The 72089-nt window shown below is 43.2% G+C and overlaps 1 protein-coding gene across 1 annotated transcript; it reads right to left on the bottom strand.

The window, feature by feature from the left end:
* Positions 1-4349: 4349 nt before the first annotated feature.
* Positions 4350-30967, bottom strand: LOC126273039 (pro-resilin-like). Its single transcript, XM_049976432.1, has 4 exons — positions 30909-30967; positions 25923-26081; positions 14465-14596; positions 4350-7554 (listed from the first exon to the last, which is right to left on the bottom strand). The coding sequence occupies exons 1-4, from the start codon at positions 30924-30926 to the stop codon at positions 7360-7362; spliced, it is 504 nt and encodes a 167-aa protein (XP_049832389.1). The 5' UTR covers positions 30927-30967; the 3' UTR covers positions 4350-7359.
* Positions 30968-72089: the final 41122 nt, after the last annotated feature.

Consider the following 72089-nt stretch of genomic DNA (forward strand, 5'->3'; position numbering starts at 1 on the left):
GCGAAACTTCGACAAGTGGCACTATCTTTGATGATCATCGTAGTGAAGAGGATGTAACAACATGACCAGAACGCAAGGATCCACCAGCTCCGCCATACAATGGGACACCGACTAGATCTAGATGCAGAGTACTGAAGTCGTCTTCAATGAGAAAAAAACGGGCCGCTTTTTGTTCAGTGTGGGGACCAGTGCCAGCAACTCTGATGCATGTAGTACGGCGTACTAGTTAGAGACACTGGCAGGCGTGCTGTGGATCGCCACTTCAAATGTTAACACCGCCAGATACTTCTACTTCATCGAACCACCTTCACAGTTCTCTATTATTCCAATCTCGTATAGCGCGCGGAAAGAATGAACACCTATATCTTTCCGTACGAGCTCTTATTTCCCTTATTTTATCGTGGTGATTGTTCCTCCCTATGTAGGTCGGTGTCAACAAAATGTTTACGTATTCGGAGGACAAAGTTGGTGATTGGAATTTAGTGAGAAGATTCCGTCGCAACGAAAAACGCCTTTCTTTTAATGATTTCCAGTCCAAACCCTGTATCTTTCTGTGACAGTCACTTCCATATTTCGCGATAATACAAAACGTGCTGCCTTTCCTTGAACTTTTTCTATGTACTCCGTCAGTCCTATCTGGTAAGGATCCCAAACCGCCCAGCAGTATTCTAAAATAGGACGGACATGCGTAGTGTAGGTAGTCTTCTTAGTAGGCCTGTTACATTTTCTAAGTGTCCTGCCAATAAAACGCAGTCTTTGGTAAGCCTTCCCCACAACATTTTCTGTGTGTTCCTTCCAATTTAAGTTGTTCGTAATTGTTATACCTGGGTATTTAGTTGAATTTACGGGTTTTAGATTAGACTGATTTATTGTGTAACCAAAAGTTAAACGAGTTCCTTTTAGTACTCATGTGGATGACCTCACACTTTTCGTCATTTAGGGTCAACTGACAATTTTCGCACCATTCAGATATCTTTTCTAAGTCGTTTTGCAGTTTGTTTTCATCTTCTGATTACTTTATTAGTCGATAAACGACAGCGTCATCAGCAAACAACCGAAGACGGCAGCTCAGATTATCTCCAAAATCGTTTATTTAGATAAGAAATAGCAAAGGGCCTTTAACACTACCTTGGGGAACGCCAGAAATCACTTCCGTCAATTACTACGAACTGTGACCTCTCTGACAGCAAATCACAAATCCAGTCACATAACTAAGACGATATTCTGTACGCATGCAATTTCACTACGAGCCGCTTGTGTGGTACAGAGTCAAAAGTCTTCCGGAAACCCAGAAATACGGAATCGTTGAAATCCCTTGTCAATGGCACTCAACACTTCATGTGAATAAAGAGCTAATTGTGTTTCACAGGAACGATGTTTTCTAAACGCATGTTGACTGTGTGTCAATAGACCGTTTTCTTCGAGGTAATTCATAATGTTCGAACACAATATATGTTCTAAAATCCTTGTGCTTTTAAGTATTTACACTGAAGGGCCAAAGAAACTGGTATAGTCATGCGAATTAAAATACAAAGATATGTAAACTGGCAGAATGCGGCGCTGGGGTCGGCAAAGCCTATATAAGACAACTGTCTGGAGCAGTTTTTAGGTAGTTTACTGCTGCTACAATTTCAGATTATCAAGATTTAAGTGAGTTTGAACGTGGTGTTATAGTCGGTGCACGAGCGATAGGAAACAGCATCTCCGAGTTAGCGATGAAGTGGGGGGATTTTCCTGTACGACTATTTCATGAGTGTACTGTGAATATCAGGAATCCGGTAAAACATCAAATCTTCGACATCTCTGCGACCGGAAAAAGATCCTGCAAGAACGAGACCAACGACGACTGAGCAGAATCGTTCAACAAGACAGAAGTGCAACCCTTCCGCAAATTGCTGCAGATTTCAATGCTGGGGCATCAACCAGTGTCAGTGTGCAAACCATTCAACGAAACATCATCGATATGGGCTTTCGGAGCCAAAGGCCAACTCGTGTACCGTTGATGACTGCACGACACAAAGCTTTACGCCTCGCCTGGTGCAGTCAACACCGACATTGGACTGTTGATGACTGGAAACATGTTGCTTGGTCAGACGAGTCTCGTTTCAAATTGTATCGAGCGAATGGACGTGTACGGGTATGGAGACAATCTCATTAATCTATGGACCCTGCTTGTCAGCATGGGACTTTTGAAACTGGTTAAGACTCCATCCATGTCCATTGTGCACTCGGACGGACTTGTGCAATTCCAGCAGGACAATTCGACATCCCACACGTCCATAATTACTACAGAGCTGCTCCAGGAACACTCTTCTGAGTTTAAACACTTCCATTGGCCAACTCCCCAGACATGAACGTTCTTGAACATATCTGAGATGCCTTGCAACGCGTTGTTCTCCACCCCCTCATACTCTTACGGACTTATCGACAGACCTGCAGGATTCATGGTGTCAATTCCCTCCAGCACTACCTCAGACCATATTTCGAATCCTTGCCATGTCGTATTGAGGCACTTGTGCGCGCTCCCGGGCCCTACACGATATTAGGCAGGTGTGCCAGTTTCTTTGGCTCTTCAGTGTATAATTTGTAGCATGTCTTGAAACATTTTACGTTTGCAATGCATGTATGTTCTGGAAATTTCAAAGTTTGTATGTATATCAGCATTCTGGAATATTAGGTATTAGATGCACTCTCCGTTCTTGAGTTGGCTCTGAGCACTATGGGACTTAACTTCTGAGGTCATCAGTCCCCTAGAACTTAGAACTACTTAAACCTAACTAACCTACGGATATCACACACATCCATGCCCGAGGTAGGATTCGAACCTGCGACCGTAACGGTGGTGCGGTTCAAGACTGTAGCGCCTAGAACCGCTCGACCACTCCGGCCGCCGTTCTTGAGTTCAGTTCTGTTCTGGCTGTATGCTGATGTCAGCAATAAAAGTGCTTGGACATGACGATACACTTGTAGCAACGGTAAACTTTACAACTTTTGAAGAGTCCTTCAGGTATGCCGGGTAAATCATTAATGTACACCAGTAACAGGAGCGCGGTAATCACCAAACTTAAAGGCACACGATATATAACGTTTACCGAATCTGAATTTAATCTTATTCTTAAGGTATCGACGAGACGCTCAGGCTCCTCCTTCCTTCTTTCCCTCTTTCCTTCTTTTTATCTTTGCGAAGAACGTTTGTCAACAAGGCTTCCCTCTAAATGTGTGATGGGGTGTAATCAATAATCACTTAAGTGACCGTGTTGGCTTACCAAATTGTCACCCAGAGGTCTCGTATGACGACTTCGTTCAAAATAAATTGCTACTTTTAGTGAAAGATGTTCCTCTCACTGCAAGATTGCGCAGATTTCTTCACTATGACAAAGCCCGCACCATTACACCAGTCAGCCAACACCTCGACTTGACTACTACTCCCTGGCCTTTGGTTCGACTCGCGCTGGTCACACTGATTGACCAACATGGTCACCGCACGGTATCTCATTAAAATTTTATTTGTGGAAAGTAGATGTAACGTAAGCTTACAGAGAAATAAACACCGAAGATGAATTAGGTGCTCATATTATGATTAACGCCGCAACCAAATTCTCCATTATCTCTGTGTTTGTAATTTTGAAGTACTGAGAATACAACAATAAAGATTGCAGCCTGTTTTCGATCTGAGAGTTTCGCGGATACTCATATGGAAGCTGAAAACTATTGAGATCGGTGATGCTGTTTCTGGGAATTCAATTTACATTGTTGGAAATTATCTTGTGCGTGTTTCACCAGTCAAAAAGCTTTTGTTGGTTCTGGTTCATATTCCTGAGATTACATTTATGTACAACGAATTCTTCGGCCACTGATAATTCGACATGACTTTTTTATTTCATTTTTTTTCAGGACATCGAACATTTGTTGCCAGTTGACTTCATGGTCTGGGAGACAACTGATTTTGTAAATCTGGGACCTCTAAATGCATCTTTCTACAGCGTCTATAGCTTTCAAGAGGTAGCCTTTAGAGAGGGCGAGAAGTATCTCACATGATTGGGTCGTCCTAGACATGAATTAGTTCTTGGAGAACAGCTTTCTTTCCAGGCGCCCCCATCAGACTCATGTTCCTAATATGTGGGCTATGAAGTTCAAGAAAGATAAATTACGTTGACATATTGATAAGAAATATGTTTACTAGCGAACATAGTAACCACTTTATTAAAGATAAAGTATCAGAATGTTTTCTGTATGTGACGAATTTGTAATGAACTTCAGCTGGAGCGATATTTTCTGTATTCTGTAAATATTTGACATATCATGTTTGAAATAAGGTTTAGATAAATGAAACTCCAGAACAGCTTACAAAAAAATATTTTTATTTATGTCTGTATATATTTTCTTAAAAATGTTTTATATAAAATCATTATATATGACAAAATATAAAAAGAAAGAGCAATGTGTATGCAAAAATATTGTTGTCTGGAGGTCCGTACAAAAAAGTCGCAGGGGTCAAGATGCATGATGATATAAGGCCAGACTGTGTTTCGGGACGATACGAACCAAAAACAGTCACTGTGAAGGGAAACTGCTGAGGATTTAGTATGGAGTAGGTGTTTTCCACTTCAAGAACGTATATGCTTGTACTCCAGGATCAGTAAGAGTAATCGAGTCGCAGGCAAACTGTAGATTAATATCGGTTTGCTAATCGCACCTAAAGAATGTGAAGGGCGTAGAAAATTGACAGACATTTCCTGGAACCCTATTCGCACTCTTTTAGCAAACGCGAACTGCCGACTTTTGGTGCACATAAAGACAGTTTATGATCATCAGTCTGTTGAGATGCAGTAGTAGAGCAAGCAGTTGTATTACTAGAGACGTAGAGAAATACTGCATATCCATTTGTTTGGGAGCTCATCCATAATACTAATACACATAAAAAGTTCAAGTGAAACTTTTACGGAAAGAGCAGCAACCAATGAAAAATAAAACAACAATTTTCGCACGTTAAACTGCGTTTGGAAGAAACTTGATTTCATACAGAAGATGTTTGTGCACCTCTTTTTTAAAAGAATAAAATATCGTTTCTTATCCAGATTTTAAGTAAGTTAGCTACTTAACTCATACTAAACTAAACTACAATAAAACATACGAAAATGTTTGAATGTTATGAGAGGAATGTGTTTCATTGTGCACAAAAGTCACCTGAGTTCCGAATAGCCTTTTTTCTAAATTATTTCTTTTTTCGATCGCACCTGAAATGATGCTGATCTGTGGCGGCACGTGTGCTCAGAATTTACCTATCTTATTCTCAAGTGTGAAATGATACGGTGAAGCAGATGAGTGCATGAAATTACGAGATCGTATTCTAGAGTCTGAAAGACACTCTTCTTTCGAGACAGAAGTGTTGTATTTTGTCTACACGACAGCACAGCGTATAGTACCTGCTAGGGGCTGTATGAGCAACCCGCATTTCTTTGTTACTTCCTCGTCGGCTCCCGCGAGCAGTGGATGCACTTTCGAGCGGCTGCTCCACAAACCCCGCGACCCTCGTTACCTCAGGTCTCCGCCCGGGGCCCCACAGTAATTGTCTTTCGCTTCATTGTGTCAGGAGGCCTCTGCGCCACGCCGCCTTTTTACTTCCGCGTCTCACGCGCCGTAGAGGACGTCCCGTTGCGGAAAGCTCGCCTTCTGCTGTATGTGGAGTAATCGCCATATCTCTTAACAAAGACTTTTCGAAAAGGCTGAGATGCCTCAACAAATTTTGTAACCCTTGGTTTACGCTGAACATTCTGAGGTACTACTCCCTGTAGAACCTAAGAAAAGAATCACTATACTGTCGGCTAGAGCAGACATTAGAAGTTGAATGTGGGCAACAAATTCCAAATATGTTCCACGTTGTTAGTAACCTTCGAACGTCCATACCAATTATCGACGATTTATAAATACGGTAACTTCATTGTGGGAAATTTTGGTACATTAAGTTGAAGTCGAAATACTATTATAAACTTCGGGTAAACCAAACACTAAAGGGGACAAATCTGGAACGAAAGTGGCGTATCGAAGGGAGAAAGAACCATGTAGGCGGGAAATTATATCGCTTTTGTGAAAAATTCGCGATATTTCGAGCAAGTGAAACAACAGTTCCATTAATAATCTGTAAGATTAGACAGCTGAAAAGCATTACATGGTTCGAAGAGGTTCGTGGGTTATTCGCCGTAATTGTAGCTGTTAGCATCTTTCGTTCAAATACGAGAGCTATTTGGAAATTAAGGCCGGATCGGGCGCGAAATGGTAAACATAGTGAAAATCCGTTGAATCGTTACACAGATGTGGTGGGCAGTGTCTCTACTATGCCCGTCGATAGCTTCATGTTGCTTTTTTCCGTTCTGAGCGTCCAGTGAGCACACAAAGATGCCTAGAACACCGCCAAGTATGGGAGCCTGGTGAGACTTTTCGTCTCATGTCATGCAACCCACAAAACATAACTGTCATGTGTTTTCTTCTTTATGATAATTCTCGGCCGCACCCTGCAGCGGAAATGAAGCTTATGCTACAGCGTTTTCGATGGGAAGAGTTTGATCACCCACAATGCAGCCCATGACTGGCTCCTCCTGAGTTTCACTACCGCTCACAGAATCACTACGAAGACGACAGTTTGGCACTGATAATGAGCTGTAGACCAGCGAGAGAATTGACGGAAAGCACAGTAAGCCGCCTTTTATGCCGAGTATGTTGGAAAGTTGGTATAATGCTATGAGAAATGTCTAAATCAAAGAGGCGGCGACTATGTAGAGAAGTAGCTGGAAGGTGTAGCTAACTCATGCAAATAAATTTTGATGTCCACAGTGGTTTCCATTTCGCGACCTATAAGATATTAGTTTCCGAACAGCCCTGGTATTAACTGATAGTGGTGAATGTACTGTAGGAAAAATATTTTCACTCAGCATATTGGTTACAGGACAGGATGTAACTAAAGAAAGAAACTAACATCTTTGACGCTTCTTTCAAATAGAAAGCGAGCTATGAACTATAAAAAAAAAACTCGGGAGTAGGAAGAGTATTGCGGTTATTTTGACAAGGAGGGGCCGTCATTTTTTTTAACAATTTCTTCGCGAGCTGACGTACGGTAGAATCTATATTTGAGTATATGGTGACCAAACAGTGAGGCGGAGAAGATGATGATGAGTAATGGCAATATCAGAGGTGCGAAAGAGGAAGCGTAACGTTGAGCCGGTTAGGCCGGTGGCTGTGACGTAGTTATTACTGCTCGCGGGTCTGCGAGGAAGCCAGCAGGTAGTCAGCAGGTCGGGGTGGGCGCTGTGCCATGGCGCAGACGAGAGGCCGGGGCGTGCGCGAGACGCGGGCGCCTCACGGTCAGAAGTGTCCCTGCGAGGGCGGCCCGTAGACCGGAGGCTGCGGCTGCTGCTGCTGCTGGAAGCCGCTGCCCGAGTAGTAGTCGCCGCCCGCGCCGCCGCCCACGCCGCCGCCCACGTCAGGGTGCGACGCGGCGCCCTCGTAGCGCACGCGCGCCTGGTAGCCGTTCTGCCAGTCCGCCGTGTAGCTCACCACCTGGCACATTTTTTTTCTATATTCCGACATAATTGTCGTAAAGGAGCTGTGGTGTGTGTATGTGTATGTGTGTGTGTGTTTATTAAACTCGTTAGCGTTTCTCAGTTTTGGTTATTGATAACTTGATACCAGTGTCTGAGTTTAATTTGTACAGCACTGAAGAAGGATCACCATGTGATCTAACATCGATTCTGCTATGAATAAAACATCAATATTACGGCCAACGCTGACCTTCCTTTTAATTAAACTGGGGACCTAGAAATGGAGAGGCTTCGTCTGGCACAGCCCTCTGTGGTTCACAACCCCGCAACAGGCCACAGCGGTCCACCCACCTCACCGCCGTCCCACACCGAACCCAGGGTTATTGTGCGGTTCGGTCCCCCTGCGGTGTGTGTCCCCCCAACCTCGCCCCTCGGGAACGTTTCATACGAGACGAGTGTAACCTCAATGTTTGCATGGTAGAGTAATGATGGTATATGCGTACGTGGAGACAATGTTTGCAAAGCAATCGCCGACATAATGTAACAAAGGCGGAATAAGGGGAATCAGCCTGCATTCGCAGAGGTATGTGGAAAACTGCCTTAAAGACCATCCATAGGCTGGGCTGGTCGGCACACCGGACCTCGACACTAATCCGCCGGGAAGCAGTGCCCTATACCGCGCGGCTAGCCGGGTGGGCATAAGAAGTGTTACTATAATACCACTTAAATTTGACACCACAACAGTGAAGCCACAGTCACAACACATAATTTTTTTTTTTTTAATAGAGCGTTTACATTACGTGTTCCAACGAATTACGTCGTCATTTTCAAATGTAAAACATCAGTTGGAGAATATACAGGGTGAGTCAGGAGGAAAAGTACAGAGTTTGAGGGGTGATAGTATAAGTGATTCTGAACAAAAAACTTTCTTTGAAGATATGCCGTATTGTCAATTGTTTCCGAGACAGAACGTATGTAATAATACTTCGTTACTTATTTTGTGTTATTAAAAAATCGTTATGGTTTACAATGTACGACGGTAATGTAGAGGAAACTGAGACGAATAGTTTGACACAGCACACTTGTGCTCCATCATATCGGGAATCTACTTCAAATTGGGCTACAAAAAGTACCTAAGCTACAGCGCATGCGTGTCGAACCAGGTTTTCAGTATCCTCGCGCTGTTTTGGAGCAAACTGCAAGTCCTAGAGCAACATGAATCGGTCCTTTTTGTAAGAAACTGAACGTAATTTTGTACTGCGACATGTTTTCGCTGGAGGGTGCGGCTTTCGAGTGATTCAAGAAATCATAGAAAAGTGATATTACAAGCGTTCTATCTCGGAAACCATTCGGAACATTGCATTTGCCCATATGGAGTTCTTATTCTGAATCACTAATGCTATCATGCCTCAATGCATGTACCTCTCCTCCTGACTCACCCTGTATAATGGGAATTGTGACCACACATCTTGCAACAATTACGAAAAATAATGACACCATGCAACCGAGGCAATGGTGGCACAACCAAGTCACTACAGGTTATGCCCACGCTTGCCCAACCGTTCATTCCGTGTTCTAATGTAGAATAGATAAAAACTACATCAGGGTAAAAATTGCCAAGGATTCTTCCATTGTGTCCTTCTATGACACAACGATCGTATGGCTGATATAAATTCACAGGTTCCATATGGAATACAGCACATAATTTTACGATGTTACGAAAAACTAATCTCAAAACACGCTGTATTCTAAAAATGGTTCAAATGGCTCTGAGCACTATGGGACTCAACTGCTGTGGTCATAAGTCCCCTAGAACTTAGAACTACTGAAACCTAACTAACCTAAGGACATCACATACATCCATGCCCGAGGCAGGATTCGAACCTGCGACCGTAGCAGTCGCACGGTTCCGGACTGCGCGCCTAAAACCGCGAGACCACCGCGGCCGGCCGCTGTATGCTCATGTAGCACTGACACACTACTAACTCGCTAACATAACATTTCTCAATTTGCCTGGTAACCCAGGTCCAATAAACTCATCAAAAAGTTTAAGTTGTCTTAATGCATGATAGATTTTTGCTCATTAATGAGGTGAAATGCATGTTTCGGTCTTGAATTTCGTAAGTCAAATGCGCAAAATATGTGCAAAACAGTAGAAAAATGTACAGTGAAAACTTACCACATAATCAAAGAAAAGCGTTATCGCATAGAGTCACGTTAGCAGCTGCAAAACATGGATAAAATCAAACAGAGCATTTCTATTTCGATTAACGCGTGCAGTTACTTCTTCAGAAGAAACGATGAGCAACTTTATTTCGGGGACCGTTTTAAATTCAATTATTTGGACTAGCCGTACAAGCACAATCGGTCGAAGTAATCAACGAGCCGCAGGCAATTAACTGATCTCGAGCGGAGAGTGGAAGAGCGATTTTACAGTAATCTCTTCTTTATCTATAACGACTTTGAAGATGTCCGCTGGCTGTTCGAAATCGGTAGCTATATTCTGAAATGCTCCAGTGATTATGACTGCAATAAAATAAATTAAGATCCATAGTTAGTCACAATCTCTATTGACCATATGTAACTTCTTTCAAAATATCTGTCCATTGCTCGTAATGATATCTTTCATATTGTAATGGCTTAATTCGTTAATGATGCCATTCGTCTATGTGCCCACGTACATTCTTTAACATCCATCTTTCGCAACAAGTGTCACGTATGTTCGATACACTAAAAGAAGCAAAAGCTCGAACTCGTCGGCCACTCTCATTTCCAAAAGCTTCTCCTAAAGTGCCAGCCGTAACAACTCGGGCATTAAACGCCTTACAGATCAAGATATAATGGTTTCTATGTGTGCACGTTGTCATTCTTCCTGGTCCGTACAGTTGCACAGGAACTACTTCTTCGTCGTTTCCGGATGGAACCATCACTATAAATGTCAGTGGTATCGTATACAAATGGTATTTGTGATCTTTCGTTTACATACTGATTGGTATTAATCGGTATTTCCGTTTTGAGTCGGTAATCAAATGTGCGCCTCAGCTAGGGAATCAGTGATTATAAGGCCGTTGCAGTATCCGTGAATATGGAAGTAAATAGGAATATAAAAAAAAGAGGAAGGTTTATCTGTTTAGCAAGAGTAATAGGAGGCAGACTTCAGACTACCTATCAGATCAAAACGAAAATTTCTGTTCCGACACAGACAATGTTGAGTGTTTATGGAAAAAGTTCAAGGCAATCGTGAAATGCGATTTAGACAGGTACATGCCGAGTAAAACTGTGAGGGACGGGAAAAACCCACCGTGTTTCAACAACAAAGTTAGGAAACTACTGCGAAAGCAAAGAGAGCTTCACTCAGACAAACAGAAGCTAAACGATGTCAAAGTTAACGTAAGGAGGGTTATGCGTGAAGCGTTCAGTGAATTCGAAAGTAAAATTCTATGTACCTACTTGACAGAAAATCCTAGGAAGTTCTGGTCTTACGTTAAATCAGTAAGTGGATCGAAACATCATATCCAGGCACTCTGCGATGATAATGGCATTGAAACAGAGGATGATGCGCGTAAAGCTGAAATACTAAACACCTTACTCCAAAGCTGTTTCACCGAGAAAGACCACACTGCAGTTCCTTCTCTAAATCCTCGCACGAACGAAAAAATAGCTGACATCGAAATAAGTGTCCAAGGAATAGAAAAGAAACTGAAATCACTCAACAGAGGAAAGTCCACTGGACCTGACGGAATACCAATTCGATCCTACACACATTACGCGGAAGAGCTTGCCCCCCTTCTAACAGTCGTGTACCGGAAGTCTCTAGAGGAAAGGAAGGTTCCAGATGATTTCAAAAAGGGTCGTCGAGCAGATGCGCAAAACTATAGGCCTATATCTCCGACATCGATCTGTTGTAGAATTTTAGAACGTATTTTTTGCTCGCGTATCATGTCATTTCCGGAAACCCAGAATCTCTTCTGTAGGAATCAACATGGATTCCGGAAACAGCGATAGTGTGAGACCCAACTCGCTTTATTTGTTCATGAGACTCAGAAAATATTAGATACAGGCTCCCAGGTAGATGCCATTTTCCTTGACTTCCGGAAGACGTTCTATATTGTTCCGCAATGTCACCTGATAAACAAAGCAAGAGCCTACGGAATATCAGACCAGCTGTGTGGCTGGATTGCAGACCAGCTGTGTAGCTGGACTGAAGAGTTTTAGCAAACAGAACACAGCATGTTGTTCTCAATGGAGACATGTCTACAGACGTTAAAGTAACCTCTGGCGTGCCACAGGGGAGTGCTACGGAACCATAGGTTTTCACAATATATATAAATGACGTAGTAGATAGTGTCGGAAGTTCCATGCGGCTTTTAGCGGATGATGCTGTAGTATACAGAGAAGTTGCAGCATTAGAAAATTGTAGCGAAATGCAGGAAGATCTGCAGCGGATAGGCACTTGGTGCAGGGGGTGGCAACTGATCCTTATCATAGAGAAATGTAACGCATTGCGAATACATAGAAAGATGGATTATATGATAGCGGAACAAACACTGGTAGCAGTTACTTCTGTAAAATATCTGGAAGTATGCGTACGGAACGATTTGAAGTGGAATGATCATATAAAATTAACTGTTGGTAAGGCGGGTGCCAGGCTGAGATTCTTTGGGAGAGTCTATAGAAAATGTAGTCCGTCAACAAAGGAGGTGGCTTATAAAACACCCATTCGACCTATACTTTAGTATTGCTCATCAGTGTGGGATCCGTACCAGGTCGGGTTGACAGAGGAGATAGAGAAATCCAAAGAAGAGCGGCGCGTTTCGTCACAGGGTTATTTGGTAAGCGTGATAGCGTTACGGAGATGTTTAGCAAACTCAAGTGGTAGACTCTGCAAGAGAGGCGCTGTGCTTCGAGGTGTAGCTTGCTGTCAAGGTCTCGAGAGGGTGCGTTTCTGGATGAAGTGTCGAACATATTGCTTCCCCCTACTTATACCTCCTGAGGAGAACACGAATGTAAAATTAGAGAGATTCGAGCGCGCACAGTGGCTTTCCGGCAGTCGTTCTTCCCGCGAACCATACGTGACTGGAACAGGAAAGGGAGGTAATGACAGTGGCACGTAAAGTGCCCTCCACTACACACCATTGGGTGGCTTGCGGAGTACAAATGTTGATGTAGATGTAGATGTATACCTCGTCTACGCGATACTAACGACATCTGTATATGTGCATAGCACTATCCCATGACTTTTGTCACCTCAGTGTGTATCCCAGCAGTCGGTTACAAACATTTATCCTTGAAATGGGTAAATAAATATTTTGTAAGCTATTATGTGGTCGCCCAAGGACCCCGAAAATTTTCAGATTTGTAGAAGCCTTGACATACTCACTTGAAGCTTCCATCATCATTGCTGTAAAAGTTTCGGATGACATGTGTAGCGACCCCAGGCTTGTATAAGGTGTTGCTGTCGGCTAGCACAAGTGTTGAGTGCTATAGACAAGGGATTACAGATCGATTCCGTATTTATGGATTTCCGGAAGGCTTTTGACACTGTACCACCCAAGCGGCTCGTATTGAAATTGCGTGCTTATGGAATATCGTCTCAGTAATGTGACTGAATTTGTGAGTTCCTGTCAGAGAGGTCACAGTACGTAGTAATTGACGGAAAGTCATGGTGTAAAACAGAAGTGATTTCTGGCCTTCCCCAAGGTAGTGTTATAGGCTCTTTGCTGTTCTTTATGTATATAAACGATTTGGGGGACAATCTGGGAAGCCGTCTTAGGTTGTTTGCAGATGGCTCTGTCGTTTATCGACTCATAAAATCATCAGAAGATCAAAACAAACTGCGAAACGATTTAGAAAAAATATCTGAATGGTGTGAAAAGTGGCAGTTGACTTGAGTGCTAAAAGGAACTCATTAAACTTCGGTTACACGATAAATCAGTCTAATCTAAAAGCCGTAAATTCAACTAAATACCTAGGCATTACAATTACGAACAACTTAAATTGGAAGGAACACACAGAAAATATTGTGGGGAAGGCTAACTAAAGACAGTTTTATTGGCAGGACACTTAGAAAATGTAACAGACCTACTAAGGAGACTGCCTACACTACGCTTGTCTATCCTCTTTTAGAATACTGCTGCGCAGTGTGGGATCCTTTCCAGATAGAACTGGCGTAGTGTATCGAAAAAGTTCAAAGAAAGGCAACACGTTTTGTATTATTTCGAAATATGGGAGAGAGTGTCACAGAAATGGTACAGTTTTTGGGCAGGAAATCGTTAAAAGAAAGGCGGTTTTCGTTGCGACGGAATCTTCTCACGAAATTCCAATCATCCACTTTCTCCTCCGAATGCGAAAATATTTTGTTGGCACCACCCTACATAGGGCGGAACGATCACAAAGATAAAATAAGGGAAATAAGAGCTCGTACGGAAAGATATAGGTGTTCATTCTTTCCGTGCGCTATATGAGATTAGATGGGTAGATCACATAACTAATGAGGAGGTATTGAATAGAATTGGGGAGAAGAGGAGTTTGTGGCACAACTTGATAAGAAGAAGGAACCGGTTGGTAGGAAATGTTCTGAGGCATCAATTTAGCATTGGAGGGCAGCGTGGAGGGTAAAAATCGAAGAGGGAGACCAAGAGATGAATACACTAAGCAGATTCAGAAGGATGTAGGCTGCAGTAGGTACTGGGAGATGAAGAAGATTGCACAGAATAGAGTGGCATGGAGAGCTGCATCAAACCAGTCTCAGGACTGAAGACAACAACAACAATACGAGATTGGAATAATAGAGAATTGTGAAGGTGGTTCGATGAACCCTCTGCCAGGCACTTAAATGTGATTTGCAGAGTATCCATGCAGATGTAGATGTAGAAAGAGGGAAAGAGCAAGTGGAGTACGAGGTGCCAGGTGGCTGGGCACTCACTCACCTGTATGCGGCCGTCGGGGAGCGCGACGCGGTACTCGCCATGTACGGTGTTGCCGTCGCTGGCCTCGCGGCGCGTGTAGTCGTTGCCCGTGCTGTAGTCACGCACCGCGTACCCGAACTCGTAAGGCTTGGGCTGCAACAGAGAGCGACACGCTCAGTACCTGCCGCGCGGCCGCGCCAGCTGCTGAACGACGAGCACTCGGCGAGCTGCCGCCGGCCTCCATCTGATACCGTCCGCTGCTTACAAGAAGGCTACGCAGTTCCGCCTTGCTGCTACATTGAGATAGCTCTCTCTCTCTCTCTCTCTCTCTCTCTCTCTCTCTCTCTCTGCTTGTATCGTTAGCCAGAATAGGAACATTACAGGTGTGTACATTTCTGATCACTAAAACTGCAACATTATGAAGGCGAGTTTAAATTTACATGAAATGCTCTACGTGTCTGGATATGGATCTGATTAGCATTGCATCGCATGTGCACAAAATACACTGAAGCGCCCAAGGAAGTGGTTTAGACGTGCATATTCAAGTACAGAGGTATGTAAGCAGGCAGACTTCGGCGCTGCGGTTGACAACGCCTATACAGGGTGCTACAAAAAGGTACGGCCAAACTTTCAGGAAACATTCCTCACACAAATAAAGAAAATATGTTATGTGGACATGTGTCCGGAAACGCCTAATTTCCATGTTAGAGCTCATTTTATTACTTCTCTTCAGATCACATTAATCGTTGAATGGAAACACACAGCAACAGAACTTACCAGCGTGACTTCAAACACTTTGTTACAGGAAATGTTCAAAATGTCCTCAGTTAGCGAGGATACATGCATCCACCCTCCGTCGCATGGAATCCCTGATGCGCTGATGCAGCCCTGGAGAATGGCGTATTGTATCACAGCCGTCCACAATACGAGCACGAAGAGTCTCTACATTTGGTACCGGGGTTGCGTACACAAGAGCTTTCAAATGCCCCCAGTTGTTCCCAATACAGCCGATAAAATTATATTGCTTTCCTATTCAATCAGCATCGATGTTGCCATCGCAATTTATAGGTCAAGTAATCATGTATACCTTTTTCCTTTTTGATGTGGTGCGTTGCAAGAACACGTAATATTTTCAAGAAGGCTACTTAGTTTACGTGATATACGATCGGAGTCCAAACTGCAATTGAGCAGCCACACCAAAGACTGAACTTGCCACAGTAGTTTCTGTCCTGTATTTGAGAAGCTAGCCATTGTAATAAAATGGCTACAAGATTTTGGAGGCAGCAAGAGGTAGTTTGTTTCATCTTAAGAAAATCTAATTCTCGAATAAACAAGATTAACTTGCCAACATACAACCACATATTTCATGTTGGCAAATTAATCTCATTTATCCGAGAATTTCCCTAACAGTACACAAATATTTTCTTAAAATGAAACAAACTACCTCCTTCTGCCTTCAAAATCCTGTATGTATCAACAACATGGTGACACTATCATAGTTCCAGGTGAAATTTCATGTCGGTAGAATTGCTCCTTACGTAAATATGTTTCGAGGACTGGTATCTGTTTGCTGTGTGTCGGAGACAGAGGTTACAATCTAATTTTTCAATAAGTTATACTATAACTTTATTCATGTAATACTGAAGATACTGAAGGAAGAAAGATTTCATTATATGTACTAAAGTTATAAGGACATAATATGAGATTGTTACACATGGCTACTGGCTGAGTCCGAACGAATATCGACAGCTGTCTGCTCCTGCTTGGCTGTAAGAAGTCAAATGTTTTGCTCTCCTCCTAGAGATCACAAAGAGTAGCGTCAGTGTCGCCTTTTCCATCACTTCACGCATCCCCGTTTTTCAGTACTGCCCTTAGAAATCGTATAATGCAGGAATCTGTTTCTCTCAACATCTTGTAGGCGCATACTTCCCACACCCGACGTTACCGACCATTTCAAGAGAGTCTGTCTGAAATGTAGGAGAAGAAAAGGGAGCAGATGGATAAGTGAGAGCTGTTGTTGTTGTTGTGGTCTTCAGTCCTGAGACTGGTTTGATGTAGCTCTCCATGCTACTCTATCCTGTGCAAGCTTCTTCATCTCCCAGTACCTACTGCAGCCTACAGCCTTCTGAATCTGCTTAGCGTATTCATCTCTTGGTTTCCCTCTACGATTTTTACCATCCACGCTGCCCTCCAGTACCAAACTGGTGATCCCTTGGTGCCTCAGAACATGTCCTACCAACCGATCCCTACGCCTAGTCAAGTTGTGCCACAAACTCCTCTTCTCCCCAGTTCTATTCAATGCCTCCTCATCAGTTATGTGATCTACCCATCTAATCTTCAGCATTATTCTGTAGCACCACATTTCAAAAGCTTCTATTCTCTTCTTGTCTAAACTATTTATCGTCCATGTTTCACTTCCATACAAGGCTACACTCCATAGAAATACTTTCAGAAACGACTTAAATCAACACTCGATGTTAACCAATTTCTCTTCTTCAGAAACGCTTTCCTTGCCATTTCCAGTCTCATTTTATATCCTCTCTACTTCGACCATTATCAGTTATTTTGCTCCCCAAATAGCACAACTCTACTGCTTTAAGTGTCTCATTTCGTAATCTAATTCCCTCAGCATCACCCGACTTAATTCGACTACATTCCATTATCGTCGATTTGCTTTTGTTGATGTTCATCTTATATCCTCCTTTCAAGACACTGTCCGTTCCGTTCAACTGCTCTTCCAAGTCCTTTGCTTTCTGTGACAGAATTACAATGTCATCGACGAACCTCAAAGTTTTTATTTCTTCTCAATGGATTTTAATACCTACACCGAACTTTTCTTTTGTTTCCTTTACTGCTTGCTCAATATACAGATTGAATATCATCGGGGAGAGGCTACAACCCTGTCTCACTCCCTTCTTAACCACTGCTTCCCATTCACGTCCCTCGACTCTTGTAACTGCCATCTGGTTTCTGTACAAATTGTAAATAGCCTTTCGCTCCCAGTATTTTCCCCTGCCAAATTTAGAATTTGAAAGGGAGTATTCCAGTCAACACTGTCAAAAGCTTTCTCTAAGTCTAAAAATACTAGAAACGTAGGTTTGCCTTTTCTTAATCTTTCTTCTAAGATAAGTCGTAAGGTCAGTATTGCCTCACGTGTTGTAACATTTCAACGGAATCCAAACTGATCTTCCCCGAGGTCAGCTTCTACCAGCTTTTCCATTCGTCTGTGAAGAATTCGCGTTAGTATTTTGCAGCTGTGACTTATTAAACTGATAGTTCGGTAATTTTCACATCTGTCAACACCTGCCTTCTTTGGGATTGAAATTATTATATTCTTCTTGAATTCTGAGGGAATTTCGCCTGTCTCATACATCTTGCTCACCAGATGGTAGAGTTTTGTTAGGCCTGGCTCTCCCAAGGCTGTCAGTAGTTCTAATGGAATGTTGTCTACTCCCGGGGCCTTGTTTCGACTTAGGTCTTTCAGTGCTCTGTTCTCCCATTTCATCTTCATCTACCTCCTCTTCCATTTCCATAATATTTTCCTCAAGAACATGGCCCCTGTATAGACCCTCTATATACTCCTTCCAATTCTAATTAATTAATTAATGAGACTATAAAAACAGTGCAGTTCTTGTATAGGCTTCCTAATAGGAAGTTGGCGAAAAAGCCCCTGCTGCTTGAATCATAACGACATGAGGGAAAGGGCTGTTAACGTGCTGAATATAGAGGGTATAAAGGCAGTTAACATCAATTCCAAAAACGGATAACGTTCTCCACTTAGTATTTGCAGTTAATTATACCCTCTTGCTTAATTACGAAGACATGTGATGCAACAGTGTCGTCTTCAGCGGGTCGTGCATTTGCGGTTGACCCTGAGCGTAGTTATTGTCTGACGACAGTATAAAGCAGGAGTAAAATAGACTGGTACATAAATTCTTCGAGAGGCATGAACTTCAGAGGAAGTTATTGCCGTCGTAAACGGCATAAACAGCTTGATGGGAAGAGGAGCGGTTTAAAGCTGGGAGCAGAACATGGACGTGAATGTCACCCGTTAGCCGCCCACCAGATTTAGATGTCTGCGCTGTTCTCTCTTCGATTCGCAGGCGCATTAGGCCACGCGCATTTGATGGTGCTTGATGGCAGCCTATATCCATCTTGCGTTTGTTTCCATTCCCGGTTAAAAATTCCAGCATATTTTACTGTAAATTAAAACAGTAAGAGCAGGTGATGATAGTGAATTAGTCCAAAGCGAACTGTACAATTCAATAATAAATTGTATCCATTTTGACTATCTTTTCGATCATGACTGTCTCTAGAAATATGTAAAGGTCTTTGTTTAAATTACCACTACCTGTCACAAACTTAGTCAACTATTGTAATACTTATTTATTTAACCACATGGTTATACCTCATCGTCAGGCTAAATGGCATTACAAAAACAACTTGACAATAAGGTCACACTGATGTTACATAGTCTTTTTGTAAATGCTGTGGTCATCCTGTGGAAGAAAAGAAAACTTAGTAAGAGGTGATGTCACTTTGGAAGCTGGACTGATGTTTTCACGAAAATGTTGTGTAACGGTCACTCACTTTGTTCTTCTGGCGTGGCTGTCTTGTTGTGATGGGTTGCGGTGTTTCCATTGCCGTGGCTCTCTTGGTCTCTGTTCACAAATTGTCACTAACGTAACTTGGAAACAGGATCACAAACAGTTCTCTAGTGCAGTGGACAAGATGGCGGTCGAAATACAGCAGGTTTCGATTTGACTATCGATTTGTCGATCTATATGGTGTCAGATGTTTACATGTCTTCTGCACGTCTTGTTATCGTATTACAGATGTAGGTTGACGAAATACATTACAAATTGAACACCTGTTACAATGTTATTGAACACATCATGATATAAACTATACATTTTACATATTTTTAAGCTATTGTTGGGGCTACAGTCAAACGACTGTCATGTTATGTATCTTTTATTCTAGGAGTACTGTAGTGAAATTGGAAAATAAATATGAATTTTTGAAATCTGTAATTTCATTCAGGATTTAGTTATTCCCCTTGTGGCCGTGGATGAATATTTACATTTCTTCCAAGATGTTCATTTTCCAGCTGTTTTCTAGAATAAGTAGTACTTTGAGATCGTGGTCTATTATAACACTGTATCCTGTTTTTTTTATATGTTTCGCTATAGTTGATTTATTCGGTTTGCCAAGTCTGAAAGAGTCAAGTGTTCCTTTAAGCGGGTTTAAAATTTCTTCCCTTTTGGCCAATTTTAAAACCCGGTTTAAAGAACACATTGGAAGAAATGGAAAATATTCATCCACGGCCACAAGGGAAATAATTAGATCCTGAATGAAATTATAAACATCAAAAATTCATATATCTTTTCCAATTTCACTACAGTACTCCTAGAATAAAAGATACATAACATGACAGTCGTTTGACTGTAGCCCCAGCAATAGCTTAGAAATATGTAAAATGTATAGTTTATATCATGATGTGTTCAATAACATTGTAACAGGTGTTCAATTTGTAATGTATTTCGTCAACGTACATCTGTAATACGATAACAAGACGTGCAGAAGACATGTAAACATCTGACACCACATAGGTCAACAAATCGATAGTCAAATCGAAACCAGCTATATTTCGACCGCCATCTTGTCCACTGCACTAGAGAACTGTTTGTGATCCTGTTTCCAAGTTACTGCTATGTTAGTGACAATTTGTGAACAGTGACCAAGAGAGCCACGCCAGAAGAACAAAGTGAGTGACCGTTACACAACATTTTCGTGAAAACATCAGTCTAGCTTCCAAAGTGACATCACCTCTTACTAAACTTTCTCTTCTTCCACAGGATGACCAGAGCATTTACGAAAAAACTATCTAACATCAGTATGACCGTATTGTAAAGTTTTTTTGTAATGCCATTTAGCCTGAAGATGAGGTATAACCCTCGAAACATGTGGTTAAATAAATAAGTATTACAATAGTTGACAAAGTTTGTGAATGGTAGCGGTACTTTAAAAAAGAAAACCCTTAAGTAAATTGTATACTGGTGCTAGTGATTCATAATAATATATTTTCCATAGCAGACAGAACGATTTCGTGATTTTATTGATTGTACTGAAAGAGTGATCGTATTTATTGACGAGAGGCAGTTTCAGTAGCGATAAGTTTAGTGACGAAAGAGGAACGGATAGTGTGAGTAGATTCTTATGTTCGACACAGATAAAAAAATGGCTTCTGGTCTGCCCACGCCGCTCTCAGATACCAAAAAGCTATGAGCAGTGTAATGTTGGTTTCTTACGTCTTGACTGATGTCATCCATGCTGTACAAGATTAAGCAGTGCTTCATGAAACCTGCCCCACGTCAGGCTTAATGTATCCCCCCTCCCCTACTGCTTAACAAATTTAGATGTTGTTTCGTTGCCATGAGGATTGTGTAACTACCCGAACACGCTCACTTGTCATAAAAAAACAGTCGACTGAGCAGAATAAACTTCATAATTTTCTCTTATAGTGTAGTTCATCTGATTTTGAGCTTCTGAAACTCCCAAATAGAAAGAAACAGTATCAGACAAAACAGAAATGTCGAAAAGGTCAAATACCCGAGAGTAATAAATCTACAGAACGCTCTAGAAGAATTTGCGTTAGTTATATGAGTAAGGGTTTTGAAAACAGTGCGTGATATAATTAAGGATGACTAAATGGATTTAAGACTGACAGATTAAATGCAGTGGAAGCAAAGATACTCTGTGTAGTGCAAGTAAACGACGATTCGAAAATAGGAAACAAGAGATATATATTTGAAAATATCTAGGAATACATCGAAAAGGATAATGACTTTCTTTGGATTTCTCTGTAGACAGGATGAAACTACATTAACAAACTAATAATCAAGTGTATTTAGGGAATGAAACCAATAAGAGCTATTCTCGGATATCCTTATCTCGTATCTATTTTATTCCATTGAGATTGTCAGTTTAATTTAAAGTATTGTATGACTGCTTTATGGTTTTCTCGTATGTACATCCCCTCATCTGTAGATATCCCCTTTCCCTACACAGTGATGCGTTGCACAACTCATTAATAACAACAGAGACAGTTGTACTTGTGGGTCGAAATCATTGAAAAAATTTTTTTCCAAATACTCAACATGCAGATTATTACTAAGACAGTTAATACAAGCCGCTGAAGTTCGTTTGTATATGAGGTGGTTGCTGGACTTAGTCTGCTCATGTAAAATATAGAATCAAACCATCTTCAGCCTTCTAAATTTCCAGTTTCATTTTATTTGTGCTATCAGTTTCCGCTTTGCATTACGCCATCTTCAGGCCCCCTGACCGACTTGTACGGAGACTCCCATCTCTTGTAAAAGTTTTCAAGTGATGACCGAAAGCATCGCTTTGTTAAAAGGAAGCTTACGGATACCAACCTAGGGATACCACTTACTGTATGCTGTCCCTTATTTCGATTGTACAAGAGGTGGGATTCTTCCTACAAGTCAGTCAGGGGCCGGAAGGTAGAATAATGTAACGCTGAAACTGGTAGAACAAATAAATAAAATTTGAAATTTAATTGCCTGACTGCTGACGGAGTTTTTCGGTTTTGATCCGACATTTAGATGCATACAAGATTTACACATGCCGTATTCAATGTAAGAAAGATTTTCCTATTTGTATTAGAAACCACTGATCGCGAGCAGCCCCCGTCTGCCCACTGCCCTCGGCCGGTTAGTGGCATAGAAAATTCCACCCCTTAGTACAAAATTTCGACGACTTGTGTCGGTCATTTCCAATAAATCATAGATCACTCCATAACGTCCACCAGGTAGCCTCCGTTTTTGACCTCAGTGACCTTTCCGTGAAATAGGCGGCCTTCAGCCACAAACTGTCTCCTCCCGCCCACCGTCCCCCCCCCCCCCCCCCCCCCGCCCCTCCCACCGCCGAGCCTATTCCCGTACTAAAGGTCTGGAGGATTAAAAATTTGATGATGTCACTGATATTTTTGAACAACGACACCCTAACACCGTATTCGCAAAAAGGAATTGATTGATACAGTTATATTCCTGGTTTCTTCATGTGTCATCTCCACGAGACAAGATTTCTTCCGTGAGCACTTTGAAGCGAAGCTGAAGATAGCACTTTCCGCCTCTTTTTTTGTTCGGCCGATTTCGTTGTTTTTGTGTTCAAGGTGACTTCTCGGCTGTCATCCCGTCACTAAGTAGGCCCACCAGGTGCCGATACTTCGTATCTCGGGTAAGTATCAAGTGAAGCTGGTTACATTGCTCTACAACATAATCGATATGTTAACACGGATAACAGTGACATCCGTCAGTTGTATGTTTTCAGTGAAAGGTTGCCGCAGACCGAGTTTCCGAAATCAAACAATACAACCTAACGTTTCAGTATAGCATTACTCAACAATGACGTGTATAGTGAAACAGCCCCGAAAGGTTTCCACTTGATCACACTGTATATCAGGCAAGCTTTGGCCGCCACAGTTTGCCTTCTCGGCCTCATGGATGCAGTGAGAAGTTGGGGGAAAAAAACATAGTAAACACGGAAGCCAAAAAGTAATTCCGCTTTATGTACTGCTGTAAAGGTCTGCAGTCTTGTGCTTTTCAGTTATAAAAGTTTCCTGTTTTGGTCAGAGGAATCGGGCAGCAGAGTTAGTAGATGCTGTAATGGAAATGAGCGTTTGGCGTCATTGGCCGGGAAGCCCCTTGCGTGCGCCGGCCGGAGTGGCCGAGCGGTTCTAGGCGCTACAGTCTGAAACCGCGAGACCGCTACGTCTCAGGTTTCAATTCTGCCTTAGGCATGGATGTGTGTGATGTCCTTGGGTTAGTTAGGTTTAAGTAGTTCTAAGATCTAGGGGACTGATGACCTCAGATGTTAAGTCCCATAGTGCTCAGAGTCATTTGAACCATTTTTTGAAGCCCCTTGAGAGGCAGGTTCGGCCGCCATGGTGCAGGTCTTATTACATTCCACGCCACATTGAGCGACTTGCAAACCGGAAGACAACACAACACCCAGTCCCTGAGCAGAGAAAATCTCCGACTCAGCCTGGAATCGAACCCGGGCCCGTAGGACGTCAATCCGTCACGCTAACCACTCAGCTATCGGGGCGGACAGTAGATGCTGTACAGACGTGAAGACGGAGCCTGTCTGGGCCGCTGCACGCGACACGTCCGCTGACCTTCCGGCGCATGCAGTTACGAGTCACGACCCGGCGTGCACTCTTCACGTCAACACGCAGAGTCCGGCCGCGGTGCACACGCTCGGACAGACGTGGTGAAACTCAGCCGTGACTTCCAGGCGAGCGCTCCGCTTTCCCGTGGTTCTGCTGCACCGCCGTGGGATTCTCACATGACGCGAGTCGGCAACTCCAGTTTCTTCACGACTAATTAGTTTTACGGCTGCATCACCCGCCAGATCTCAGCTTGCGTTTTCTACTCGCAGAAGCGCTTGTTCCCCTTCTCACGAACATCTGTCTCCCTAGGGGAAGTATCTTGGTAGTTTATGTCAGTGATTAAAATTCGCATTGTCTGATCTAAGTCATCGCCATTTTTGGTCATAAATGGCACGCATGTGCAGAACAGGACAGTACAGCGTAAACCCGAACTCCACAAACAAAATTTCGGAGACTGCTCAGGGATATTTTCTGAGTTTGTGGTGGAAAGATCCCGCAGTCTCCGGTGGACCTTTTCAAAGTATTACAGCAAGATGACAAAAGTCATGGTATAGTGATGTGCACATACACAATTGGCGGTAGTATCATGTGCAGAAAGTGTAAAAGGACACTGCATTGGCGAACCTGTCATTTATACTCAGGTGATTCACGTGAAACAGTTTACGACGTGATTGTGGCTGTACGACGGGGATTACCAGACTGAATGCGGAATAGTAGTAGGAGCTAGACTCATGGGGCACACTATTTCGGAAATCATTAGGGAATTCAATACCCCGAGATCCACAGTGTCAAGAGTAAGCCACGAATACCATATTTCAGGCGTTATCTCTCGCCACGAACAACTCAATGGTCGACAGCCTTCACTTAACGACCGAGAGCAACGGCGTTTGCGTAGAGTTGGTGCTAACAGACAAGCAATACGGCGTGATATAACCGCAGTTATCAATATGGAACATAAGACGAACGTGTCCGTTAGGATTTTGCGGCGAAATTTGGCGTTCTTTGCTAACAGCACGACATCGCATACAGGGTTTCTCCTGTGCTCGTGATCATATCGGCTTGGCCCTAGACGACTGTAAAAATGTGGGCTGGTCAAATGAGTCCCGATTTCAGTTGGAAAAAGCTGATGTCAGGGCTCGTGTGTGGTGCAGACCTCACGAAGCCATGGACCCAAGTTCATGGCACTGTTCAAGCTGGTGGTGGATCAGTAATGGTTGTGCTGTGTTTACATGGAATCTACTAGATGCTCTGGTCCAGCTGACCCGATCATTGACTGGAAATGGCTACGTTCGGCTACTTGTAGATCGACTGAAGTCATTAAGAGTTGGAATTTTTATGGATGAAAATGCGCCTTGTTACTGGGCCACAACTGTTCGTGATTGATTTGAGGAACATTCTGGCCACCCATCGAACATTTATGGGACATAACCGAGAGGTCAGTTCGTGAACAAACTCCTGCACCGACGGTACTTTCGCAATCATTGACGGATATAGAGGCAACATGGCTGCAGGGAACCTTCAAGGACCTGTTGAGTTTATGGCACCTCGAGTTGCTGTACTACGTCGGGCAAAAGGTGACCCGACACGGTATTAGGAGGTATCCCATGACTTTTGTCACCCGGGTGTTGTGCAATTATGTTACGCCGTTACCCCAGTCACTTCTGTTTCCATGAAAATATCTTCCCAAAAGTGAAAACGTCTATTGTATGCATTCATCAAAACTTACAGCTTAAAATGAAAAATACTGCAACGACACACAGACGAAACACATACACTTTTATCAGAATTTGTTCAATATCACCCAATGCATTCAGTAAGCCCCTACACGAAGTGGACATCGGCCAACCCTTCATCAGTAAACCCATCCATACTGCAGTTTTTCACTGTTAAAGTAAGACTTACACTGACTGAAAAACAATCAAGAGACACAGCCGAACAGTACTGAATGGAAACTTGAGGACCAAGAGTTAAGTGGGCGTTAATACTGTCAGCAACAAGTAACGTAAATGAACAGAACAAGTTTGAGAGTTTACAAAGTGATTTTCAGAATAAATATTAGTGGTCTCCATTAAAATATTGATATGAGCAAATACAAATTGCTGCAAATTTATGATACGAAACAGCACACTGCATCTTCGATACTGCATGTTGGACCACCCATATATAGAAGAATATATTCTATGGTTAATGAAAAGATCAGTGTCCTTGCTATTTTTGGAAAAGGAAGAAACATTACACGTCTGTATTGGAAGGACAAGGGAATGTAAATGCAGAGTAGCGTACCGGTTCGTAGGCGCCGCTGTGTCCGCCGTCATCGTAGTCTGCGTAGCCGCCGCCGCCCCCGCCGCCGCCCCCGCTGAAGGGCGCAACGTACGCCTGCGTCAGCTGCCCCGGTGCCGCCCCTGCTCTGCAGCACGCCACCAGCGCGCAGATCGCAACCACCTGCCAACCAACCAAAAGTTGTTGTAATTTCTGGGTATTCCTGTGGGACACAGAGGGGTGTATCTGAGAGAGGACGTTGCTAATAGGGCCTATACAGCGACTCTTTGGGAAGTGACAATCGGAAGAGAAATAGTCCAGCTGAGCAATAACCGGCTCAGGATTGTACTCTCCTGGCGCTTCTGTGCGTCCGATATTTCTATACACGGGATGTGTGAGGAAAGTAATTTGACAGATTTTTTTCTACCGAAGTTTTCCCTCTCTCTCTCTCTCTCTCTCTCTCTCTCTCTCTCTCTCTCTCTCTCTCTTTTTTTTTTTTTTTTTTTTTTTTTTTCAAACAACAATTTTACCCTCTCAGGATAGATCCCTTCGACAGCTATACACAGGCGCAATCGTTGTTCCCCAGTCTTGGTAGCAGCGCTGAAAAGCTTCAATTGGTAAAGCCTTCACATATCGGTCACATTCTTTTGTATGTTCTCTAGAGCACCAAAATCACATCCTTTTTTGAATTTTGGGAAAAGAAAAGAGTCACAATGACTCAGATCAGGTGGACAGGGGGCCTGTGGAACAGCAGTAAAACGTTTAGAAGTCAAAAGTTCCGCGATGAAAGTGGCCGTGCGACATGAGGTGTCTTCAGTCCGGAACAGCGCTGCTGCTGCGGTCGCAGGTTCAAATCCGGCCTCGTGCACGGATGTGTGTGATATGCTTAGGTTGGTTAGGTTTAAGTAGTTCTAAGTTCTAGGGGACTGATGACCTCAGATGTTAAGTCCCATAGTGCTCAGAACCATTTGAACCATTTTTGACACGAGGAGTAGTCATTATGCAGTATCCACAATGTCAGGACTCAGTCTGTTCACCCTTTTCCTCAGCTTTTCAAGGACATCTTTGTAAAACATTTTCTCGGCAGTTTGTCCTGGAGGAAGAAATTCTTTATGCACCATACCCCTACTGCCAAAAACGAAAATCAGCATTGTTTTGATCTTTGATTTGGTCATTCGAGCTTTTTTTGATAGAGGAATGGCTCAGGATTTCAGTTCTCACTTTGCCGCTTCGTCTCAAGTTCGTACTAAAAAATCGAGGTGATCATCACACGTCTGAACCATTCGTGGTCACTGGCAATCCTCTCAGATCAGCGCACACGTTTCTTTTATTGTCCTTCGTCTCAATTGTGAGGTTTTTCGACATCATTTTGATACACACTTTTCTTCACGCAAAAATTCGGTCAAAATTTGATGTACGGTGAAAGTGTTGAAGTTTAACAGATCACCGATCACCCTTATTGTTAAACGTCAGTCTGATCTCGTAAGAGCAGGCACACGTTGAAGGTCTCCCTAAACGAGGTTCATCTTCAACGTGTTCCAAACATGATTTGTGTCACCGAAATACTTGTGCTGCTCTTAATCAGGAATATTCCCCATGGGCCTGTTTCAATATTTCAAAGGTCACACTCGCGGATACCCCAGGTTTAACAGAAAAATTAATGTCATAATGTTGCCCAAAATTCCTCTCTCCCATTTTCGTAGCACACAACCAAAAACACTACTTCACTGATAGCACTGTCAAAAATCACGTAATGGCTGTACGAAGCAGGAACTCGGGCTAAGCACCTGGAAGGTATGAATACACAGGTCAAGTAAAACAACACAGAGTTGCCAGATGACTAACAGTGCTGTCAGTCTGTAACTTTTCTCATACATCTCGTAAGCAAGACAAGTCACCACTTTAAAAGAGCACCATGGTCGCTTTGGAGAGATGTGGAAGATCTTGAACCGGTAGCAGGTAGTCGTGTGACGCAAATCGTCGCAGTGTGGTAGAGTGTATGTGACAGTTGGTTCTATGAAATCAGCCCAGTAAGATGGAGCGATGTGGAGAAGTGATATAATGGCGGAAAGAAGTTCTGCGATTCGATGCGCCCATGACAACCCTGTCAATGAAGCTGCCCAGTATGTTGGTGTAGCAACGTAGTTGATGCAAAGCCGCTATGAGGGTTGATTGTTTTTCAAGATCCGATTTGACGCGAAATGGAAATCACATTGAAAATTAAAAATGTTTTATTTGCAACAGTTAGCTACACCTTCCGGCTACTTCTCTACATAGTCGCCCCTCCGACTTAGACATCCATCAGAGCTTTAGCATTTGAGCTGGATGAGGGATGCACGCCACAGGAAACGAACGGTTATTCTCGACGAGTATCACGTCCAGTTACCGATCCAGGTCACATCCTGTGTGTCGCTGATTTGTTTCTCACGAGGGGGTAAAAATGAGATACCACCAGAACTGCTCTGGGCGGCATCACCTAGGACCCCACCTTATTTGCTGTCAGTATGTATAAATGAGTAACTATATTGGCGGATGATTATACATACGGCACACATAAGACGTATGGATTATGCCTATATTCACAACAGTTTCTTGTTTAGTTTTGTGTTTTCCCTTACATACATTTCGAAGCACTGCCTCATCCGTATATTCTATTCTGTTGAATAGCTATCAATACGGTGTCAACAAAACAGAATCGTGTAGCTGTAAATATTACTGTTGACACCTCAACAATGCTCCTTCAGTAGGTGAGGCCTTGAAGAAGAATTTTGTACCCACGAAAAGAAACGGCAACCCGCTTGGTAAGAAATGGGCAGCAGCTCTGTTGTGTTTGAGTAAATCAGTATCGCAGTGTTCCAAAAGCAGTAATTACGGGCATGTACGTGCAAATTCTATCTCTTCTACTAATATTTCGGTCACTTATCTTCCGATCATCCTCAGAGTGGCTCACTCCGAAGATGATGCGTGGACGAGAACACCAATGAACATCAACAGTACAATGAAGTCACGGTCGTTTCTCGCAGGTTCTTCAATTAACTTATGCGGTAATGAGCGCAGAACAAAATATCCATGCGTTTCTGTCTTTCATCAAGCCCAAAACCTCTTGAGCATCAGGAATGTACTGGAGGTGCTTAACAATAAAATGAACTTAGTCCGAAACACATAAATATGTATTTCTGTTGACAATTATGTGGTCACTTGCCATAAAATGTACACATCCCTAACATTAACTCCTGTCGGAGTACTGAAATCACCCCAGATGTAACACCACAAACTGGTGTCCCTGAACGCACTGGAAGTTCTTCAAAATCGCCTCTGGAGATAAAGCTTTTGTATGCCCATCCTTTTAGCAGGAGGTCTCTGGCACGACGGCCGTTTACTATCGTGACAAATAAAAACACCTATAGCCGTCCTGTGATTTTACTTTGTTGCTACCAGTTTCAACGCTCCAGTACGTCATCTTCAGGCTGTTTTTGATGCGGTACAGGTTGATATGATCCTCACGCATAACACATCAGTTGCCAGCATTACAGCATACGCAGATAATGTGTCAGCACTCCAACCGTCAACTGCCAACTCAAGTGGGTGGTTGGAGTGCTGACACATTATCTGCGTATCCTGTAATGCTGGCAACTGATGTGTTATGCTTAAGAATCATATCAACCTGTACCGCATCAAAAACAGCCTGAAGATGACGCACTGGAGCACTTAAACTGGTAGCGACAAAATAAAATAAAATCATAAGGACGGCCGCAGGTGTTTGTATTTCTCTGTAGATAAAATTCGGCACAACCGCCTCGTCACCACCATAAGCTGTTATCCAGTGTGGATAGTTAACTCTCTCAGACAGCAATCAGCGACGTAGAATAGCTAGCACCTTTTCGTTACCTACTACTGAAGTCACCCCAGATGTCAAATCACACACTCGTGCGCCCTACGCGCCAGAAGCTCTTTGAAAACATCTGCTTCATCACCAGCATCAGTTGTCAATCCCGTGTGGATACACAACTTTCTCAAACAGATCCCAGCTACCTAGATTTGTTAGCACCTGTACATCTACATCTACATGATTACTCTGCAATTCACATTTAAGTGCTTGGCAGAGGGTTCATCGAACCACAATCACACTATCTCTCTACCAATCCACTCCCGAACAGCACGCGGGAAAAACAAACACCTAAACCTTTCTGTTCGAGCTCTGATTTCTCTTATTTTATTTTGATGGTCATTCCTACCTATGTATGTTGGGCTCAACAAAATATTTTCGCATTCGGAAGAGAAAGTTGGTGACTGAAATTTCGTAAATAGATTTCGCCGCGACGAAAAACGTCTTTGCTTTAATGACTTCCATCCCAACTCGCGTATCATATCTGCCACACTCTCTCCCCTATTAAGTCATAATACAAAACGAGCTGCCCTTTTTTGCACCCTTTTGATGTCCTCCGTCAATCCCACCTGGTAAGGATGCCACACCGAGCAGCAATATTCTAACAGAGGACGAACGAGTGTAGTGTAAGCTGTCTCTTTAGTGGACTTGTTGCATCTTCTAAGTGTCCTGCTAATGAAACGCAACATTTGGCTCGCCTTCCCCACAATATTATCTATGTGGTATTTCCAACTGAAGTTGTTCGTAATTTTAACACCCAGGTACTTAGTTGAATTGACAGCCTCGAGAATTGTACTATTTATCGAGTAATCGAATTCCAACGGATTTCTTCTGGAACTCATGGAACTCATGTGGATCACCTCATACTTTTCGTTATTTAGCGTCAACTGCCACCTGCTACACCATACAGCAATCTTTCCTAATTCGCCTTGCAACTGATACTGGTCTTCGGATGACCTTACTAGACGGTAAATTACAGCATCATCTGCGAACAACCTAAGAGAACTGCTCAGATTGTCACCCAGGTCATTTATATAGATCAGGAACAGCAGAGGTCCCAGGACGCTTCCCTGGGGAACACCTGATATCACTTCAGTTTTACTCGATGATTTGCCGTACGTTACCTTGAAGATCATTTCCATCTCGATTGGGAGGTCCTGTCCGACGTGGGTGTTGTGAGGAAACTGGTGCGAGATACAGCAACCGACGAGCTTTTTATATGCGCCCGGGAAAAGAGGCGGTTTGCCGGCTGTTTTCACCAGAGCAGGCGGCGGGATCAGCTGTCATTGTTCGCCAGAAGGAAGAGGGGAGGAGGGAAAGGTGGAAGAGGGCTGCGGCAGGGGGAGGGGGTTGGCGGTAGCAGTGCGTAACGGCGGCGCGCGCACGCCTGCTCGCGAGTTCGCTGACGAAACGAGCGGCTAGTTCCGGCCGGAGAAAGGCTGGCAGCCAGCGGTGTGTTGCCCTGGCGCCGGGCTCCACCCGCCAGCCACCTGCCGCTGGGAAGTCGCGCCGTCACGCGCTGATGTTCCCCGAGATGTGTCATCTGGCAGACACTTGTGCAACTGTTATACAACAACGGCCGTCTGCTCTTGCGAAGCTCGAAGGTAGGCTGGTGGAGCAAGACTGTCCAGCAAACCAGAGCACTTTCTTCGTCTTTTACAAACTCCCATTTCAAGGAACTCCAAATATACTACACTAATGGCCATTAAAATTGCTATACCTCGAAGGTGTCGTGTTACAGACGCAAAATTTAACCGAGAGGAAGAATATGCTATGATATGCAAATGATTAGCTTTTCAGAGTATTGACACAAGGTTGGCGCCGGTGGCGACATCTGACATGAGAAAAGTTTCCAACCGATTTCTCATACACAAACAGCAGTTGACCGGCGTTGCCTGGTGAAACGTTGTTGAGAAGCCTCGTGTAAGGAGGAGAAATGCGTACCATCACGTTTCCGACTTTGATAAAGGTCGGATTGTAGCCTATCGCGATTGCGGTTTATCGTATCGCAATATTGCTGCTCGCGTTGGTCGAGATCCAATGACTCTTAGCCGAATATGGAATTGGTGGGTTCAGGAGGGTAATACGGAATGACGTGCTAGATCCCAGCGGCCTCGTATCACTAGCAGTCGAGATGACAGGCATCTTATCCACATGGCTGTCACGGATCGTGTAGCCGAGTCTCGATCCCTGATAGGGACGTTTTCAAGACAACAACCATCTGCACGAACAGTTCGACGGCGTTTGCAGCAGCATGGACTATCAGTTCGGAGACCATGGCTGCGGTTACCCTTGACGCTGCATCACAGACAGGAGAGCCTGCGATGGTGTACTCAACGACGAACCTGGGTGCACAAATGGTAAAACGTCATTTTTTCGGACGAATCCGCGTTCTGTTTACAGCATCATGATGGTCGCATCCGTGTTTGGCGACAACGCGGTGAACGCACATTGGAAGTGTGTATTCGTCATCGCCATACTGGCGTATCACCCGGCGTGATGGTATGGGGTGCCATTGCTTACACGTCTCGGTCACCCATTGTTCGCACTGACGGCACTTTGAACAGTGGACGTTACATTTCAGATGTTTTACGATCTGTGGCTCTTCCTTCATTCGATCCCTGCGAAACCCTACATTTCAGATGGATAATGCACGACCGAATGTTGCACGTCCTGTAAGGGCCTTTCTGAATACAGAAAATGTTGGACTGCTGTCCTGGCCAGCACATTCTCCAGATATCTCACCAATTGATAACGTCTGGTCAATGGTGGCCGAGCAACTGGCTCGTCGCAATACGCCAGTCACTACTCTTGATGAACTGTGGTATCGTGTTGAAGCTGCATGGGCACCTGTACCTGTACACGCCAACCAAGCTCTGTTCGACTCAATGCTCAGGCGTAACAAGGCCGTTATTACGGCCAGAGTTGGTTGTTCTGGGTACTGATTTCTCAGAATCTATGCACCCAAATCGAGTGAAAATATAATCACATGTCAGTTCTAGTAATGAATACTCGTTTATCATCTGAATTTCTTCTTGGTGTAGCAATTTTAATGGCCAGCAGTGTACAACTCGTGATAAACTGACAACAAAATAATAAAAACAGGAGGAAGTAGCCTGCAGCTCAACATCCCGACAATAACGAGGCGATCAGATAACTTTAACAACACCTTCCAATTTTTACATATGATGCAACTATCTGTGATGGAAAAACGTTACACGTATATTCAGTCAGATCTTGACAACATTTGAAAGTAATGCAGAGACGTAAAACCACAGTCGCAGTTGGAATTAGTCAAATGCGAATACCTGGGTGTAAATCTTTATGGACAAGAAATGGAATGATCAAATAGGCCCATTCGTATGCAAAGCAAGTGACAAGCTTGTCTTTACTAGTAGGATACTGGAAAAGTGTAGTAAGTTGTTTGAAAATTGACATATTGTCAACTAGATGTTTGCATCTTTCGTATATGTTCCTATAATAATTTATTCAGTCATCAATATATAATTCACATTACAGCAAGGTGATAAGACGTCCCGTATTAGCCGGAACAATACCTTTTTCTGAGCCTTTGCCCCGTATTTTAACTTTTTTTTTGTACGTAGAGCAGGGCGCTAAAATGTCCCTTTTTGTGGCATATCGGCATAAAACACCGTTAATATTTCCCAAAAATTCCAAATATGCCGTTTTGCATCAGTTTGACGAAAAATTTATAAGCACTAACAACTGACAAAGTAAAGCACGGTTTAAATTGTGTATCTACGATAAACATACAGCTGAAACAGTGTGGAGACTTCGCTTGGAAAAGTACAGCTCGGAGATATCAATTAATAAAACGTAATCACTCGCGTTTTTTATGAATGCCGCCAACAATAACTAAAATTGTAAACCTATATGCTTGAGTGTGAGTCAAAACAAATTCATTACAGTTACGACTTTGGTAGAACACGGTACTGGGTTCTGCATTCGTAAAACAATGAAATACAGTAAACCTTTGTAAACTGCGAGAGCTAAAAATTTTGAAATTAATAATGTACCACCGTCGAAAAAGAATGTTTTTATTAGTTACCTACAAAAGGAATATCTATACATTTACAAAAAAATTGCCTCAGATCTTCGATGCAATAAGTGTTTATCTCCTTACAGTATAAGCCATTGTGGGTGTTCGAAAATACCTTAACATATAAACAGTGAAAAACACAAAAAAATGGTGAGAGGAAGTGCTTCTCCTAGCACCGTATTGACTAATTTTTCTAGGAGTGAAAGCTTTGATGATAAGACATGAAATAACTGGCTGTTGAAGAAGCGTTCGCTTACCATAGTGTCCACAACGACCTTTCATTCACGTTAGCGGACTATACTGCTAAACTTATCCCATTTACTTTTGGACCAAAATTTGCTTGTGGTCGTATCAAAACCGAGGCAGTTATATTAAGTGTTTTAACATTATTTGCCATTTCTAATTTTATTTCAAAAATGATGGATGCATCAAACCATAGGGATGCAAAAAGATTTCTTTTTCGGTTCTTTTATCCTACTGGGAGGACTCAACTTAAAACATTGTACTTGAAACTTTTGTCTGGAGCAACTTCAGAACTCACTGCTGCATTTTTAAGTGAATGTCTGAAAAATAATAAGTTAAAAGAAAAAATCGATCTATTTGCAGATAATACGAATTTCAGTTTTCGAGACGTTTGTAGAAAGGGCGTCAACAACATCTTCACAAAACTAAAAGGAAATTTAGGTCATGACTTACTTGGGGTTAAGTGTTCTACTCGTATACGGCACAGTACTATACAGTTTGCTGATAATGTCCTTCCTGTTAACGTTGAAGGCATTGATTCGATAATATACTCTTACTTCTATGTGTATTCTGTAAGGATTTAAAATCCTTAAGAATTTTGTAAATTTGACCAGGAGTAAAAATAAGTTACAGGTTATGGCAAAACTGGTGGCTTGCTGTACACCTTGCGCTGTAACATCTTCTTACAGTGTCCATTCCTCTGAAATCGTATTTCGAATCTCAAAATAAATGTCCATTTATTAACAAAGCTTTCCTTGAAAATCTTTTATCTTAAGCTTCGCTGTCGTTTCTTCACAACCAAGCATCAAATTTACGCACTGCTGTTAAAGAGTATAGTGTGAAACAATTACAGTTTTTAAGTTACCACTGTGTTAAATGGTTTCAAACCTAATTTAGTTTCCAAGAGTGAAGATTATTGCAAAACATCAGCTGCCAGATCAGTAAAGTGGAAAATGAGGTTTCATCATCAGAGAGTTCAAAATTTGAACTACATATCTATACATATTTAAATATTCAGCTGTTTGTTAATTGTAGACTCGCAGTGCGGTGTGGCGTCAGAGTTTACAAATAGTACGGACAACGACTCTCCAACCCCATTCGGTTGTTGACCCTGGACGAGTACACACCGCCGTCAGTAGGAGTGCGAAAGTCACCGCCATTTTGGTGTACAAGCGTTGTAATCCGTCACTTTGGGAGCTGCCTTGTGCTAAGACCTTCCGGTTTGTCAGCAGAGCAACTATGGTGGTTGTGTTCGTAAAATCAAGCTGTTCCTCGTCGAGAGAACGGTATCGCGATCCCACCAATCCCGATGTGTTAAGCTATGTCGTTCGACCCTTGCTTCTTTGTACTTAATTAGGATCTCACGGCAAGCAACTCTAAGATCCTTGAATAATTTCAGTCAAACATTCCTCAGTCTCTCTAGAGACTGGAGTATTGTCGTTCAAAATGTGTGTAAATTCCTAAGGGACCAACTGCTGAGGTCATCGGTCCCCAGACTTACACACTACGTAAACTAACTTATACTAAGAACAAGGGAGGACTCGAATCTACGGCGGGAGGGGCCGCGCATTCCATGACATGGCGCCTCTAACCGAACAGCTATTCCGCGCGACAATTGTCGTTTAAATTATTCATTGTGTTTTGATGTGGTTTAAGTTTCACTCATTGTCCTACAGCGAGAAGGTATCCCGTCAAGTCACTCGTAACGATGAGTGCATGCTATGAAACACAGTGACAAGCTAACACACATTTGTGTATCTACTGGCTGCTGCTTTTTCTTTGAATTCTACATCTACGTGATTACTCTGCAATTCACAATAAAGTGCCTGGAAGAGGGTTCAATGGACCACCTTCAAGCTGTCTCTCTACGGTTCCACTCTCGAACGCCGCACGGGAAAAACGAAAACGTAAATTCTTCTGTGCAAGCCCTGATTTCTCTGATTTTATCGTGATGCTCATTTCTCCCTATGTAGGTAGGTGCCAACAGAATGTTTTCGCAATCGGAGGAGAAAACTGGTAATTGAAATTTCGTGAGAAGATCCCATCGCAAAGAAAATCGCTTTTGTTTTAATGATTGCCACTCCAATTTACGTATCATGTCTGTGACACTAACTCCCCTACTTCGCGATAATACAAAACGAGCTGCCCTTCATTGTACTTTTTCGATGTCATCCGTCAGTCCCATCTGATGCAGATCTCACACCGTACAGCAATATTCCAGAACAGGGCGGACAAGCGTGGTGTAAGCAGTCTCTTTAGTAGACCTGTTGCACCTTCTAGGTGTTCTGCTAATGAATCGCAGCCTTTGGATGGCTCTACGCACAACATTATCTATGTGATCGTTCCAATTTAGGGTATTTTTAATTGTAATCCCTAAGCATTTAGTTGAATTTACAGCTTTCAGGTTTGTGTGACTTATCACCTAATCGAAATTTCTTTTAGTACTCATGTGAATCACTTCACAGTTTTTTTTTTCTTCAGGGTCAATTGTCACTTTTCACACCATACAGATATCTTATCTAAATCATTTTGCAATCTGTTTGGGTTATCTAACGACTTTACAAGAACGTAATGACAGCATCATCTGCGAACAATCTAAGACGGCTGCTGAGATTGTCTTCTATGTCGTTAATATAGATCATGAACAATAGAGGGTCTATAACACTTCCTTGGAGAACGCCGGATATTATTTCTGTTTTATTCGATGATTTTCCGTCTATTACTAAGAACTGTGACCTTTATGACAGGAAATTACGAATCCAGTTGAACAAAAAAGGCGATACTCCACACGCACGCAGTTTGGTTAGAAGACGCTTGTGAGGAAAAGTGTCGAAAACTTTCTGGAAATCTAAAAATATGGAGTCAATTTGACATCCCCTGGCGATAGCACTCATTAATTCACCAGTATAAAGAGCTAGTTGTGTTTCGCAAGAACGATATTTTCTGAATCCGTGCTGACAAAGTGTCAATAAATCGTTTTCTTCGAGGCACTTCATAATGCTCGAATACAGTACATGTTCCAAAATCCTACTCCAAATCAACGTTGGTGACGTGGGCCTGTAATTCAATCCATTACTCCTACTTCCCTTTTTGGGTATTGGTGTGATTTGAGCAATTTTCCAGTCTTTAGGTACGGATCTCTCTGTGAGCGAACGGTTGTATATAATTGCTAAATATGGAGTTATTGTATCAGCATACTCTGAGAGGAACCTGACTGGTGTACAATCTGGACCTGAATCCTTGCTTTTAGTAAATGAATTAAGCTCCTTTGCGACTCAGAGGATATCTATTTCTATGTTCCTGATCTTGGCAGCTGTTCTAGATTGGAATTCAGGAATATTTACGTCGTCTTCTTTGGTGAAGGAGTTTCGGAAAAACGTGTTTAATAACTGTCATCAGTGACTTCACCGTTGTTATTGCGCAGTCAAGGTATTGATTGCGTCCTGCCACTGGTGTGCTTTATGTATGACCAGAATCTCTTTGGGTTTTCTGTCAGGTTTCGAGACAGAATTTCGTTGTGGAAATTATAGAAAGCATTTCACATTAAGTACGCACTATATTTCGAACTTCTGCAAAGCTTTGCCAGTCTTGTGGATTTTGCGTTCTTTTAAATTTGGCATGATTTTTTTAAACTGTCAATCAGACGATGAAACACCTGCAAGAAGAAGCCTAACGTCTTCAAGGTCCAGTATCGCCGGCTGTCCACTGTATTTTGGAGTGCGAAGATATCCTCCTAATTGGAAACAAACATGTCGACTGGACCTCTGCGATCGTTGCTACATCTCTACTGCTGTGCCCCGTCCATGGGAAGTTCAGGCTTCACCACACCTTTGCTGTTTTGTGCACCCAATGAGCAAAGACGTCGAGCTACGATACATTGAGATGTGGAATGTTGGTATTGCAATCATTTTGTAGCCTAATCCATATTTTCTTTTATAGTTACTTATTCTATACCTCTACCTTTCCTATTTGATTTCATGCATTTGTATCCCAAATGCTAGTCAAAAATTATTTCAGGTTCACCTATACACATATATTATTGCATATATTTTCTAACATTCTACGTGGTGTCTGTTGTTCTAAGTCGTGTCTCCCTACCACTTTCGCTCAACGACGCTGTGAGCGTGTTTTTTAGGGAATTGACTAGTTTGAACCTGGGACCTGTTGCAGGTAAGAAGCCGACAGACCACACATGACATGTAGAGTTCAGAGAGACGCGATGATATAACCAAATACTTAATGATTTCAGCGTCAGCTCCACTGCAATCCCTGTAAAAGAATCTTAATACTAACTAAATTTAGTGGAAGGGATTCAACGCTTTCCTATTTTTAGTTAGCTGGTAAAATAACGTCGAAAGCAGTTAAGTTTATCATTGGAAATTTTATTCTACTCACAAAACATTGTTTATAAATTGCACTATTGATAAAAGGAAATGTTTTAATACAGGATGATAAAAACCAACCGCGTTCAAGAAAAATGTGAACGAATATTCCCTGAATGGGTTTCCAGGTTCTAAAATCAATCGAAGGATGACCTATGCCACATCACATCCATAATCTAGGTTTAAATTAAGCTTCACAAAAGAGAAAACTATCAAAATGGTCTTCAGTGACCCTCAATTATCTTTAATTACTTATCTAACTTGTCGTAAATTACAGTGGCTGATGTGGCTTCTCAATAATTATAAAACAGAAAAATCATCGCGTTTCAGATTTTAACTTACGTAGCAAATGTGAATACCATGAGCTTCAATTGACGATCGACACTAGTACTATGTAAAAAGGGGATGTAACAGATGAGACTTCTGCAGTTCTGAGTGAAGCCTTATGCGCTCAAAAATGCGGCATTGTGTGCGTTCATTGCCTTGTCGGTGTTCGTCAGGGGGCGGCGGACAGCACAGCTCCATCCAGCTCGCCGTCCCCAAAGCAACTCTCTCCTAGCTTCTCGTTACTACAATTTACCGAAGTTGGTTTAAAAAAACTATCTGGCTGTGTTTTCATCTGACCAATCAGGGCCTCAATGTTAATCTTAAGCTCCGCCTACAAAAATTCTGTCTATACAATGAGAAACGTTATACTTTTAGTGGTGGGACAATGTTTTCAACGTAACAGAGACGCGAAAAAGTCTCACGCTAAAACTTGCGGCTGGTGTGGGCCTTTTTGTGTTATTGTAAGATCTATACTGTTCTTCTGGAGGGCTCTAGCTTTTAACATGGGCTGGGGGGTGGTCCTAGCAGTTAGCTGGCGACGTGGCTGTCCGTCCCTTATCGTAGGGCCTTCTAGCTAAACACGGTTCTGCTCTCGACTTCTGTTCTCGTTTCTCCCCTTGGAACTGCGTCTGTCTCACGGTGGGAAGGTATGACATGCATTTAGGCATTCTTGTGTTAGTCTGTGGTATTCCATTTGCTCACTCGTTACTCATGTTACTTTGGTTAATTTAATGTCACGATTTATTCGGAGCTATGTGACATACTACTGGATTTGCTTATCATGTCAGGCTTTTCATGGAAGGTGTTGGATTTGCCTGACACCTTATAATTTTCCTAACAGTCTTGTGTGTGTTGATGTTGTAAGTAGGCTGTTTACGTTTTCTTATTGGTAACGCCACGTAGCGCTCTGTATGAAAAATCACTGGCTGTGCCGTGTGCTGTCTGTGGCTGGTTTGCATTGTTGTCTGCCATTGTAGTGTTGGGCAGCGGCAGCTGGATGCTAACAGCGCGTAGCGTTGCGCTGTTGGAGGTGAGCCGCCAGCAGTGTGGACGTGGGGAGAGAGATGGCAGAGTTTTGAAATTTGGAAGAATTGTTGTCATGAACTGCTATATATATTATGACTATTAAGGTAAATACATTGTTTGTTCTCTATTAAAATCTTTCATTTGCTAACTGTGCCTATCAGTAGTTAGTGCCTTCAGTAGTTTGAATCTTTTATTTATCCCGCAGTAGTGGCGCTCGCTGTATTGCAGTAGCTCGAGTAACGAAGATTTTTGTGAGGTAAGTGATTTGTGAAACATATAGGTTAATGTTAGTCAGGGCCATTCTCTTGTATGGATTATTGAAAGTCAGATTGCGTTGCGCTAAAAACTATTATGTGTCAGTTTAAGCACAGTCGTGTGTAATTTTTCTAAGGGGACGTTTCAATGTTTAACATGCATTGTTTGCTTCTCGTATTTCATTATGGACATTAATTCGTTCATACTGTTTGTAAGTATGTGTACTTGTGCACCATCTGTTTCCCTTTTGCTGTTTCCTTGCGGGCTGCGAGGGCACGAGTAGCTGGATTGTCTGCTTACAACTCGTGCGCAAGCAAGCAACAACTGGGCGCAGCAAAAAGGCAAACTGCCAAAAATCTTCGATTAACACAAAAATCTCCACGGACGTCACTATCATGGGCAGGGTAGGCTGCGACCTCTCCTGAAGCGCTGCTTATATCCACGCCGGGCTACGTCCGACTACCCTCATCAACTGTTCACTCGCGATAATAATATCTCAGACAGAGCATTTGTGTAGGCAGCAGAATCAATAGTCAACTTTTCAAACAAACAAAAAATCCAACTTTCAACATGCATACGTAAATGAGGAAATTACGGTCAATGTCAGGAGCCACAGCTAAACTTAGTAATTTGATATACACTCCTGGAAATTGAAATAAGAACACCGTGAATTCATTGTCCCAGGAAGGGGAAACTTTATTGACACATTCCTGAGGTCAGATACATCACATGATCACACTGACAGAACCACAGGCACATAGACACAGGCAACACAGCATGCACAATGTCGGCACTACTACAGTGTATATCCACCTTTCGCAGCAATGCAGGCTGCTATTCTCCCATGGAGACGATCGTAGACATGCTGGATGTAGTCCTGTGGAACGGCTTGCCATGCCATTTCCACCTGGCGACTCAGTTGGACCAGCGTTCGTGCTGGACGTGCAGACCGCGTGAGACGACGCTTCATCCAGTCCCAAACATGCTCAATGGGGGACAGATCCGGAGATCTTGCTGGCCAGGGTAGTTGACTTACACCTTCTAGAGCACGTTGGGTGGCACGGGATACATGCGGACGTGCATTGTCCTGTTGTAACAGCAAGTTCCCTTGCCGGTCTAGGAATGGTAGAACGATGGGTTCGATGACGGTTTGGATGTACCGTGCACTATTCAGTGTCCCCTCGACGATCACCAGAGGTGTACGGCCAGTGTAGGAGATCGCTCCCCACACCATGATGCCGGGTGTTGGCCCTGTGTGCCTCGGTCGTATGCAGTCCTGATTGTGGCGCTCACCTGCACGGCGCCAAACACGCATACGACCATCATTGGCACCAAGGCAGAAGCGATTCTCATCGCTGAAGACGACACGTCTCCATTCGTTGCTCCATTCACGCCTGTCGCGACACCACTGGAGGCGGGCTGCACGATGTTGGGGCGTGAGCGGAAGATGGCCTAACGGTGTGCGGGACCGTAGCCCAGGTTCATGGAGACGGTTGCGAATGGTCCTCGCCGATACCCCAGGAGCAACAGTGTCCCTAATTTGCTGGGAAGTGGCGGTGCGGTCCCCTACGGCACTGCGTAGGATCCTGCGGTCTTGGCGTGCATCCGTGCGTCGCTGCGGTCCGGTCCCAGGTCGACGGGCACGTGCACCTTCCGCCTACCACTGGCGACAACATCGATGTACTGTGGAGACCTCACGCCCGACGTGTTGCACAATTCGGCGGTACATCCACCCGGCCTCCCGCATGCCCACTATACGCCCTCGCTCAAAGTTCGTCAACTGCACATACGGTTCACGTCCACGCTGTCGCGGCATGCTACCAGTGTTAAAGACTGCGATAAAGCTCCGTAAGCCACGGCAAACTGGCTGACACTGACGGCGGCGGTGCACAAATGCTGCGCAGCTAGCGCCATTCGACGGCCAACACCGCGGTTCCTGGTGTGTCCGCTGTGCCGTGCGTGTGATCATTGCTTGTACAGCCCTCTCGCAGTGTCCGGAGCAAGTATGGTGGGTCTGACACACCGGTGTCAATGTGTTCTTTTTTCCATTTCCAGGAGTGTATATGTATCGGGTATGCAAGTTCATTAGATCAAAGGCGGTACAGAATTTAGCTCTTTCATTTGTTAGCGACAATGAAAAGTGTTGCATTTTCGACCGTATGTTATGGCCTACACACAGTTTTACAAAGCAACTTCTTGCTCGCAACTGCTTAAATTTATGGCTTCCAATACAGTAACTGGTCTACAGTCTGAAAATTTCATAGTGAGCTCACATTAGCTGCGATTTCGGAGAGTGGTTAAGGAGAGAAATCCCAAGTGCAGTGTTGGCAACGTGATTTTCTTATTGAATATCTCATGTATAATAATCCAGTACCTAATAAGCATGAAACATGCATTTGCATGGAAATTCGGGATCTAAGGATGACGAATGCAGTCTGGTAATGTTCCTTCTCGTAGAACTTCTGCACACGGATTCGGCCGTGTTGCTATATGCAGAACCGGGTATCGTCTGAAAACGACGTGGTGCTACTGCTATGTCCAGAGATGTCATTGGGCGCATTACTGTTGACGCACTCTGCTGCCGCGTCATGGGAAGGCTACCAGCAGGAACCGTGCTGACAGTCCAATGGGCTCCGGGTCATCTTAGAAGGGAAACTGCCCATCGCACCCCTCTCAGATTTAGTGGTAAGATGGCCCTGTAAAAATTCCGTCAAAAACTGAACATGGATTAAGTATGAAACAGGAAGATGTACTGAACTGTGAATAAAAGTAGCAAAATAGAAAGTGAACGGTCCAAGCTCATGACGTGCCACATCTAGCGAATTTGAATTGACTTGGATGTATGGTTATGCGGTCACGGTGTTAGACTCTGAAAAAGATCCGTATTCAAATCTCCCTCGTGACCCATTTCTTCCCCACAAAATTATGATCTGTTCGTTTTGTCATTGACGTGTCTTTTCACTATATTCAAATTTGTGTCTGTGTGTAACATGTTTGCAACAGCGAAGTGTAAGGAAGGCACCTCCGGACGTACACACATCCTATTTGTTCTACACACGTATTACATGTTATGACTCTTGTGTTCAGTTTTGGAAGTTTCGACTCCTGAATTCCTTTCTTGTAACATAGTTCACACTCATTTATTTGTCGTTTTCGTGTCTGTGAGAGGCCTATGCACCATCTCGCCTGCTCTCACTATCCATCGCATATACTTGCAACTGTACTACATTCTTACCACGTGACTCATACTCTATAACCAATGTATACCGATAGTATGACAACTGCCAAGACTACAGAAAGGGAACAGATACGTCAATGACCGGACGGAAAGTTCATAATTTTGTGAAGAAGAAGAAGAAAAGAAGAGGCATGAGGTAGATTTGATCACAGACCTCCCGCTTTGCACTCCAACACCGTGACCACACAACGACGACGTCGGGGTTTCTGTAATCCAGTCGGTGTCGCCCATCTTGAGCTTAGATCGTTCGCTGTTTCTACACTACTGGCCATTAAAATTGCTACACCAATAAGAAATGCAGATTACAAAAGGGTATTTATTGGACAAATATATTATACTAGAACTGACATGTGATTACATTTTCACGCAATTTGGGTGCATAGATTCTGAGAAATCAGTACCCAGAACAACCACCACTGGCCGTAATAACGGCCTTGATACGCCTGGGCATTGAGTCAAACACAGCTTCGACGCCGTGTACAGGTACAGCTGCCCATGCAGCTTCAACACGATACCACAGTTCATCAAGAGTACTGACTGGCGTATTGTGACGAGCCAGTTGCTCGGCCACCATTGACCAGACGTTTTCAATTGGTGAGATATCTGGAGAATATGCTGGCCAGGGCAGCAGTCGAACATTTTCTGTATCCAGAAAGGCCCGTACAGGACCTGCAACATTCGGTCGTGCATTATCCATCTGAAATGTAGGGTTTCGCAGGGATCGAATGAAGGATAGAGCCACGGGTCGTAACACATCTGAAATGTAACGTCCACTGTTGAAAGTGCCGTCAGTGCGAACAATGGGTAACGGAGACGTTAACTAACGGCACCCCATACCATCACGCCGGGTGATACGCCAGTATGGTTATGACGAATACACGCTTCCAATGTGCGTTCAGCGCGGTGTCGCCAAACACGGATGCGACCATCATGATCCTGTAAACAGAACCTGGATTCATCCGACAAAATGACGTTTTGCCATTCGTGCACCCAGGTTCATCGTTGAGTACATCATCGCAGGCGCTCCTGTGTGGGATGCAGCGTCAAGGGTAACCGCAGCCATGGTCTCCGAACTGATAGTCCATGATGCTACAAACGCCGTCGAACTCTTTGTGCAGATGGTTGTTGTCTTGAAAACGTCCCCATCAGGGATCGAGACTTGGCTACACGATCCGTGACAGCCATGTGGATAAGATGCCTGTCATCTCGACTGATAGTGATACGAGGCCGTTGGGATCCAACACAGCGTTCTGTATTACCCTCCTGAACCCACCGATTCCATATTCTGCTAACAGTCATTGGATCTCGATCAACGCGAGCAGCAATGTCGCGATACGATAAACCGCAATCGCGATAAGCTACCATCCGACCTTTATCAAAGTCGGAAACATTATGGTACGCATTTCTCCTTCTTACACGAGGCATCACAACAACGTTTCACCAGGCACCGCCGGTCAACTGCTGTTTGTGTATGAGAAATCGGTTGGAAACTTTCCTCATGTCAGCACATTGTATGTGTCGCCACCGGCGCCAACCTTGTGTGAATGTTTTGCAAAGCTCACAGCATCTTCTTCCTGTCGGTTAAATTTCGCGTCTGTCTCAAGTCATCTTCATGGTGTAGCAATTTTAATGGCCAGTAGTTCATGTTGCTTCTTTTTTCGCAGTTTCGTACACTTTCTTCCTGTTTTCATTCTTGATCAGTGTTCAGTTCCTGACGGGCTACCCACTAGGGCGTTTTACCACTAAATGTGAACTGTTTGGATGGGGAGTTTCCCTTGTTAGCGTCCGTGTGAATACGTGTTTTGCTGCCCAATTACCATCTCAGCTGGTAGACATTTCTCCTTGTTACAGAATACACAACACGATTTTCTCGCAAACTACCATACTGAATTGTTTTATCTGAATAAGAAACTCGCTGCGTGATATTTGAATCACCTAAAACTTGCACCGGAAATACTGCGTAAATGGAAAGTGATGTTGAAACGTACCCTTTGAAAAATTAAGAATGACAGTGCTGGAAAAACTCTTACTTTATTTGATACAGAGACAGCTGAGTAAAACTGAACGTACTCAGACAGTTCTCTCTTTACTTATTCTGGTCATCACTAAACTGACACACAATATTTTTTTAGCGCAACGCAATCTGACTTTCAATAATCCCTACAAAATAATGGCCCTGACAAACAATAACATATACCTTTCATGAATCACAAACCTCACAAAAATCTTTGTTACTCGAACTACTGCCATACAGCGAGCGCCTATACAGCTAGCTAAGTAAAATATTCTATCTACTGAAGGCACTAACTACTGATAGGCATAGTTAGCAAATGAAAGATTTTAATAGAGAACAGACAATGTATTTACCTTAATAGTGTTCAAAAGTCGTAATATATACAGTATATAATTTTGTGACATCCAATTAAACAAATTTACTTTTTCTGACGGACACACGTCAAGATGGTCCGCCCAAAACTCTGGCATCTCTCTCCCCACATCCACCACTGCCGGTGGCTTATCTCCAATAGCACAACGCTACGAGCTATTCACATACAACTGCCGCACACTACAATAGCGAATATTCCAACAATGTCTACCAGCCACAGACTGCACACAGCATAATCAGTGATTTTCATACAGAGCGCTACGTGGCGTTACCAACATAAAAACCAAAACATGCTACTTACAGTGTTGATGTGCGCTTTTCACGAAATGAATTGGCAGTCCGTGACTCGTACTGTTAGCCAATAAACAGATTATAATAATACTAATTAAGTGCATTTTGTGCAAACATACACATTTTAATGGAAAAACATAGACATTAACAAACCAAAAGTAGGGTAAATTAGAATGTCGGTAGTGTTTGTCCCAGGATTCTAGGGCAAGTCGTTTACCAGATATCGTATTTCGAAAAATTCCATACCGGCACTTGAATGTGCCAGTCAAACCGGGTCGTTGCTAGGTACGGCGTTGTTATGCCCACTTACAGCATGCTTGTGTGTTCCGTGAGTACACTGCGACCTGCTAATCAGTTAATGTGTGACAATCCAAGCAGTAGGTCGTGAGTGGACAATGGGATTTATCAATGCAGAAGTAGCCGACATGCTTTGTTGTATGAAGAGTGTAAGAAGAACTGCCAAATGCGAGTCGTTTTTTTTTTTTAGTTATGACCTCTAAATAGACACAACGTTACAGTGCAAACTGTTTCTGCTGCTTGTGCAGGTCGTGTACGTGCAAGTCAGTTAATGTTTTCCCGAATCTTGACGAATTGTTCCCGAAACCAATTCTCACCCCACCTAAATCTCCCTACACAACTCTGACATCATACCCACTGACCATCACTTCTTTCTATACTTCAAGAAGCTTCGTTGTCGACATTTTGAAGAAAATGGCATGTTAAGACCCTTCGTTTCCGGTGTGGATGACTTCGAGAATTCTTCTAAAAGATTGTTCCACAGCACGATAAGAGTTTCAAGATAAATGGATACTATGCAGAAACATGAGTACAATATGTGCTTATGTAGATATGAGAGTAATTGTATCTTGAAATATGTCAACAGAAAATCAATCAGGTCAAAACATAAATAAATCGAAGTAATAAACTGATGAAAAATATTTATAGGCTATGAAATATGTAAATAACAATTATAGTGTGTAACAAAAATGTTTTGTAAAATTTATTTAAGTTCTTTGCATATCGATGGTGACAGTGAAGTATCCGTGCCAAGCTCTTTGTTGGCGGGAGAGCCCGCTCATTGATACATAAGGAGTGCGGTGAGAAGCGCGCAGCATTGTCCATAGAACACTTTTGAGTCAACCTTTGTGCAGTGAAGTTGTGTGTAGAGACAGAGCGGTGTGCCTGTTCGCCACCAGCTATATGTTACTGGAAGAATACTATAATTATATAATTGGTAATTATTTATGAATTATTAAATATCGACGTCATGAAGACATCAAAGGTATTTAAGCGCTAATTGCATATTGTAAGTTAGTTGTTACATTTTTAATTTGTTTTATGTAAACGATCCCCAAACAAAAGTTTTACAATTTGAATCATTATAAAGATATAAAATTTATATTCAATCATTTTCAGAATAGATCAGTTTATCTCAGTCAATATCGTATTATTTTTCATTGAACACAGTAACCACAAGTTTTAACTTTTATTGAGTTTTCTCAATTTTTTTAAATTTAATAACAACATTGAATTTTGCACCTGTAACTTCAATCAAAAAGCAAATAAATAATAAGTAGTTTTAGCTCACATATTTGCAATCCCAGTAAATGAATGCCAAACCCAAATAATTATCAACAAGAGATCAGAGTGAGTATATTCAGACATGCAGTCAGATGACGTTATCCAGAGGCGACCCAGTAAAATAAAAGGTAAGGAAAATATTTATGTATGTTTTCGGGTTCACTGCATAGACAACCAGTACTACGGACCACGGAAGCTTACGTGTTCATATCGAAATAATCTTCTTTTGATCAGTCACATTAATATTGTTAGCAATGAAGGCACAAGGCGTACAACATTGTGTACGCTAAAGACTATCGGATCAGACACGTTGTCAAAAGCAAGTCCAGCAGGAAAGCTGCAAGGCACAGAAAGTTCAATTTTCTTTCTTTCTTTCTTTCATTAGACGGAAAGTAAGTTAAATTATTTTATTCTAGACGGGAGAGTTATCGTCTACACGCATTAAGTTCAATCATTATTTCTTTTATAATTACTTAGGCTTCCGCGGCCAGAGTCAGTCGACATGAAAGTTTTCTGGGTATGGTAACGCGTCATAATGTAAAAACTACTGCTGCTGGAGAAAACCAACGTTTCGGTCACGATTGCAGCGGCCTTCTTCTGGGTCTAATGGTGCGTTCTAGCTATGCAGTGTCCTTTATATTTTGTTGTTAGTGTTCACTACGCATGCCATTGCGTCATAATTTTGAAAAGGTAGTTAGTTTCATTGGTCACTTAAGGAAGAAGGAGAGGGAACTTTATTTTAATAGGTTATTGCGGTGGGGTGCAGCCTGTCTTCTATAGTGGTCGTAGGACCCAGGACAAGGTGGATGCATTACACACTGCAAGCGTTTACAAGGTGGAATGCGAATGTGGAGGGGCATACATCGGCGAAACTGGTAGGCCAATAGCAACGTGCATTCGGGAACACTAGCGTTATATTCGTCTAGGGCTACATAACAAATCCGCAGTGGCAGAACACCAGCGAGACTGCGGAAAAGAAATAAAATTCAGCGAAGCCTATGTGTTGGCCAGGAAGCCAATTATGACGAAAAGCAAAATCAGAGAGGCCATCGAAATACTTAAACACCCTAACAACATGAACAGGGAAGATGGACTCAGGCTTGCCCCATCTTGGCTGCCAGCAGTCAGAGCCCAACAGACCTCACTGCCAACACGAGGCACGAGCACTACCGGCGAGTAACTGCCGCCGTGCGGCCGACCTACAGCAGTTGGTAAACAGCGGCAAACTTCTCATTCGACGGTGGCCACCAATCATGGTAGATAACACAAGAGCCAATAGACAACAGAGGTCACGTTCTCCCTCCACCGCAATAACCTATTAAAATAAAGTTCCCTCTCCTTCTTCCTTAAGTGACCAAAGAAACTAACTACCTTTTTGAAATTATGACGTAATGGCATGCGCAGTGAACACTAACAACAAAATATAAAGGACACTGCATAGCTAGAACGCACCACTAGACCCAGAAGAAGACCGCTGCAATCGTGGCCGAAACGTTGGTTTTTCTCCAGCAGTAGTAGTTTTTACATTAAGTGGAGGTTTGTTATCGGAACAGAAACAGACACATAGGGTACTCCTAACTACCGTGCAAGAAACTTAGTAAAGCCATTGGGAGACGCAGATACGGATCAGCAACTGCAGCCGGCGTCGGACAATGGCGCGTTGTGCGTGTTGGTGGCCGCAGGCAGATACAGCTTTAGGAAGCCCGTCCGTCACGGGGGGCGGCCTTGCGCGAGATTGTATTCCGTCCCGGACAATCGTGCAACCAGCCGCGCAACGCTAGCATCCGTGTATACTACCAGCGGGGTCAATGCGCTTCACCTCCACAAGCACCGGTCAGCACAACTAGAGTCCGTCCAGAATACGGTAGCCGGTGCGAAGTTATCAGTTACCGTCGTAAGCGCTTCGTACGTTTGCACGGAAGGAAAGGTTTACACTGCCTGCCCCCTTCCGGCCGGTCGCTGATCACAGAATCTAGGCGCACGCCCCCCAATCTTTCTCCAACGATTTTACGTGAAGTATTCGCTAAAAAAAAAATAATTTTTGAGTTACTTATAGCTTCATATGTCATTTTCATGATGACGAGGCCATCATTCCGATATCAGTTTCATGATGAGGAGCACATCACTCCGACAATGGCCAAAGTATTGTGATTTTTGCACGTAAGTAAGACACTGCGCGAAATTCGAAACAGTTTGCAATGAAAAATAGGGGGCCTCTTAATTAGGCGTTTGGTGCATATTACATAACATACTGCTGCGTATGAAATTTGGCTAACAAATTGAATTTTTCTTTAGAGTTGGGTGGACATGTCCATCTGTCACCAACCTCGAGAAAATAGATCTGATGTAGCGCACTCATTTGCGATCGTGCGCGCCAGGGATAAAACCAGAGTGAAATATCTACAACATTCTCGGTATTTTATAAATAGTTTGAGATATCGAAATGAGACTTTGTCAAATCATAGCTTGCAAAGAGGAGAGTATTTTACCATATGTTAATTATGCAAAACTTCATTATATACAGTGTTATTCTATTAACTGCAGACTTTTTAGATTGAAGAATGTAATTTTTAAGGGTCATCAATAGCTGGTGAAATGAGAAATTCTTTGGGGTTTTGAACAACACGAGTGAAGACATTACGTTTCTATTTTTGTGTCGAGGTGCTTTTTCAAAGACTATTGACCTTACTTTTCCTCAGTTCCTCATGTAACATACTTAATAAACCACTGTTTCAGAATTCTCTCGCAATTATATCTGCACAATATGTTAGTGAGGTGACACTGCATAAACTTCGCTGTGTTTTGGATAAACAAGCAAATCCTATCACGATGACATTATAAATGTATAGATTTTACCCAAAATTAGTCACTCATATCGCTTCTCTGAAAGTTACAATTGATCGAGAAGCCAGATGAAAACAAATCACTACTTGTATTGCTTTTTCTGCCGAATTCCTTTTAGATACTAACCAAAGCACGCGTGACAGACCAATATGCAATTGTGGGCGTGGAGAGGCTCCATTTGACATTTACAAAAATTTTGAGCATTGGCTTCAGTTAAAAACGGCACTTCCCCCCAGCGTAGTCGGCATTTCTCCTACCGCCCAGCCGGCCGCTGTGGCCGAGCGGTTCTAGACGCTTCAGCCGGGAACCGCGCTGCTGCTACGGTTGCAGGTTCGAATCCTGCCTCGGGCATTGATGTATGTGATGTGCATAGGTGTAAGTAGCTATAAGTCTAGGGGACTGATGACCTCAGATGTTGTCCCATAGTCCATCGAGCCATTTGAACCATTTAATCCCACCGGGCCCGCCTGTAGCCTCCACCACTACGGCTCTCACCACACCCGCCCTGCCAACTGTGCTTCTGCCGGTCACGTTATTCTGCGAGCACCCTAACTTGCTGGTAAAACCAGTATACAATATCTTCAAAACGGGATAAAGACTGTTCCTCATGTGACCACTCATGATAAAAAAAAAAAAAAAAATACTTCAAATTAATTCAGCTACGTCGGTTTCCACAGATCAAGGAATAATCACAAAAATAACGGCAACTGAATAACTTGGCCAATCTGATGTAACTCCCAAACTATGAACACATAGCCGGCCGGAGTGGCCGTGCGGTTCTAGGCGATACAGTCTGCAGCCTAGCGACCGCTACGGTCGCAGGTTCGAATCCTGCCTCGCGCATGGATGTGTGTGATGTCCTTAGGTTAGTTAGGTTTAATTAGTTCTAAGTTCTAGGCGACTGATGACCTCAGAAGTTAAGTCGCATAGTGCTCAGAGCCATTTGAACCATTTATGAACACATAAAATATGAAAACGCAGGTCTATACAAAAGACCTCAGGTTAGAATAAACTGTTTTTGAAAAGGGCAAAATGGCTGATCAGTTTGTCACACCACAAATAAGGAAAAACAGGAAGTGTAGCTGCCATGATCAAGAAAACAGCGTATATAGGTGTAACACAGCTTAAACCCGTTGGATCAATTTTCAATTTCATTTTAAGTTCTTGCTAGGAATTTTTCATGAATTATCTGAAAACTCTAAACAGGTTGTACATATTTGTTAACCATGGTGGCATACAATGTTTGATATTATGTATGTAGTAGTAAATCGTGTTAACAGCAACTATTGGTAACATTAATGTAGAAATAAAATAGAACATTTGATTAATAAGAATCAATAATTAAAGAAAAATAAAATGCACGTAACTAACTTAAGTTCCAAGTGAGTAGCCTCCATCTTACATACCTAGCTATCGTACTGGCAGCCTCAGAAAAACTCGAGGTTTGCCAACTACAACTATACCTACTTCTAAACCTATAGTTGCTAAACTATTCTACGTCACCCACACTGGTAAGTGCTTATCTCTGCAGTCCTCGTGTCTACGCATACCTGTGTGAATGGCAATAGCATTGTTTCTATTCTTTTTATTTCATTTTCATTTTTTCTTATATATTTGAAGTTTCTCTTAATTAAGTTTACATGTGGCAATAATTATCTATAATTGAGCAAATGCTTCTTGTGACATGTTGACTATATTTTGATAGAGTGTCCACTTTATCATATAGACTCAAAGTTAAGCATACTGATTTTAGTCCACAAGTTTTGGCCACTTTACAATTGTTTGCAAATCGTAGTCTAATTGTCTGCTGTATCTCTGTACCTGGAAAAGAGGTGATCTGAGAACGACATGAACAGTGGAACCTTCCTCTCCACATTTACAGGCTGGTGTGTTACTACATCCCACTCGGTGCAGATGTTTGGGATATGGACCGTAACCTGTTAACAGGTGCACTATACCTAGAGTATGCGTAATGTCGCGCCGTTTGAACCTGTTCCTGGTGCTTAGGAATATACTGTAAACCTGTTGGTCCGATACGAGCTCGTTTCTTCGAGGTGCATCCACAACGGACGGACGTTTGCTACAGCGACACCCCGATTAAAACGTTTCAAGAGGAAGCCGTCGCGCCTCACCCTCTGATGCTCGCGAGACGTCCATGAAAACGACTCTGAAGAATTGTCAGCATTCCGTTGCGTCCATCGCCTCTTCCACCAGCCGCAGCAGTTTGACCGTGGGGTGCCCGCGCCGAAATCCCAACTCTTCCTACAAGGTAAGGCGTTCCGCTTGCTGGCGCTGCACCGGTTTCTGAAAGCATAGCCTCTCAAATGGTTCTGAGACCGCTTACAGCAGACACAGCCCATTTCACAAGACTATGTCTGTTACATGAATGAAGACGTAAACTTGGGGTAAATTGTAACTTACAAATAGGACTTCAGTGTTTATATTTTCAAAAGAATCATCGTATTTCACAAGTGTGTACCTTTCACATGCATATACATAAAATCTTGGGGCATTTTTTAAAGTTCTGGGTCTCAGTCTATAAAAACGGAACTTTTGCAGGATATGACTTTGTTGTTTGTCTGTACGACTGTTAAGAAACCTTGTACTCAGGAATGGGTTGACGTATCAGGTTCAGATTTATGTCACATGTTAAAGTCTGTGGTGCCTTGGCGGTGTAACAATTTTAAGTCAATTCAGTCAAAAGACACGGCCATTTATGTTATGTATTTTGATACTCAAAAATTCATTCATCAAAACCTATAGGGTACTTCCCGTTGACCTAGAGCCACGAAATTTGGCAAGAAGCAAGTTTCACTGTAAAAGTAGACAGAAAAATCTGAAATTGTTAATTTGTAAACAAAATCGTCAATATCCTCGTTTCCCGGGAAGGATAAACTGTCTATATGCATGATTAAGTTTGCACGGAACTCTCAGTGCGCGAGTTAGACTCATATACGGCCTTTTTCTCTTTTCTTTTATTTATTTATTTATTTTTTTGCAGTTACATTTACGACCAAAGTTTTCATTTAACTTTAGCAAATATCCAGAGGCCATCCACAGGACGCACAAAAAACAAACAAACATCTAGAGCAGTGGTCGACAAACTTACGAAGCTCCTGAGTTACCGTACCACGTTTAAATCCTACTGTGACCTACCCAAAGAAACTTGAACAGAAATAATAACTTTCAAAAAACTTGTATTTGTTTCTTTCATTTGAATTTATATTTCTAGTAAATATGAAATGGATTTTAATTAAATTGTATTTAATAAAAATAAATTAAAATTAAACTGCGCACAAAAATGCAACTGATGTGTAGTCAGTAATAAATTAGAAATGTAAGGACAGATTTTTGTCAGACTCATTAACTTTAATGAGAAGAATGCCAGTCTTTGTCATTAATATTTTTTTTTTTTAATATTGGGGAGCAGGTAGAGGCTCCCATTCGAATACTGTTGTCCAAGTGTAAGTAGGCTGTTTAGGTTTTCTTATTGGTAACGCCGTAGCGCTCTGTATAAAAATCACTGGCTGTGCCGTGTGCAGTCTGTGGCTGGTTAGCATTGTTGTCTGCCATTGTAGTGTTGGGCAGCGGCAGCTGGATGCTAACAGCGCGTAGCGTTGGGCAGTTGGAGGTGAGCCGCCAGCAGTGGTGGATGTGGGGAGAGAGATGGTGGAGTTTCGAAATTTGTAAGACTGGATGTCATGAACTGATATATATATTATGACTCTTAAGGTAAATACGTTGTTTGTTCTGTATTAAAATCTTTCATTCGCTAACTATGCCTATCAGTAGTTACTGCCTTCCGTAGTTAGAATCTTTTATTTAGCTGGCAGTAGTGGCGCTCGCTGTATTGCAGTAGTATAACGAAGATTTTTGTGAGGTAAGTGATTTGTGAAACGTATAGGTTAATTTAGTCAGGGCCTTTCTTTCGTAGGGATTATTGAAAGTCAGATTGCGTTGCGCTAAAAAGTATTGTGTGTCTGTTTAAGCACAATCTTGTATAATTTTTCTAAGGGGACGTTTCACAAGTATTCATCAATGTTTCTGTTTCTGTAATTGTTTTTTATGAATTTTATACTCAAAAAGTTCACAGAGATCATCTTGAAAATCAGTCAGTTCCATTTCCACTGCAGCATTGTCTTCTTAAGTGTACACAATTCGAACCGGCCGAAGTGGCCGCTGCAGATGTCCGTGTGCGGTTGGTAAGCGGTGCGAAAGCAACGGGAACCACCGCCAGTCCCCGCAAGAGGCGAAAAATGGGAAAATGCTTTCGCTACTTACAACTTCCCGATCTCTCCGTTTTTGGGAACATCGAGTGATGCAGAATATTTCTATTGGAAACCTTCCCACATGCAATAGTGTGGCACATCTTCAGTTGTCACCAACTTCCCCGTATGCATGCAATATATGGCTTCTGAAGGAATCTCTTTCATCCTGCAGCGAAGTGTAACCTGTTTTGAAAGTGCCCGGAAGAAACTGTGTGCTGGACTGCAATTCGAACCCATAATTTCCGAGGGAGACTGATAAACAAAACTTGTACTCGGTTAAGAACCCGATTTCGTTGCGGTCTGTTGGTTACAGCGTAACAGCAACACTTTTCTTCCGAGAGAATGAACCAGTCGGCTTGAATGTTGTAACGTTACTGTTCTCACAGTTCGTGCATATGAGCCTAGGGAGCTATAGCAACGGCGAGTTGTGACAATAAGTAAAACAGCATGTCTGTTCACGACAGCGGCTGGGTATTCCCTGTGCCGGTCGATGTGGCCGAGCGGTTCTAAGCGCTTCAGTGTGAAACCGCGCTGCTGCTACGGCCGCAGGTTCGAATCCTGCCTCGAGCATGGCTGTGTGTGATGTCCAAGTAGTTATAAGTCTAGAGGACTGATGACCTCAGATGTTAAGTCCCATAGTGCTTAGAGCTATTTGAAACTTTTTTTTTCCGAAAGAGTCGGTCGTCAGAGTCATTGGCCAGACGTCATAGTGAATAATTGTACGAGCCGGTTGCGAGAATTTGAGTTCGCGATGATTCACCTGTTGCCGATAAGACAGTTGAACGTGCGGTATATTCAAGGTCTAATTAAACTGTTAATCGGACAGGTCACTTATGAGCTTTGGCTTGAGGTATTCTGTGAAGTTTGACTACACGGGAAAAACCGATATCAGCAATAAATGGTTAGTATCTATCGGAAACCTCGTGTTAAGACAAACCAGTTTCCCGAAACGTGCCGCATCCCGCTTTAGGACGAGACAGAGAAGGAAGAGGTCTACAAAATGGCAAATAACGAATTACGGAAGGGATGTTGTAGTGTCAGAATATAGCAAACCTGGATTCACTATTTTCACGATTTTTGAAAATACTTGGAATCTGTTGCACTACATTTATTATAAGAAATACACTAGTTAGCAGTAAATGATCTTATTTCTTGTTACAATTTTCAACTGCTAACTGTTACTATAATCCATTTGACATATGTCACCAGCCATGGCTTTGAAACAATTTTCGGAAATGATTTTTCACGTTGTAAAACTGGAGTTCAGATCTGTGCCTTCAGCGGCCAAATTCAACTCTTTTCAATGAATTCATACACACGAAGTTTTGAAGAAGATAATCGCTGTAGATGCCTGTAGCGAGGAAGGCGCGGTTTTATTCCAAGAACAGTTAAGAGGACTCCCGCTGTTCCTGCGGGCTCGTTGGGTGCAGGCCTATGCTTGTAACTGGGTCAGATGCCTGCTCTAACATTTTTACTTCTATACTAGATTGGTTTAATTCACCGTGTCATAATAGATGCTGCTCATCGTGGGTAGTAGCTGCACTACTTTTATTCAGATGACAACTGCCAGCTGTATAACGGGCTCTGCATTCAACGGTGACATCGCCATAGTCTAACTTAAAAAAGGATAGTTAGTAACTACAGACAGGTACTCTGGAATATTCCTTCGCAAGCTTTTCGGAAGAATCCTAGAGAAGCCCAGGAAGGCGCACTTTTGCGTGTTCTTGTTGCAGTGTAAATCTTCGAGTGACGCTTCGAACAAGATAATTTAATAGTTTTGCATGCACTTCCCTAACTATCTTACGGGCCATATCTGGCTCCGCATTATTTATTTCTCTTCTCAAAAGATAAAGAAATTATCCCTAAGTATTTCTGAACAACATTGCAAAAGAGTCACATTGTGGACGAAGATGCTGCTGCAATCCATATATCTAACTGGAAAAATAGCGTGAGGGGGAAGAACGTGAGAGATACAGAGAATTTTCTTTCAATTGTCAATAGTTTCAAGGCTACGCTCGCCCATAGCTAGATGTTTCACATCCGGATTTAGCTGTACATTTCATCATGCCCAGCATAGGAAAGCCGATGTGTCAGCAAGCGAACCGCTGTGTGCTTTTCCCGAATCTCCAATCTTGATGCAACCGGCGGCGTTGGATGTACATCGTTTTCTGCTCCCGTTGCCGCTCTCCCCTCCTGCAGACTATCGGAAGGTGGCGCATGGGAAGGCCTACCGTTTCCCACCACTCTTTCCCGCCGGCCATAATCTCTCCAGAGGCGTGTGAAACTTAGTGAAAGGATAAGTCGTGAACACTCCAAACAAAATATAAAACTGGGCTCGTCAGGTGGTTTTCCTGCAGCGATAGAAATCGCACTCTACTCTGCCACGTTGCAAGGAACCGTTAAACGTAGCCATTCTCCATCCTTAGTTTTTGCTGTTTCGAATGTCATAATGTTCCAGCTTCTTTTTTTTTTTTCAAGAAAAACATCCAAACAATGATTCAGTCGGAAATTTTACAAATATTTCTCTTCCACTGTTGTTTAGAAAGGGATCTGCTTTGTATTAAGATCCATTTTAAGACAGAAAACTCTAAACGGCACCGATCTACTGAACTGAATAGGGGAGAGCGGGGTTACAAGTTCTGATTTTTAGATAACCTCAAAATTCGTTAAGAATACTTGCTTTTAGTATTCATGCGATTCAATTAAAATTAACATATACATGTAACTTTGATATTAAGACAGTTATTTTCCCTTTTCCTTTTCGATTTCCTTGTGTTGTTTTACGTTTCCCTTTGCTTTTATTTTTTCTCAATTTTTCATTGTTGATGTCCATTTTCCTTTTCTTACTTTGCTCTTCTGCTAAGGTTTGTTTTACTGTAGTATCGCTTAAAATAGCGGATTTTCTAAGATGTCTCTTGTTTGTGCCAATCCTTGGCAGTGCCTTCGGAAAAGGAGGTACTGCTTTTGGAGAGAAACGAAAGTTGTTCTTCTATGACACCAGAAGATGCAGGCAGATTAACAATCCCTGATGGCCCAGGCGCATCAACGATTTGTCTTGTATCTATACTAATGTTTACAATGTCAAAGGCATTAGCGTCTATGCTAGTAACAGGCTCTGATACTGCTTCCGACCTGTTGGTGAAGATGTCGTGTGCAATGCCGAAACCCACATCAGATGCGTTTTCTAAAGCTAAAGGGCAATCTGTAACATACGTCGGGACACAGTCGTTTTCTATAATAACCTATTCTGAAAGCGCTCATTACGTTAGTGGGAGACACTGCACGAGGTAGCGCGTGTCTAACAATTTCTTTGATCTCATAAATCGACATTATCTTGCCTTGATTGTTGCATAGCCAATTGTCCCGAGCCTTTGCACAATTGCTTTTGAAAGGTGCATTTACTCCAATATCCAATGGCTGTAGGCGGTGTGTACAATGAGGCAGAAATGACAGCACTACAACGGAGTTAGATTTCGCTTTTTCCACCACATTGATATCAGTAAGAGATTGGTGATTATCAAGCAACAACAAAATCGGATCTGCAGGTGATGGTTTAGCATGTTTGATAAAATGATCCATATATTTCACGAACTCTGTAGCTGTCATCCATCCTGAACTGTTTCCTGCGCCGATGGATTCCGGTGGTCCGCCTTTTATAAACAAATCCTTGTATTTAAGCCTTGAGAAAATAAACATGGCCCCCATGACCAAATGCATTTAGTGCCACTTCCACTGTAACCAATGTCAACCGTTCAGCAGATACTATGGCTCCAACTTCCTTTGTTCTCTTCTTGGCAACAATTTTCCTCGGGTTTAGCACTGTGGTAATGCCTGTTTCATCTAAATTACATAATCTTCAAGGTGGAAATTTATATTTATCCAACACTGTGTACAGCTTTGTACAAAATTCGGTAACATTGCTTTTGTTAAGTTATGTCGCCCTGCTGGCACTCGTTGACTCCGGTGTTCTTATTGACAGGTGAGGACGTCTTTTTAAAAAGCCAGTCAGCCAGTCTGGACCACCATTTTTATTTTCATGCCACGACGGTGGAATATTGCGAGCATTGAATTTGAGTGCACGTTCGACCACTATCTTTTCTACTTCTTCTGGCAGAATACCAAAGAAAATTGAAGCACATTGTAACAGATATTCTGCTAACTTATCTTCCTGTTCTTCAGTAAAGACCAATCTTACTTTTTTGTAACCAATCGCGATATTTTCTATCCTAAATCTTAGCTTTTTGACAAATCTGTATAAAGTCATATGACAAATATCTAATTCTTTGGCCACAGTTTTTATTTTCCTGCCAACGTTGAGAACTCCATCTGCTGTCTTTGCATCAACTCCCGTGAGACAGAACCTCGTGTTGTTTTTCGGGTATACGTCCTCATACAACAAAAGAAAAAAATAACGACGTTTATATTCCATTGGTAATACAAGTGAATTGCGTCAAGTTGTTCCGACGTCACAACGTGCCCCCGAAAAACAGAACATCTAGCCCCAATCACACTTGTTGAAATAAAAGCAAGATATTGGTTACGCTACGAAACATTTACGCATTGTGTACCAAAACAGTAGATAAATCTTTATAGTAAAACAGTGAAACACTAAAAGCTAAGCGTTAAAATTCGTGAGCTAGACCAAAATTCCAAATACGGAAATACTTATTTACGTAAAAGAGCGACGCACGTGCTGTCGTCCCGATGTTCCGGGAACCACTAGTCTGTTTACGAAGGCTGCCGTCGGTGTGCTGTGGCGTTTCGTATCACGACTTGTTTACTTCATACTTAAATCTCTTTACCTCGAGGAGTTATTTCAGTCGGAACAACGTATCTCGGTAACTTCCGCCCAGCTCTGCCCTACAACTGATGCAGTCCACATCATGTCACCGTATGCCAATTACTCTTTGCTGAAACTGCATGATACACCTAGTGAAGAAATGTCAGTTTGCAAATTCCCATTGCAATTGATGTTGTAAAAAATACATACATATGTATCTGACATGAGGCTGTTGCACATAGTTATTTCTATGTTTTGCAAGACTGTTGCTTTATAGTACGAGCTTTACCTTGGGTACCGGTTCACCCTACATGCATGACAGTTGCGTGTGTTGCCTAACTCCCAGGCAACCGCTCATTCGTTTTGCCCTTCAAAATGTGATTTCTGAGGTAGTGGAAAAGATTACTTCTAAAGCGACCTTTTTGATTACATTTTGCATGTTGATACCTAATAATTCGTGTACACGTACTTCATGTTCAGGCTACAAGCAATATAGAGATGATAACCCCTTTTGAATGCATGAGGTGCATAGTCACAAAAACACCTTGCTGTGTCTTGTAAAAATTCTCATTTAGGAAAATTTTCTTTCCTTTATGGTTTCCAATTTATCATTGAGTACCACATTGGAATCAACGCCTTTTTCTTTCCTTTATGGTTTCCAATTTATCATTGAGTACCACATTGGAATCAACGCCTTTCAGACGTCCTAACTCCCTCAAAAATCAACTTTAACAAATATTACATGCACATTTGCCCATTTATTTATCCAAAGGAATCTGCTCTCAGCCAATGGGTGTTTAATAACGAAATATTCTGCATATAAATGGTGTTGTATCATGTATATAAACCAGAAACAGTGTTTTTTCTGATATTCCAAGAATAACGAGCCCAAGGGAGACGTAACAATAGAAGGGAAACTTAATCAAATGTTCTTAAAAATTATTGATTGGTTTTAAGTAAATTGGCTACGATTTTATTTAGAGAAAACCAATTCATTCAATTCTGTAGAAGACAGGATGCATCATTATCAACAACAACGGAGCATGGTTGAAAGAAAATATATATTAATTGCGCTGTGGAAATTAATGAAAGTGCGAGAGCGTGTTGTCAGAAAGCTGTATGTCACACGGCGTGAGGTCAGCATGACTGTAGCGCCGAAAGCGGCCGGCGGCGCAAGAGGCAGTTGAAGGAACGGCATTCGAACTGTGGTGCTGTTCTTCATTGCGCCATTTGGATGACTTCACATGGAGAAGAATCATTGGGAAAATAGGTAAAGGACGGAGCCTGACATGTGTAGCCTAGAAGTTTACTATTGGCCACAGCAGTGTTTCAAGTGCATTTGGAGTGATCCGACCCACCCCGAAGGCAAGAGGGTATTCGACCACTGTCAACTGCACTACTGACCATTAAAATTGTAACACCACTAAGATGACGTGCTACAGACGCGAAATTTAACCGACAAGAAGAAGATGCTGTGACATGCAAATGATTAACTTTCACAGCATTCACACAAGGTTGGCGGCGGTGGCGACACCTACAACGTGCTGACATGAGGAAAGCCTATGGCGATTGCAGTTTATCGTATCGCGACATTGCTGCTCGCGTTGGTCGAGATCCAATGACTGTTAGCAGAATATGGAATCGGTGGGTTCAGAAGCCTAATACGGAACGCCGTGTTGGATCCCAACGGCCTCATATCACTAGCAGTCGAGATGACAGGCATCTTATCCGCATAGCTGTAACGGATCGTGCAGCCACGTCTCGATCCCTGAGAGAACAGATGGGGACGTTTGAAAGGCAACAACCATCTGCACCAGCAGTTCGACGACGTTTGCAGCAGCATGGACTGTCAGCTCGGAGACAATGGCTGCGGTTATCCTTGACGCTGCACCACAAACAGGAGCGCCTGCGATGGTGTACTCAACGACGAACCTGGGTGCACGAATGGCAAAACATTATTTTGTTGGATGAATCCAGGTTCTGTTTAGAGCATCATGATGGTCGCATCCGATTTGGCGACATCGTGGTGAACGCACATTGGAAGCGTGTATTCGTCATCGCCATACTGGCGTACCACTCGGCGTGATGGTATGGGGTGCCATTGCTTACACGTCTCGGTCACCCATTGTTCGCATTGACGGCATTTTCAACAGTGGACGTTAGATTTCAGATGTTTTACGATCTGTGGCTCTTCCTTCATTCGATCCCTGCGAAACCCTACATTTCAGATGGATAATGCACGACCGAATGTTGCAGGTCTTGTACGGGCCTTTCTGGATACAGAAAATGTTGGACTGCTGCGCTGGCCAGCACATTCTCCAGATCTCTCACCAATTGAAAACGTCTGGTCAATGGTGGCCGAGCAACTGGCTCGTCACAATACGCCAGTCACTACTCTTGATGAACTGTGGTATCGTGCTGAAGCTGCATGGGCAGCTATGCCTGTACACGCCATCCAAGCTCTGTTTGACTCAATGCCCAGGCGTATCAAGGTCGTTATTACGGCCATAGGTGATTGTTCTGGGTACTGATTTCTCAAGATCTATGCACCCAAATTGTGTGAAAATGTAATCACATGTCAGTTCTAGTATAATATATTTGTCCAATGAATACCCGTTTATCATCTGCATTTCTTTTTGGTGTAGCAATTTTAATGAACAGTAGTGTACAACAGCAGATGACTGCCACATTATGTAGCCCCACTTAACAGTACTGCAAGGCACGCGAACTCGCTTTCTACAGTGGCCGAGCGACTGCATGGAGATGTCCTGTTTGCTCGACGACCAGTACCTTGTGTTCCACTGAGATCGGTGGCACCGCCTGAGAAGGTCTGAAGTGCACATGCACTGTACCAACGAGGATTGAGGTTGCGTCCTCTTCTCCTCGGATGAGAGCAGATTACTTGCGTACCGATTCTGGACGTACCCTCATATGGCGATAGGCGCAGACACGTAATGCAGCCAGGAACATTGACCAACATGATTGTCTTGATGATCCAGTTGTTAATGTATGGGGAGAGGTAATGTGCGTCTTTTCAAGGGTGCATTCAGCCCTGGCTCATTTTTATGGGTGGCAATACGCAACCGCTTCGAGCAGTGCAGATGGCGGAGCTCTTGGAAAGAGGATATTCGGCGAATGGACTGGCCTGCCCGTTCTCCGCACTCAAATCCCATCGATTACACGTGAAATACGTTGAGGAGACGTATTGTAGCAGAGCCACATGCACCAACAACCATCCATTAGTTGTTAAAAGCGCTGGTAGGGAACTAAACCACTTTACCACAAGAACTCCTTACCAACCTTGTGACGAGCATGGGAATACACTGCAGAGCGTGCATTGCTGCCCGTGGTTATCGCACACCCTATTAAGACAATGTCTAGAGGACCCGCATAGACCGCGGCGACTTCACTCTAATTATTGTCTCATTGCATATTTCTTTCGATTACTTTCTATACTACACTGTAGCAATTCTTTCCGTGTACTGTCCAAATTTCATCGAGCTATGTTATTTGGCAGTGACACATGAAACGAATGTTAAGTTCGTCCTTCAGTTTTGCACACCAGCGCATGTAAATTTCAAGAAGTTGCTCTGGTACCGCGCGCCGCGGAATTTGAATCCGCGCCAGACGTCATGGACGTCGAAGACCCCTAGAGGTCTCTGCACCATCGCGCCGTAAGCTGTGGCGGCGCGCGCCTCTTGGCCCGCTTTTAGTGTGAGGGCGCCACAGTGGAACACGTGGTTCCAGCGGCCAATAGCGGCGCCCCCTATAGCGTACTTAAGCTATGGCTATCTTCGACGGTTAAGTCGAAGAGAAAATCCCTATACCAAATCCCAAATCCTGCTCTTTCCCATATAACACCAAACATCTCGCCAACCTCAGGCAAATACCAGACACATACAGAACAGTCATCACATATCACAGACACCAAAAAAGTACAGAAAAAAAACCATACACACACGTACACAGTGGAGTAAAACCCGAAAGGCTACAAACTCCCCCTCACACTTCCCCAAAGAGAGGAAAGTAAAAGAAGAGAGCAGCAGCGTACTTGAGCGCTTGCCTCTCGCTCACCCAGCCAGTCTAATCTCGCGTACGTCTGTTGACACATCGCCTCGCGTTAGACAGCTTTTACTTGTTCTGTGTACGAGGGGACGTGTTTGTTAGGTTTCCTTGTGACTCCTTTGTTCGATCTTGTGGTTGTTGTTCGTTGTGTCCTTCGTTGGTCGTGTCCGTCCTCTCCCGTTGTGTTGTTGTTTGCAGGCCTCTCCGCAGGCCCCGCCATGCTTTCCGTAATTGCTACCCCGCGACCGTCCCGGTCGCAGTTACAGCAGTTGCAACTAATTATAACTTGGAATGGATATGACGGGTTGGGGATTGGGTTGTTTGGGGGAGGAGACCAGACAGCGAGGTCATCGGTCTCATCGGATTAGGGAAAGACGGGGAAGGAAGTGACCTTTCAAAGGAACCATCCCCGCATTTACCTAGAGCGATTTAGAGAAATCACGGAAAACCTAAATCAGGATGGCCGGACGCGGGATTGAACCATCGTCCTCTGAAATGCGAGTCCAGTGTGTTAGTCACTGCGCCACCGCGCTCGGTGTTTGGAATCAATATCCAGTGGCGTATCCAACGAGGGTCAGGGCAGAGCAGCTGCCTCTTGCCCCCCTCCCCTTACAAAAAAACATCTTTACAAGCCGAACTCACACACTACCCCGCAAACAGAGAGACATGTTAGTTGGGTACGATTGAGAAGAAAGACAGAAAACGTGATGGGTACTGACCAGTAGCAAGTGTACCCAGAGCCTTTTGTCGTGAAATCTCGCAACTATTCCATCATTCACCGCGATATTGAGTTCCCCAACCCTTCTCTTGTGGGTATCATGTACTGCAGATCTGGTCAAACCTTCCCGTTATACAGTATTTACCTCACATGAGATTGCTGATTTTGGTGTTGGAAACAGAAAGTTGGCTTAATTCCCACACATTTATTCAGTCACGTTAATCGAAACATTTTTCTGGCACACTTCCACAAATATATATACGAAGTAGTCATTACACAGAAACGCCCTGGAAGGATGCCTGGGGTCCGTCCTCTACACTCATTAAAGCAATTTCTAGAGAAAAAAATGGTTCAAATGGCTCTGAGCACTATGGGACTTAACATATGAGGTCGTCAGTCCCCTAGAACTTAAAACTACTTAAGCATAACTAACCTAAGGACATCACACACATCCATGCCCGAGGCAGGATTTGAACCTGCGCGCGGTCGCGCGGTTCCAGAGTGAAGCGCCTAGGACCGATCGGCCACAGCGGCTGGCTGTTGCTAGAGAAGTTAGATATACTGACAAAAAGCGCACAATTTACTCTGTCATAAAGAACCAGTCATAATTCAAAAATAGTATTCGTAAACACAATTATAGGAATGAAAGTGGTCTTCACTGTCCACAAATTAATCATACTTTTGCAAGTAAAGGAGCAAAGTAGACAACCACAAAAATATTTCTTAACTTCTCCTGTTAAAGGTGCAGGCAGAAAAAAAAGAGTTTAAAAACTAATTAAATGCTTTTCTGTCTGACCGCTCTTTCTACACCAGAGACGAATTTCTGAATATATATTATCTGTGAAGGAAAGGATTACAGTTCAGTTTACATTAAGACTAAAGTAAAAATCAAATCATGCAAGTAGTCGGCATGATGCAACACTTCTTAGAGTAAATGAGTACTATTTATAAATCTACGTACTTACTCGCCCCTCAGTTTAGCGAGCAGTTGCAGATGTGACTCTCGAAATACGCAAATAACTGAACCAATTAATGCACCTTTACTTAGGCTGTTATTTCTAACCTGACATGGACCTGATGGGCTTCCCTTCCTCTTCCCCTGGCAAGCCACCAGCACAGCTGCTGCGTGCGACATCGTCAACGACCTGCCTTATGTACTCAAACCAAAGGCCTGCAACTACAATTATTTCCTTTCACCGTCACTGTTTTCAGCGACGATTTACGCAGTAATACTTATTCATTCTGCCTCCGTCTCATTATGGTCTTTACTAGGACTTTTTCCTCGTTGACTCTTAGTAAGACGACTTTATTGCCTACTGAACAATTCATCTGATCTTCAATAGCAGTTTCTTGTAAGACCCTATATTTACACGAAACATCAGTCACTTGTTTACATCCCCATCGCCTGTGTGTTGCATAGGACAATACAAATTGTTCAAATGGCCCTGAGCACTATGGGACTTAAGATCTGAGGTCATCAGTCCCCTAGAACTTACAGCTACTTAAACCTAACTAACCTAAGGACTGCACACACAACCCATGCCCGAGGCAGGATCGGAACCTGCGGTTCCGTACTGAAGCGCCTGGAACCGCTCAGCCACAGCGGCCGGCAGAACTATACACCTACATACATATTCCACAGGTCAACGTGTAGTCCTTGACGGAGAATGCTTTCCACCACTGCTAGTCAGTCTCTTCGGCGTTCAAAATGATTGCTAGTATGTCTCTGTACAAGCGCCGGTTTTCCTTAGTTTGGCCTTAACCGAGGCTGGCCGCTGTGGCCAAACGGTTCTAGGCGCTTTAGTCCGGAACCGCGGTACTGCTGCGGTCGCAAGTTCAAATCCTGCCTCCCATAGTGCTTAGAGCCATTTGAACCTTAATCGAGATTAACTTTGGAGGCAATACAGTTGCTTTGCAACCTCTCATAAATACTGGTTCCCTACACTTGTTCAATAGATTTTCACCTAAATATCGTCTACTTCCCTCTAAAGTTTCCTACTCAATTTCATGGATCATTTTCTTAGCATTCTCGTACTGATCGAAACGACAGGTACTATGTCTACAAACCCGATTCTGAATTGTTTAGCTGTCTTCCTTTAATTTGAGTGGATGAGATCCAAAATTCTAAAGCATTGCCGAATAGTGGTTCAGAGAAGTGGTCTACTTGCAGTCTCCTTCATAGGTTCGCTACAGTCTCCCAAAGCTCATCTCCTCGCGTTCGGAAGGACGACGGTTCAATTCCGTCTCCAGCCATCCTGATTTAGGTTTTCCTTGATTTCCCTAAATCGTTTCAGGCAAATGTCGGAATGGTTCCTTTGAAAGGGCACGGCCGATTTCCTTCCCAATCCTTCCCTAACCCGAGCTTGCTCTCCGTCTCTAATGACCTCGTTGTCGACGGGACGTTCAACACTAACCACCACCACCACCACCCAAAGCTCTCCCAGTCAACTCGATTGGCCTTCGCTGCAAATGGCCACAGGTTTTCATTGCATTTCATCTTGTTTTTCAACGATACACCTAGATGTTTAATCATTGTGACAGACCCAAACAGCATACCGTTAATACGGTATTTGAACATAACATGCATGTTTATCGTACTTATATTTATCCATATTTAAAATCTGCTGTCCGTCACACCAGCTAGAAATTCTGTCCACGTCATCTTGAATTTCCCTACATTTATTCAACACTTTCCCGTACCCGACAGTGTCCCTAGCACACTGCCTCAGATTGCTCTCCACCCTATACAACAGATCGTTACGTGTGCGAGTAACAGGAGTGGTCCTGTCTTACCTCCGTGGGCGATTCCTCTGCTGAACACTCGCCGTGCGGAGACAACGTGCGGAGTTCCGTTTCACAAAACGCTTTTGGGTCAGTGATATTACTTGACAATATATTTCGTCTGTTGGAACCTACACTCAAAGAAAAGAAAACCGACACACCAAGAAGGAATCATCCGAATTGAACGGAAATTGATAGGCGTGACGTACATGTAGAGACAAGCAAATGATAGCAATTTCAGAAAAAACTGGATGATATATTCAAGAGAAAGGGCTTCACAAATTAAGTCAGTAACGTGTTGGGCCACCTCTGGCCCTTACGTTAACAGTCATTCCACTGGGCATTGATTGATAGAGTTGCTCGATGGCCTCCTGAAGAATATCGTGCCAAATTCTGTCCATGGAGCGTTAGATCGTCTAAATCTCGAGTTAGTCTGAGGATCTTTCCCATAATACCCCAAACGTTCTCAATTAGGGAGAGACCAGCGACCTTCCTGTCCAAGGTAGGGTTTGGCAAGCAAGAAGACAAGCACTAGAAACTCTCACTGTGTGCGGGCGGCCATTATCTTGCTAAATGTAAGCCCAGGATGACTTGTCATGAAGAGCAACCAAATGGGGGGGGGGGGGGGGGAGAGGGGTAGAATCCCTCGACGTTCAGCTGTGCTATAAGGGTACCACGGATGACAACCAAAGGAGTCCTGCTACGAAAGGAAATGGCATCCAAGACCATCACTCCTGATTGTTCGGTTATATGACGGGCGACAGTATGGTTGATATCCCACGCTGCCCAGGGTGTCTCCAGACACGTCTTCGGCCTGAAATCTCATTTACTGGAGTATACTTCTCTTCAGTGATGATTCTCTCTTCGAACAGAGGATGACAAACTAAAGGCCGAAATACTATTGTCTTTTTCCAAAGCAGTTTCACAGAGGAAGACTGCGCTGTAGTTCCTTCTCTAGATTGTCGCACAGATGACAAAAAGTTCGATATCGAAATAGATGACAAAGGGATAAAAAAAAAACAATTAAAATCGCTCAAAAGATGAAAGGCCGCTGGACCTGATGGAACACCAGTTCGATTTTACACAGAGTACGCGAAGGAACTTGCCCCCCTTCTTGCAGCGGTGTCCCGTAGGTCTCTAGAAGAGCGTAGCGTTCCAAAAGATTGGAAAACGTCACAGGTCATCCCCGTTTTCAAGAAGGGACGTCGAACACATGTGCAAAACTGTAGACCTATATCTCTAACGTCGATCAGTTGTAGAATTTTGGAACACGTATTATGTTCGAGTATAATGACTTTTCTGGAGACTAGAAATCTACTCTGTAGGAATCAGCATGGGTTTCGAAAAAGACGATCGTGTGAAACTCAGCTCGCGCTATTCGTCCATGAGACTCAGAGGGCCATAGACACGGGTTCACAGGTAGATGCCGTGTCTCTTGACTTCCGCAAGGCATTTGATACAGTTCCCCACAGCCGTTTAATGAACAAAGTAAGAGCATATGGACTATCAGACCAATTGTGTGTGCCGGCCGCAGTGGTCTCGCGGTTCTAGGCGCGCAGTCCGGAACCGTGCGACTGCTACGGTCGCAGGTTCGAATCCTGCCTCGGGCATGGATGTGTGTGATGTCCTTAGGTTAGTTAGGTTTAAGTAGTTCTAAGTTCTAGGGGACTAATGACCACAGCAGTTGAGTCCCATAGTGCTCAGAGCCATTTTGAACCAATTGTGTGATTGGATAGAAGAGTTCCTAGGTAACAGAACACAGCATGTCATTCTCAATGAAGAGAAGTCTTCCGAAGTAAGAGTGATTTCAGGTGTGCCGAAAGGGGAGTGGCATAGGACCGTTGCTATTCACAATATACATAAATGACCTGGTGGATGACATCGGAAGTTCACTGAGGCTTTTTGCAGATGATGCTGTGGTGTATCGAGAGGTTGCAACAATGGAAAATTGTACTGAACTGCAGGAGGATCTGCAGCGAATTGACGCATGGTGCACGGAATGGCAATTGAATCTCAATGTAGACAAGTGTAATGTGATGCGAATACATAGAAAGATAGGTCCCTTATCATTTAGCTACAAAATAGCTGGTCAGCAACTGGAAGCAGTTAATTCCATAAATTGTCTGGGAGTACTCATTAGGAGTGATTTAAAATCTAATGATCATATAAAGTTGATCGTCGGTAAAGCAGATGCCAGACTGAGATTCATTGGAAGAATCCCAAGGTAATGCAGTCCGAAAACAAAGGAAGTAGGTTACAATACACTTGTTCGCCCACTGCTTGAGTACTGCTCACCAGTGTGGGATCCGTACCAGATAGGGTTGATAGAAGAGATAGAGAAGACCCAACTGAGAGCAGCGCGCTTCGTTACAGGACCATTTAGTAATAGCGAAAGCGTTACGGAGATGATAGATAAACTCCAGTGGAAGACTCTGCAAGAGACACGATCAGTAGCTCGGTACGGGCTTTTGTTGAAGTTGCGAGAACATACCTTCGAGGAGTCAGGCAGTATATTGCTCCCTCCTACGCATATCTCGCGAAGAGATCATGAGGATAAAATCAGAGAGATTAGAGCCCACACAGAGGCACAGAGACAATCTTTCTTTCCACGAACAGTACGAGACTGGAATAGAAGGAAGAACCGATAGAGGTACCCAAGGTACCCTCCGCCACAAACCGTTAGGTGGCTTACGGAGTATGGATGTAGATGTAGATGCAGAACTGAGTCCTGATGTCCACCGAAGATGTGTCTGGAGACACCCAGAATGGTGGCGGGATACCAACCTGACTGTCACCCGCCATAGGGCCGACAATCACGAGTGCTGGGCTGCAGTGCCATTTCATTTCACGTCAGGACCCCACTGGTTGCCATTCGCGGCACTCTTACAGCACAGCGGTACGTCGACGGTATTCTATGGCCCGCCTTGCCGCCCTTCAATGCAAACCATTCCGAGCTTATATTTCAGCAAGACAATGTCCGGAAGAACAGACACCACGCATTAATATAACTGGGCAATGGATTCATCTTCTTCAGGGTGGATGCAGAGGTAGTCCGACCTACTGTTGGGAGAGAAGCGAACGGGAGCGACGGGGACTGCGGTAGGTGGCGCTCGTTGGCATTGTGGATCGGCAATGAGGCGTGCCGAGATAGTCCGCCAGTTGCCATACCGCTCTGTCCCAGATGGCGCAGTGGTTAAAGCACCTGCCTAGTAAAGAAGAGATGCTAGGTTCGAATCGCAGTCCGGTTCACATTTTCACTCGTCGCCGCTGATTTTGCGTAATGTTCCCCTGCATCATAAACAAAACTGAATGACCGTGAAATTTAAAATTATATGTGAGCCATTATTTGTTCGCACTGGCAAATCGGGTCTCGTTAATTTAAGGGAGGCACGTTCTGTGTGATGTTTATAATAATAATTATCTCAATGGGATGGCCACAACCGAGGCTGAACAGATTGCAGCCACGCCAACTAATAATAATTTCAAAATCTCGCCGCTTCTTCCATAAGATGACCTATTAAAATGTAATATTGTGATTCACATGAAAAAAACACACTTCAATAAATTCCATTTCATAGTAGCATATTACACAGGGTGTCCTATTTATCTTGAGCCCCCTAAATAACTGTTTGTCCAGATGCAAATTACAAAATGTTTCGAGCAAATGTTCTTTGGCCGTCAGGGGGACCTCAATCAGCATGTTGCCTTCGTTGTAGCTTTGTTTTTTACAAAGATATGAACAGCGTTATAACTTATTTAAATGGCACCTTTTTTTATTCGGTAATTCATTTCCTCTCCCAAAGACCTATTCAAAAATGTATCACAGTTTACCATTCACTGAAACGTTATTAATTATATAACACAACACTGACTATGAGCCCGGGATCACAAACACGTCTACTTGCTGGAGTGTCAGAAAACAAATAAAAACCAAGTAAAAACATTACACACAATTGACTTCGACTCTGCTGTAGCATTGCCCAAGAGTAGAACATTCAAATATGCTCAAAGTGGTGTCTCTGGACACCGATACACTGGTGCATTCGTTGAATGAAAGAATTATTTACTGCATCCAGTGTTGCCTGCTGAAGAGAATTACAAGCAAGCACGATACGTTCCTGCATGCCCTCTGGAGTTGTTGGAATATAGCGATAGACAACGTCTTTAATGCATCCCCAACGAAATAAGTCCAGAGGATTTAAATCAGGAGACCTAGCAGGCAAAGTAACTGTTGCTCCTCGACCAATCCATCTGGCAGGATATCTTCGGTTCAGAACACGACGTGCACGCAAGTAATTATGTGCTGGACATCCATCGGTTGATACCACATAAGCATTCTGCTTCTTAGCGGCACTTCATCCAGAAGAGGAGGAAGAATTCGACTGAGGAAGTTGGCATACGCTGTGCCGTTTAGACTACCATTGATGAAATAAGGGCCAATAATTGTAGTACCAAGCATCTCACACCAGACGTTAACTCTCCATTGACGCTGATGTTCCACCTGTCTTAGCCAGCGTGAGTTATCGCTGGGCCAATATTGCATGTTCCTTGTATTTACCTGTCCTTTTTTTTAGGAAGGAACATTCATCGGTAAATAGAACATTGGAGGAGAAGTTCGGGTTGGCGAGGATTTGATGGTGTGCCCACTGACAGAACTGTACACGATTCTACAAATCATTCCCATGCAATCCTTGATGTAGGTGTACATGGTAAGGATGGAAGCGGTGACGTGTAAGAATACGATGTACGCTGGTTTTAGGAATGCCAATCTCGTGTTCAAGCTGTCATGTGCTCACATGTGGATTCATAGCAACGGAAGCGAGATCAGTAACTTGAGGCAGCTTCGTCTGTGCGAGTGCTACGACGATTGCATTGTTGTGGCTTGAAACTTCCCGTTTCCTGAAGCGTCGCAACAAGACGAGAAAACATCAGTAGGAAAGGTGGGTTCTTGTCAGGATATCGCTCTCTGTATAGTTCCGCTGCCTGCGTAGCATTTCTCCTACCTTCAACCAAGAAGGAAAGCTAAAGAACAAATAACAAGAGTACATACAAGTGACTCA

This window comes from Schistocerca gregaria, chromosome 5, assembly GCF_023897955.1.
Source record: "Schistocerca gregaria isolate iqSchGreg1 chromosome 5, iqSchGreg1.2, whole genome shotgun sequence".
Lineage (NCBI taxonomy): Eukaryota > Metazoa > Arthropoda > Insecta > Orthoptera > Acrididae > Schistocerca > Schistocerca gregaria.

Excerpts from the sequence above, each read along its gene's own strand:
- LOC126273039 (XM_049976432.1), bottom strand. Across the intron at positions 14,597-25,922 it reads ACAGCGGCGCCTACGAACCG|CCCAAGCCTTACGAGTTCGG; the intron begins GTACGCTACTCT and ends TCTCTGTTGCAG. Across the intron at positions 7,555-14,464 it reads TCCCCGACGGCCGCATACAG|GTGGTGAGCTACACGGCGGA; the intron begins GTGAGTGAGTGC and ends AAAATGTGCCAG.